Source organism: Pseudophryne corroboree, chromosome 10 (assembly GCF_028390025.1).
Source record: "Pseudophryne corroboree isolate aPseCor3 chromosome 10, aPseCor3.hap2, whole genome shotgun sequence".
NCBI classification, from domain to species: domain Eukaryota; kingdom Metazoa; phylum Chordata; class Amphibia; order Anura; family Myobatrachidae; genus Pseudophryne; species Pseudophryne corroboree.
The window spans coordinates 106,528,953-106,601,041 of record NC_086453.1 but is presented as its reverse complement, the minus strand read 5'-3'; the positions used below and the strand labels follow the sequence as shown (position 1 = coordinate 106,601,041).

The 72,089-nt window shown below is 46.1% G+C and overlaps 2 protein-coding genes across 2 annotated transcripts; one reads left to right on the top strand and one right to left on the bottom strand.

The window, feature by feature from the left end:
- Nucleotides 1-19,223: 19,223 nt before the first annotated feature.
- ZNF865 (zinc finger protein 865) lies at nucleotides 19,224-35,731 on the bottom strand. Its single transcript, XM_063942708.1, has 2 exons — nucleotides 35,260-35,731; nucleotides 19,224-25,028 (listed from the first exon to the last, which is right to left on the bottom strand). The coding sequence occupies exon 2, from the start codon at nucleotides 25,007-25,009 to the stop codon at nucleotides 22,193-22,195; it is 2,817 nt and encodes a 938-aa protein (XP_063798778.1). The 5' UTR covers nucleotides 25,010-25,028; nucleotides 35,260-35,731; the 3' UTR covers nucleotides 19,224-22,192.
- A 5,391-nt stretch (nucleotides 35,732-41,122) lies between these two features.
- On the top strand, nucleotides 41,123-67,273 carry LOC134966169 (zinc finger protein 836-like). The gene is made up of 3 exons (XM_063942716.1): nucleotides 41,123-41,486; nucleotides 50,327-50,457; nucleotides 65,657-67,273. The coding sequence occupies exon 3, from the start codon at nucleotides 65,701-65,703 to the stop codon at nucleotides 66,922-66,924; it is 1,224 nt and encodes a 407-aa protein (XP_063798786.1). The 5' UTR covers nucleotides 41,123-41,486; nucleotides 50,327-50,457; nucleotides 65,657-65,700; the 3' UTR covers nucleotides 66,925-67,273.
- The last annotated feature ends 4,816 nt before the right edge of the window (nucleotides 67,274-72,089 follow it).

The window sequence follows — 72,089 nt, the reverse complement described above, 5'->3', positions numbered from 1 at the left end:
CAAACATAATGTGACGTGTACCAGTGCTTTTGTGGTTTATATAATTATCTGCCCCTGCGGACCATGGTTACCGGTGACGCTTATGGGTTCAACTCTGTAGCCATGGTAACGCGCGATACGGATGACGTATTTCCGGTTGCTCCGGACGCGCGGCGCAGCGTTCACAGCTGTCTCCTGTGTTTGAATAATGATACCTATCTCGGTGATATGCATTTTGATTCTTGCTTGCTCTGTGAGTCCAGGATGTTATATTATATACATAACGGGGGGTTTTTGAATCACACTGCAGGTATCCTATTTGGGTTGATTACATTGTTGATTGATATTTGATGGGCTATATAAGGGGACCCGGTAGGCAGTGTCAGTATGTGTGTAATTGGCATGCTGTTTGGATGTCTCCATTGATTGTCCTGAGAAAGGCCCTAGGGGCCGAAACGTCGACACACTATTGGTGATTATAATGTATCAATAAACCTTTATACTCTTATGGACTGGTGAGTGCTCTCTGTTGGATTTTCCAACACACCTGGTATATGTGAAACCCTTTCGGGGTTATCATGAGCAGCACCCCATGGTGATGATTTTTTGGACGTGAGTGCGGACATTTCTATGGATATATATATATATATATATATAAGAGATGTGCACCGGAAATTTTTCGGGTTTTGGATTCGGTTCCGCGGCCGTGTTTTGGATTCGGACGCGTTTTGCCAAAACCTCCCTGAAATTTTTTTGTCGGATTCGGGTGTGTTTTGGATTCGGGTGTTTTTTACAAAAAACCCTCAAAAACAGCTTAAATCATAGAATTTGGGGGTCATTTTGATCCCATAGTATTATTGGGTGGTCTTCAGTATGCCGACTGACGGGATCCCGGCGCACAGTATACCGGCGCCGGCATACCGACACTTATTCTCCCTCGTGGGGGTCCACGATCCCCCTGGAGGGAGAATAAAATAGTGTGGCGCGCTTAGCGCACCACTGTGCCCGTAGCGTGGCGAGCGCAGCGAGCCCGCAAGGGGCTCATTTGCGCTCGCCACACTGTTGGTAAGCCGGCGGTCGGGCTCCCGGCGCCGGTATACTAGTCGCCGGGAGCCCGACCGCCGGCATATCGTAGTGAACCCGTATTATTAACCTCAATAACCATAATTTACACTCATTTTCAGACTATTCTGAACACCTCACAATATTATTTTTAGTCCTAAAATTTGCACCGAGGTCGCTGGATGGCTAAGCTAAGCGACCCAAGTGGCCGACACAAACACCTGGCCCATCTAGGAGTGGCACTGCAGTGTCAGACAGGATGGCACTTAAACAAAATAGTCCCCAAACAGCACATGATGCAAAGAAAAAAAGAGGCGCAATGAGGTAGCTGTGTGACTAAGCTAAGCGACCCAAGTGGCCGACACAGACACCTTGCCTATCTAGGAGTGGCACTGCAGTTTTCTAGCGAGAGGATGAGTGCTTCCATCCTCATGTGAAGCTGAACCACTAGCCATGAACATAGGCCAGGGCCTCAGCCGTTCCTTGCCACTCCGTGTCGTAAATGGCATATTGGCAAGTTTACGCTTCTCATCAGACACTTTCAATTTTGATTTTTGGGTCATTTTACTGAACTTTTGTGTTTTGGATTTTACATGCTCTCTACTATGACATTGGGCATCGGCCTTGGCAGACGACGTTGATGGCATTTCATCGTCTCGGTCATGACTAGTGGCAGCAGCTTCAGCACGAGGTGGAAGTGGATCTTGATCTTTCCCTATTTTAACCTCCACATTTTTGTTCTCCATTTTTTAATGTGTGGAATTATATGCCAGTATCAATAGCAATGGCCTACTACTATATATACTGCGCACAACTGAAATGCACCACAGGTATGGATGGATAGTATACTTGACGACACAGAGGTAGGTAGAGCAGTGGCCTTCCGTACCGTACTGCTATATATACTGGTGGTCACCGTCAGCAAACTGCAAAACTAAAATGCACCACAGGTATAGAATCTAGATGGATAGTATACGTGACGACACAGAGGTAGGTAGAGCAGTGGCCTTCCGTACCGTACTGCTATATATACTGGTGGTCACCGTCAGCAAACTGCAAAACTAAAATGCACCACAGGTATAGAATCTAGATGGATAGTATACGTGACGACACAGAGGTAGGTAGAGCAGTGGCCTTCCGTACCGTACTGCTATATATACTGGTGGTCACTGTCAGCAAAACTCTGCAATGTACTCCTCCTATATAATATACTGGTGGTCCCCAGTACCCACAATAAAGCAGTGTGAGCACAGATATATGCAGCACACTGAGCACAGATATGGAGCGTTTTTCAGGCAGACAACGTATACTGGTGGTCACTGGTCAGCAAAACTCTGCACTGTACTCCTCCTATATAATATACTGGTCCCCAGTCCCCACAATAAAGCAGTGTGAGCACAGATATATGCAGCACACTGAGCACAGATATGGAGCGTTTTTCAGGCAGACAACGTATAATACTGGTGGTCACTGGTCAGCAAAACTCTGCACTGTACTCCTCCTATATAATACAGCTGCTCCCCAGTCCCCACAATTAAGCAATAAGCACAAACGGAGAGGACGCCAGCAACGTCCTCTCCCTAACATTTCCAATGCACGAGTGAAAATGGCGGCGACGCGCGGCTCCTTATATAGAATCCGAATCTTGCGAGAATCCGACAGCGGGATGATGACGTTCGGGCGCGCACGGATTAACCGAGCCATACGGGAGAATCCGAGTATGCCTCGGACCCGTGTAAAATGGGTGAAGTTCGGGGGGGTTCGGTATCCGAGGAACCGAACCCGCTCATCACTAATATATATACATATGTATACTATATTATATATAATATATATACATATGTATACTAGGGTCTCAATGTCCACACTGCTACAGCGCTATAACCCCATGCCGACACAATCGCTGGTCTGAGTAGTGTACCAGCATGTGTGTAAATGGACTTCAAAGTACTTTTACTGCATGCTATCTGCAGGATCCCTGAGGATAGCTGTTAAGTCAGCGCTGCCTTTTGGGTAAACGTGACAAGCTTTGTCCACCATAGGGGAAGATTCCCATCGTATCTTGGCCCTAGTAGGGAAAGGATACTCCCTGAGAATTCTTTGTGGGAAGCTGCAGCTTCTTGTCTGGAGATTCCCGCTCTTTTTCTTCATGAGAGGAGAGAAATTTACCTCAGCTTTCTTCCCCTTAAACATGTGTACCCTTGTGTCAGGGACAGATGAGTCATCAGTGATATACAAAACATCTTTCATTACAATAATCATATATTGAATACTTTCCTTCCATTTTGGCTGTAACTTTGCATTATCGTAGTCGACACTGGAGTCAGACTCCGTGTCGATATCAGTGTCTATTATTTTGGATAGTGAGCGTTGTGAGACTCTGAATGTCTCTGCGACATAGGGACAGACATGGGTAGATTCCCTGTCTGTTCTCTAATCTTTTGTGCAATAAATTTACCTCAGCACTTAATTTCACATATCCAATCAGGTGTCGGCGTTGTCGACGGGGACACCACCCACACACACATTTGCTCCATCACCTCCTTAGGAGAGCCTTTTACCTCAGACATGTCGACACACACGTACCGACACACCACACACTCAGGGAATGCTCATCTGAAGATAATTCCCCCACAAGGCCCTTTGGAGAGACAGAGAGAGAGTATGCCAGCACACACCCCAGCGCTATATGACCCAGGAAAAAACACAGAAATTTAATGTTTACCCAGTAGCGCTGTTATTATCTGCGCCGAATTATGTGCCCCCCTCTTCTTTAAAACCCTCTCTTCTACCGTGGTATAAGCAGGGGAGAGACCGGGGAGCTTCCTCTCAGCGGTGCTGTGGAGAAAAAACATGGCGCTGGTGAGTGCTGAGGAAGAAGCCCCGCCCCCTCGATGGCGGGCTTGTCCCGCTTAAAATAAGATTTTACTTACCGGTAAATCTATTTCTCGTAATCCGTAGTGGATGCTAGGGACTCCGTAAGGACCATGGGGAATAGATGGGCTCCGCAGGAGACAGGGCACTTTAAGAAAGAATTAGGAATACTGGTGTGCACTGGCTCCTCCCTCTATGTCCCTCCTCCAGACCTCAGTTAAGGAAACTGTGCCCGGAAGAGCTGACAGTACAAGGAAAGGATTTTGGAATCCAGGGTAAGACTCATACCAGCCACACCAATCACACCGTATAACTCGTGATAAACTTACCCAGTTAACAGTATGAACAACAACAGAGCATCAGACCAACCTGATGCAACCATAACATAACCCTTATGTAAGCAATAACTATATACAAGCATTGCAGAAGAAGTCCGCACTTGGGACGGGCGCCCAGCATCCACTACGGACTACGAGAAATAGATTTACCGGTAAGTAAAATCTTATTTTCTCTAACGTCCTAGTGGATGCTGGGGATTCCGTAAGGACCATGGGGATTATACCAAAGCTCCCAAACGGGCGGGAGAGTGCGGATGACTCTGCAGCACCGAATGAGCAAACACAAGGTCCTCCTCAGCCAGGGTATCAAACTTGTAGAATTTTGCAAAAGTGTTTGAACCCGACCAAGTAGCTGCTCGGCAAAACTGTAATGCCGAGACCCCTCGGGCAGCCGCCCAAGAAGAGCCCACCTTCCTTGTGGAATGAGCTTTTACTGATTTTGGAGGCGGGAATCCAGCCGCAGAATGAGCCTGCTGAATCGTGTTACAGATCCAGCGAGCAATAGTTTGCTTTGAAGCAGGAGCACCCAGCTTGTTGGATGCATACAGGAGAAACAGCGACTCAGCTTTCCTGACTCCAGCCGTTCTGGCTACATAAACCTTCAAAGCCCTGACTAACTCTAGTAACTTGGCATCCTCCAAGTCACGAGTAGCTGCAGGCACCACAATAGGTTGGTTCAAATGAAAAGATGACACCACTTTTGGCAGAAATTGCGGACGAGTCCGTAATTCTGCCCTGTCCATAAGGAAAACCAGATAGGGGCTTTTATGTGACAAAGCCGCCAATTCTGACACACGCCTAGCCAAAGCTAAGGCCAACAGCATGACCACCTTCCACGTGAGATATTTTGACTCCACGGTTTTAAGTGGCTCAAACCAGTGTGATTTCAGGAAACTCAACACCACGTTAAGATCCCGAGGTGCCACTGGTGGCACAAAAGGGGCTGAATATGCAGCACTCCCTTAACAAACGTCTGAACTTCAGGAAGAGAAGCCAGTTCCTTTTGAAAGAAAATGGATAAGGCTGAAATCTGGACCTTAATGGACCCCAATTTTAAGCCCAAAGTCACTCCCGACTGTAGGAAGTGAAGGAAACGGCCCAGCTGGAATTCCTCTGTAGGGGCATTCCTTGCCTCACACCAAGCAACATATTTTCGCCATATACGGTGATAATGCTTAGCCGTCACGTCCTTCCTAGCCTTTATTAGCGTAGGAATAACCTCATCCGGAATGCCTTTTTCTGCTAGGATCCGGCGTTCAACCGCCATGCCGTCAAACGCAGCCGCGGTAAGTCTTGGAACAGACAGGGCCCCTGTTGCAACAGATCCTGTCTGAGAGGCAGAGGCCATGGGTCCTCTGTGAGCATTTCTTGCAGTTCCGGATACCAAGTCCTTCTTGGCCAATCCGGAACAATGAGTATTGTTCTCACTCCTCTTTTTCTTAAGATTCTCAGCACCTTGGGTATGAGAGGAAGAGGAGGAAACACATAAACCGACTGGAACACCCACGGTGTCACTAGTGCGTCCACAGCTATCGCCTGAAGGTCTCTTGACCTGGCGCAATACATTTGTAGCTTTTTGTTGAGGCGGGATGTCATCATGTCCACCTGTGGCAGTTCCCAACAACTTGTAATCTGTGTGAAGACTTCTTGATGAAGTCCCCACTCTCCCGGGTGGAGGTTGTGCCTGCTGAGGAAGTCTGCTTCCCAGTTGTCCACTCCCGGAATGAACACTGCTGACAGTGCTTTTACGTGATTCTCCGCCCCGCGAAGAATTCTGGTGGCTTCTGCCATCACCACCCTGCTCCTTGTGCCGCCTTGGCGGTTTACATGAGCTACTGCGGTGATGTTGTCTGCCTGAATTAGCACCGGTTGGTTGCGAAGCAGAGGCTCTGCTTGACTTAGGGCGTTGTATATGGCCCTTAGTTCCAGGATATTGATGTGCAGACAAGTCTCCTGACTTGACCACAGACCCTGGAAATTTCTTCCCTGTGTGACTGCCCCCCACCCTCGGAGGCTTGCATCCGTGGTCACCAGGACCCAGTCCTGAATGCCTAACCTGCGACCCTCGGTAAGGTGAGCACTCTGCAGCCACCACAGAAGAGACACCCTGGCCCTGGGGGATAGGGTGATCAGCCGCTGCATCTGAAGATGCGATCCGGACCACCTGTCCAACAGATCCCACTGAAAGGTCCTCGCATGGAACCTGCCGAAGGGAATGGCTTCGTATGACACCACCATCTTTCCCAGGACTCGCGTGCACTGATGCACCGACACCTGTTTTGGTTTTAAGAGGCCTCTGACCAGAGTCACGAGCTCCTGAGCCTTCTCCGCCGGGAGAAAAAACCTTCTGGTCTGTGTCCACAATCATGCCCAGGAAGGGCAGACGCGTCGTAGGAATCAGCTGCGACTTTGGAATATTCAGAATCCAGCCGTGCTGTTGCAATACTTCCCGAGAGTGTGCTACGCTGATCAGCAACTGCTCTCTGGACCTCGCCTTTATGAGGAGATCGTCCAAGTATGGGATAATTGTGACTCCTTGCTTTCGCAGAAGCACCATCATTTCTGCCATTACCTTGGTAAATATTCTCGGTGCCGTGGACAGACCAAACGGCAACGTCTGGAATGGGTAATGACAATCCTGTACCACAAATCTGAGGTACGCCTGATGAGGTGGATAAATGGGAACATGAAGGTATGCATCCTTTATGTCCAGAGACACCATAAAATCCCCCCCTTCCAGGCTTGCGATGACTGCTCTGAGCGATTCCATCTTGAACTTGAAGCTTTTCAGGTATATGTTCAGGGATTTTAAATTCAATATGGGTCTGACCGAACCGTCCGGTTTCGGTACTACAAACATGGTCTAATAATAACCCTTTCCTTGTTGAAGGAGGGGAACCTTGATCACCACCTGCTGAAGATACAATTTGTGAATTGCAGTTAACACTGTTTCCCTCTCGTGGGGGCAAGCCGGCAGGGCCGTCGGTGAGGGGGCATCTTCTCAAAGTCCAGCTTGCATCCCTGAGACACAATATCTATTGCCCAGGGACCTAACAGGGAGTGAACCCACTTGTGGCCGAACTTACGCAGGCGCGCCCCCACCGGGCCTAGCTCCGCCTGTGGAGCCCCAGCGACATGCGGTGGATTTTTGTAGAGGCCGGGGAGGACTTCTGTTCCTGGGACCTAGCTGTGTTGTGCAGCTTCTTTCCTCTGCCCCCGCCTCTGGCAAGAAAGAACGCACCTCGGACTTTCTTGTTTCTTTGTTCTAAAGGCTGCATTCGATAATGTCGTGCTTTCCTAGGCTGTGCAGGAATATAAGGCAAAACATCAGAATTACCAGCTATAGCTGTGGAGACCAGGTCCGAGAACCCTTCTCCACACAATCCTCAGCCTTCCATATGCCTCTTAAGTCGGCATCATCTGTCCATTGCATATTCTACAGGACACGTCAAGTAGAAATCGACATAGCTTTGTCTCTAGGACCCAGTATACTCATGTCTCTTTGGGCATGTTTTATATATACATATATATCTCTATCTCTTAAGACAGCATCTTTAATATATATATATATATATATATATCTCTATATATACATATATCTATATATTTACATACTAGGGTCTCAATCTCTGCTGATAAAGGTACCTGTCCACGCTGCCCCAGCGCTATAAACCCATGCCGACACAATCGCCGGTCTGAGTAGTGTACCAGAATGTGCACGCTATCTGCAGGATCCCTGAGAATAGCTGTTACGACAGGTTACCTTTTGGGCAAACGTGACACCCTAGGGGAAGATTCCCATCGTATCCTGGCCCTAGTGGGGAAAGGATACTGCCTGAGAAGTCTTTGTGGGTAACTGCAGTCTCTTGTCTGGAGATTCCCGCTCTTTTTCCTCATGAGAGGAGGGAAATTTACCTCAGCTTTCTTCCCCTTAAACATGTGTACCCTTGTGTCAGGGACAGATGAGTCATCAGCGATATGCAAATCATCTTTTATTACAATAATTATATATTGAATACTTTTCTGCCCTTTTGGCTGTAACTTTGCATTATCGTAGTCGACACTGGAGTCAATCTCCGTGTCGACATCAGTGTTTATTATTATTTTGGATAGTGAGCATTGAGAGACACTGAAGGTCTCTGCGACAGAGGGACAGACATGGGTAGATTTCCTGTCTGTTCTCTAATCTTTTGTGCAATAAATTCACCTTAGCACTTAATTACACATATCCAACAGGTGTCGGCGTTGTCGACGGAGACACCCTCACACATATATTTGCTCTATCTCCTCCTTAGGGGAGCCTTTTACCTCAGACATGTCGACACACACGTACCGACACACCACACACACAGGGGATGCTCTATTTGAAGACCGTTCCCCCACAAGGCCCTTTGGAGAGACAGAGAGAGAGCATGCCAGCACACACCCCAGCGCTATATGACCCAGGAATCACACAGTAACGTAGGGTTAACCCAGTAGCTGCTGTATATATTGTTTTTAAGCCAAATTTATGTGCCCCTCCCCCCCCCCCCCCCCCTCTCTTTTCACCCTCTTCTATCGTGCTTCTGCAGGGGAGAGCCTGGGGAGCTTCCTCTCAGCGGAGCTGTGGAGAGAAAATGGCGCTGGTGAGTGCTAAGAAGCCCCGTCCCCTCAGCGATTTTGTGTAAAATAATGGAGGGGGCTCATGCATATATACAGTGCCCAACTGTATATATGCTGCTTTTGCCAAGAGGTACCTAATTGCTGCCCAGGGCGCCCCCCCTGCACCCTACAGTGACCGGAGTGTGTGGGTTTAATGTGGGAGCAATGGCGCACAGCTGCAGTGCTGTGCGCTATTTCATATGAAGACTGGGAGTCTTCTGCCGCCGCTTTTGACGTCTTCTTGCTTCTCACGCCGGCTTCTGGCTCTGCGAGGGGGACGGCGGCGCGGCTCTGGGATAGGACGACCAAGGGTGCGTTCCTGTGTTCGATCCCTCTGGAGCTAATGGTGTCCAGCAGCCTAAGAAGCATGACCTATCCGCAGTTAGTAGGGCTGCTTCTCTCCCCTCAGTCCCACGTAGCAGAGAGTCTGTTGCCAGCAGATCTCTCTGAAAATAAAAAATCCTAACAAAATACTTTATTAGCAAGCTCAGGAGAGCTCACTAAAGTGCACCCAGCTCTGTCCGGGCACAGATTCTAACTGAAGTCTGGAGGAGGGATATAGAGGGAGGAGCCAGTGCACACCAGTATTCCTAATTCTTTCTTAAAGTGCCCTGTCTCCTGCGGAGCCCGTCTATTCACCATGGTCCTTACGGAGTCCCCAGCATCCACTAGGACGTTAGAGAAATATACATTTTGTTGGCGGGGGCTCATACATATATACAGTGCCCAACTGTATATATGTTTACTTTTGCCAAAAAGAGGTCCAAATGCTGCCCCGGGTGCCCCCCCCCTGCGCCCTGCACCCTTACAGTGACCACAGTATGTGAGGTGTGTGGGAGCAATGGCGCACAGCTGCAGTGTTGTGCGTTACCTCAGTGAAGAACGGAGTCTTCTGCCGCCGATTTCGAAGTCTTCTTGTTTCTCATACTCACCCGGCTTCTGTCTTCCGGCTCTGCGATGGGGACGGCGGCGCGGCTCTGGGATCGGACGGCGAGGGCGAGATCCTGCGTACGATCCCTCTGGAGCTAATGGTGTCCAGTAGCCTAAGAAGCAGGACCTAGCTTCAGAGAGTAGGGCTGCTTCTCTCCCCTCAGTCCCACGATGCAGGGAGTCTGTTGCCAGCAGAGCTCCCTGAAAATAAAAAACCTAACTAAATATTTTCTCTCAGCAAACTCAGGAGAGCTCACTGAAAAGCACCCAGCTCGCTCTGGGCACAGTATCAAACTGAGGTCTGGAGGAGGGGCATAGAGGGAGGAGCCAGAGCACACCAGAACCTAAATTCTTTCTTAAAGTGCCCATGTCTCCTGCGGAGCCCGTCTATCGCCATGGTCCTTACGGAGTCCCCAGCATCCACTAGGACGTTAGAGAAAGACCATTTACTCCCCCACCTTATGTCTCTATACAACTCTTAGTACTTTCTGGAACATTACCTCCCCATACTTTTACTGCGGCTCGAATTGTGGCGTTTCCGAAGCCGGGAAAAGATCTTACTCAGGTACAATCTTATAGATCTATTTCTTTGTTAAACCAGGATTTAAAATGTTTTACAAACTTGCTAGCCCAACGTCTACAGTCAATTTTACCTAGAATTTTGCATCCAGCTCAAAATGGGTTTGTGAAGGGACACACCTCTGTGCATAATACAGGTTGAGTATCCCTTATCCAAAATGCTTGGGACCAGAGGTATTTTGGATATCGGATTTTTCCGTATTTTGGAATAATTAGATACCATAATGAGATATCATGGTGATGGGACCTAAATCTAAGCAAAGAATGCATTTATGTCACATATACACCTTATACACACAGCCTGAAGGTCATTTTAGCCAATATTTTTTATAACTTTGTGCATTAAACAAAGTGTGTCTACATTCACACAATTCATTTATGTTTCATATACATCTTATATACACAGCCTGAAGGTAATTTAATACAATATTATTAATACTTTTGTGTATTAAACAAAGTTTGTGTACATTGAGCCGTCAGAAAACAAAGGTTTCACTATCTCACTCTCATTCAAAAAAGTCCGTATTTCGGAATATTTGGATATGGGATACTCAACCTGTATACGCATGCTAGTGGCAGCTATGCACCGTATCCAGCAGCTTGGTATTAAGGAAGCTATTATTGTTAGCTGTGATGCGGACAAAGCTTTTGATTGTGTTTCCTGGTCACATCTTCTAAGAATACTACAAATTCAACAGTTTGGCCCAGACTTATACGGATTTTTAGAATGTTATATTCTTCCCCAGAGGCTTGTATCACTATAAACAGTTTAAATTACCCTTCTTTTAATCTATTTAGGGGGAACCCGTCAAGGCTGCCTCTTGTCCCCATTGTTATTCAATTTGGTACTTGATCCCCTAATCCATACTTTTTTCCATGAGGTTTCTTGGCAGGAGTATCGGGTGACGTGGAAGTGAAGGTGTCGGCTTTTGCCGATGACCTGCTGTTATACTTTAGTAATCCGAAACTTCCCATGCCCGGTCTACAAATTATATTGAGCACTTTTCATGACATCTCAGGCTTTTTAGTCAATTTTCACAAAACGGAGGAGTTAGCACTCCATCCTGATGCAGTTAGGCTGGGGATCTTCGTTCTCCGTCCGCTGGGCCTCAGAGTTTTTGGTATACTAAAGGACTATGATTTTCTAGAACTGTTTCAGACCTTTACGCTCAACTTCTCCCACTTCATTTCTCAATTGTTGTCAGACTTTGATAAATGGAAACATTTACCACTTTCCTATATTGGCCACTGTCATTTATTTAAGATGGTCTCCTTTCCAAGGCTCCTCTATCCGGTCCTTTTGACTAAACGTTATGTTACTATTATTAACAGGGCACTTACCAAATTTATATGGGCCGGCAAACGTCCCAGGATCTCACTGCTGAAATTACAATAGTCACTAATAATGGGGGGTATAAACCTACCGTGTATCCAAGATTATGCCCTAGCCTCAAATTTACGGTATGCATTGGACTGGATAGGGGGTGTGGATAATTTGTTTATAAATCCTTAGATCAAGCATTTCTCACCGATATTACTTTGGATGCGTTGTTACATAAGCCAATGGCATCTTTTCCGGAGACATTGAAGAATAATCCTCCGATATGTACCCCTTACTTGGCTTGGTGCACTTCTCAAACGATTACAGTTATCATGTACTAGGTCTGTATTTTTACTTCTGATTCATAATACAGATTATCTGGGTGGGATGGCGGATGATGTTTTCACTAATTGGCACCTCCAGGGACTACGTCTAATCAGTTTTTGGCTGAGGATTGCTCTATGATCCTTGACTTGTCTGGCCTTCAGGAATTACACCTCCTGGTTTCCATACCTTTGTTTGCGTATTTCCAATCCCGTAGTTATATTCTGAAACAATTGTCTGGACTCCCAGCACATGTACAAAATAATCCATTTCACACTTTAGTATTAGGTCGTAGGGGGGTCCCATGCCCACCTCTTTGCTTTATGACCAAATTCGGATAAAACTTGACCTTTCCCTGATTCCCTGGTCTCTCAATACGCTCCCTTATTAAGTCTTCGGTCCTAATGAACAAGCAACTGATTTCTGCCTCATTCATGGAAATGCAATATAAAATAAGAATTTACTTACCGATAATTCTATTTCTCATAGTCCGTAGTGGATGCTGGGGACTCCGTAAGGACCATGGGGAATAGCGGCTCCGCAGGAGTCTGGGCACAAAAGTAAAGCTTTAGGACTACCTGGTGTGCACTGGCTCCTCCCCCTATGACCCTCCTCCAAGCCTCAGTTAGGATACTGTGCCCAGACGAGCGTACACAATAAGGAAGGATTTTGAATCCCGGGTAAGACTCATACCAGCCAACCAATCACACCGTATAACTTGTGATCTAAACCCAGTTAACAGCATGATAAACAGAGGAGCCTCTAGAAAAGATGGCTCACTACAGCAATAACCCGATTTTTTTGGTAACAATAACTATGTACCAGTATTGCAGACAATCCGCACTTGGGATGGGCGCCCAGCATCCACTACGGACTACGAGAAATAGAATTATCGGTAAGTAAATTCTTATTTTCTCTGACGTCCTAGTGGATGCTGGGGACTCCGTAAGGACCATGGGGATTATACCAAAGCTCCCAAACGGGCGGGAGAGTGCGGATGACTCTGCAGCACCAAATGAGAGAACTCCAGGTCCTCCTCAGCCAGGGTATCAAATTTGTAGAATTTTACAAACGTATTTGCTCCTGACCAAGTAGCTGTTCGGCAAAGTTGTAAAGCCGAGACCCCTCGGGCAGCCGCCCAAGATGAGCCCACCTCCCTTGTGGAGTGGGCATTTACAGATTTTTGGCTGTGGCAGGCCTGCCACAGAATGTGCAAGCTGAATTGTACTACAAATCCAACGAGCAATAGTCTGCTTAGAAGCAGGAGCACCCAGCTTGTTGGGTGCATACAGGATAAACAGCGAGTCAGATTTTCTGACTCCAGCCGTCCTGGAAACATATATTTTCAGGGCCCTGACAACGTCTAGCAACTTGGAGTCCTCCAAGTCCCTAGTAGCCGCAGGCACCACCATAGGTTGGTTCAGGTGAAACGCTGAAACCACCTTAGGGAGAAACTGAGGACGAGTCCTCAATTCCACCCTGTCCGAATGGAAAATCAGATAAGGGCTTTTACAGGATAAAGCCGCCAATTCTGACACGCGTCTGGCCCAGGCCAGGGCCAACAGCATGACCACCTTCCATGTGAGATATTTTAACTCCACAGATTTAAGTGGTTCAAACCAATGTGACTTTTGGAACCCAAAAACTACATTGAGATCCCAAGGTGCCACTGGAGGCACAAAAGGAGGCTGTATATACAGTACCCCTTTTACAAACGTCTGAACTTCAGGGACTGAAGCTAGTTCTTTTTGGAAGAAAATTGACAGGGCCGAAATTTGAACCTTAATGGACCCCAATTTCAGGCCCATAGACACTCCTGTTTGCAGGAAATGTAGGAATCGACCCAGTTGAAATTTCTCCGTCGGGCCTTACTGGCCTCGCACCACGCAACATATTTTCGCCAAATGCGGTGATAATGTTTTGCGGTTACATCCTTCCTGGCTTTGATCAGGATAGGGATGACTTCATCCGGAATGCCTTTTTCCTTCAGGATCCGGCGTTCAACCGCCATGCCGTCAAACGCAGCCGCGGTAAGTCTTGGAACAGACAGGGTCCTTGCTGGAGCAGGTCCCTTCTTAGAGGTAGAGGCCACGGATCCTCCGTGAGCATCTCTTGAAGTTCCGGTTACCAAGTCCTTCTTGGCCAATCCGGAGCCACAAATATAGTGCTTTCTCCTCTCCATCTTATAATTCTCAGTACCTTGTGTATGAGAGGCAGAGGATGGAACACATACACTGACCGGTACACCCACGGTGTTACCAGAGCGTCTGCTGAGGAAGTCTGCTTCCCAGTTGTCCATTCCCGGAATGAACACTGCTGACAGTGCTATCACATGATTTTCCGCCCAGCGAAGAATCCTTGCAGCTTCTGCCATTGCCCTCCTGCTTCTTGTGCCACCCTGTCTGTTTACGTGGGTGACTGTCATGATGTTGTCCGACTGGATTAACACCGGCTGACCTTGAAGCAGAGGTCTTGCTAAGCTTAGAGCATTGTAAATGGCCCTTAGCTTCAGGATATTTATGTGAAGTGATGTCTCCAGGCTTGACCATAAGCCCTGGAAATTCCTTCCCTGTGTGACTGCTCCCCAGCCTCGCAGGCTGGCATCCGTGGTCACCAGGACCCAGTCCTGAATGCTGAATCTGCGGCCCTCTAGAAGATGAGCACTCTGCAACCACCACAGGAGGGACACCCTTGTCCTTGGTGACAGGGTTATCCGCTGATGCATCTGAGGATGCGACCCGGACCATTTGTCCAGCAGGTCCCACTGGAAAGTTCTTGCGTGGAATCTGCCGAATGGGATTGCTTCGTAGGAAGCCACCATTTTTCCCAGAACCCTTGTGCATTGATGCACTGAGACTTGGCTCGGTTTTAGGAGGTTCCTGACTAGCTCGGATAACTCCCTGGCTTTCTCCTCCGGGAGAAACACCTTTTTCTGGACTGTGTCCAGGATCATCCCTAGGAACAGAAGACGAGTCGTCGGAACCAGCTGCGATTTTGGAATATTGAGAATCCAACCGTGCTGCCGCAACACTACCTGAGATAGTGCTACACCGACCTCCAACTGTTCTCTGGATCTTACCCTTATCAGGAGATCGTCCAAGTAAGGGATAACTAAAACTCCCTTCCTTCGAAGGAGTATCATCATTTCGGCCGTTACCTTGGTAAAGACCCGGGGTGCCGTGGACCATCCAAACGGCAGCGTCTGAAACTGATAGTGACAGTTCTGTACCACAAACCTGAGGTACCCTTGGTGAGAAGGGTAAATTGGGACATGAAGGTAAGCATCCTTGATGTCCCGAGACATCATGTAGTCCCCTTCTTCCAGGTTCGCAATCACTGCTCTGAGTGACTCCATCTTGAATTTGAACCTCCGTATGTAAGTGTTCAAAGATTTTAGATTTAGAATCGGTCTCACCGAGCCGTCCGGCTTCGGTACCACAACAGTGTGGAATAATACCCCGTTCCCTGTTGCAGGAGGGGTACCTTGATTATCACCTGCTGGGAATACAGCTTGTGAATGGCTTCCAAAACTGCCTCCCTGTCAGAGGGAGACGTCGGTAAAGCCGACTTTAGAAAAACGGCGAGGGGGAGACGTCTCGAATTCCAATTTGTACCCCTGAGATATCACCTGAAGGATCCAGGGGTCTACTTGCGAGTGAGCCCACTGCGCGCTGAAATTCATTGAGACGGACCCCCACCGTGCCGGAGTCTGCTTGTAAAGCCCAAGCGTCATGCTGAGGGCTTGGCAGAGGCGGGAGAGGGCTTCTGTTCCTGGGAACTGGCTGATTTCTGCAGCCTTTTTCCTCTCCCTCTGTCACGGGGCAGAAATGAGGAACCTTTTGCCCGCTTGCCCTTCTGGGAACGAAAGGACTGCGCCTGATAATACGGCGTCTTCTTATGTTGAGAGGCGACCTGGGGTACAAACGTGGATTTCCCAGCTGTTGCCGTGGTCACCAGGTCTGAAAGACCGACCCCAAATAACTCCTCCCCTTTATACGGCAATACTTCCAAATGCCGTTTGGAATCCGCATCACCTGACCACTGTCGTGTCCATAACCCTCTTCTGGCAGAAATGGACAACGCACTTACACTTGATGCCAGTCGGCAAATATTCCGCTGTGCATCACGCATATATAGAAATGCATCTTTTAAATGCTCTATAGGCAATAATATACTGTCCCTATCTAGGGTATCAATATTTTCAGTCAGGGAATCCGACCACGCCAACCCAGCACTGCACATCCAGGCTGAGGCGATTGCTGGTCGCAGTATAACACCAGTATGTGTGTAAATACATTTTAGGATACCCTCCTGCTTTCTATCAGCAGGATCCTTAAGGGCGGCCATCTCAGGAGAGGGTAGAGCCCTTGTTCTTACAAGCGTGTGAGCGCTTTACCCACCCTGGGGGTGTTTCCCAACGCACCCTAACCTCTGGCGGGAAAGGATATAATGCCAATAACATTTTAGAAATCATCAGTTGTTATCGGGGGAAACCCACGCATCATCACACACCTCATTTAATTTCTCAGATTCAGGAAAACTACAGGTAGTTTTTCCTCACCGAACATAATACCCCTTTTTGGTGGTACTCGTATTATCAGAAATGTGTAAAACATTTTTCATTGCCTCAATCATGTAACGTGTGGCCCTACTGGAAGTCACATTTGTCTCTTCACCGTCGACACTGGAGTCAGTATCCGTGTCGGCGTCTGTATCTGCCATCTGAGGTAACGGGCGCTTTAGAGCCCCTGACGGCCTATGAGACGTCTGGACAGGCACAAGCTGAGTAGCCGGCTGTCTCATGTCAACCACTGTCTTTTATACAGAGCTGACACTGTCACGTAATTCCTTCCAACAGTTCATCCACTCAGGTGTCGACCCCCTAGGGGGTGACATCACTATTACAGGCAATTTGCTCCGTCTCCACATCATTTTCCTCCTCATACATGTCGACACAAACGTACCGACACACAGCACACACACAGGGAATGCTCTGATAGAGGACAGGACCCCACTAGCCCTTTGGGGAGACAGAGGGAGAGTTTGCCAGCACACACCAGAGCGCTATATATATACAGGGATAACCTTATATAAGTGTTTTTCCCCTTATAGCTGCTGTATTTTTAATACTGCGCCTAATTAGTGCCCCCCTCTCTTTTTTAACCCTTTCTGTAGTGTAGTGACTGCAGGGGAGAGCCAGGGAGCTTCCCTCCAACGGAGCTGTGAGGGAAAATGGCGCCAGTGTGCTGAGGAGATAGGCTCCGCCCCCTTCTCGGCGGCCTTATCTCCCGTTTTTCTGTGTATTCTGGCAGGGGTTAAATGCATCCATATAGCCCAGGAGCTATATGTGATGTATTTTTTGCCATCTAAGGTGTTTTTATTGCGTCTCAGGGCGCCCCCCCCCCCAGCGCCCTGCACCCTCAGTGACCGGAGTGTGAAGTGTGCTGAGAGCAATGGCGCACAGCTGCGGTGCTGTGCGCTACCTTATTGAAGACAGGACGTCTTCTGCCGCCGATTTCCCGGACCTCTTCTGTCTTCTGGCTCTGTAAGGGGGCCGGCGGCGCGGCTCTGGGACCCATCCATGGCTGGGCCTGTGATCGGTCCCTCTGGAGCTAATGTCCAGTAGCCTAAGAAGCCCAATCCACTCTGCACGCAGGTGAGTTCGCTTCTTCTCCCCTTAGTCCCTCGATGCAGTGAGCCTGTTGCCAGCAGGTCTCACTGAAAATAAAAAACCTAAAAACTAAACTTTTCACTAAGCAGCTCAGGAGAGCCACCTAGTGTGCACCCTTCTCGTTCGGGCACAAAAATCTAACGGAGGCTTGGGGTCATAGGGGGAGGAGCCAGTGCACACCAGGTAGTCCTAAAGCTTTACTTTTGTGCCCAGACTCCTGCGGAGCCGCTATTCCCCAGACTCCTGCGGAGCCGCTATTCCCCATGGTCCTTACGGAGTCCCCAGCATCCACTAGGACGTCAGAGAAAATATTACATAGGGCTTATTATACGTCATATAATTGGTGTGTCGAAGAACTCAAACTGTTTTAAATGCTTACTCCCAGAGGCTGATATCTTTCACTGTTTATGGTCCTGTGATATAGTCCAATCATTTTGGAACAAAGTACAGTTTTATATCAATAGTATCCTACACATACCATTCACAGTGAACGCTTCTTGGGCTTTATGGAATAACTACCCCTTATTGCCCCCTGAAACCAACCACTGCCACTCATTTATTAGCTAAAATAGCTGCAGTAGCTAAGAAAACTATTCTTTCAAAATGGATCCATGCTGATAATATATCATTACAATGTATGCGCCCCAGGCTTCAGTATATCTATCAAATGGACTGGGTTGAGTACTCACTAGATATCGATTCACATGCTATGAAATTGATATCTGGTTGCCTTATATTATTTCATTTACAGATGCTGAAAAATTCTGTATCCAACAATTTGTCCATCTGGTATAATATGGCTGTTCTAGTGGGTGGTAGACCTACCTTTTAAGCTAACTAACTAGGGGCTTGTTTATCATTACTATGATTGCATAGCGGAATTCATTGATGTGGTTTGTTTGTTTTTTCTAACATTCCATGCTCTCTATTTCAATTAGTGCTGTAACATAATTGTCCTCTGCCACTTACTTTACGACCCTGGATGACTTTTGCTACTATATTACCATTTCTGTACCTGTGTCTTTGACCCATTACACTTGTACCATGTTTCAATAAAAATATGATTAAAAAAACCAAACAATTTTTCTTGTTTTGAAGAGTGCGCCAAAAAAGAATTCTTCTCTCTTCTTCTTTTAATGTACTTAACCATAGTACTTTGCCAGTCAGACACTTGTCTATTTATTTATTACCTCATCCTTTCACTGAATTTTAGATTACATTTATCTGAGCAAACCTTAATAAACGGATAAATAATACATTTAAAAAAAATAATTTTCAATAGAAACATAATACTGAATTATTTTGAAAGCAGTAATTAATCTGTGTTTACACTCTGGATGACAAAATATAGGAGTATGGGATGCTTTGTTGAAACATACTGCTCAGTAAAGCCAGACAAATGGTTTGTGTGTTTTCAATACAATGTGTAAAATAGTAGGTTCTACTGCAATGTAACTGATGGATATTCCATATTTCACCTTGAAAGAGCACGCAACACGGCAGCTGCACATCTTAAAACAGAGAAATAATTTATGCCAACACATTTAAATATATATTTTTTAACCAAACATAAAATAAAGCCTACTAAAGACAATGGTATATGTTTATACTGAATCCCTTCAATGTACTAAACATTAGAAACTGCTGTGTGCTACATACAGTTGATTCTGAATTCTCGTTGATTATGCAGTTTATATATTTGACCCCCTAAGACATGTAACATGTATTGCACTACGCAACTTCAGTTATTACACTGTTTATATACATTTGATATTATGCAATAACTATCAGGTATGTAAAAAAACAAAACAAAAAACACGTACATGAGATTGGGTCAGGTTGGATGGTACTGAGCTAACCATTTTTAAACTATCAAGAGACAGAAGATGAGCCAGAGAAAACAAATGCCAGTTACCAAAGTCTTCTCGTGTCCTCTAAATGGTTACGAATATCAAAAAATAGTATTGGTTCTTATACTTCTAAAAAGGTAAAATACAAAACATTTTACTTTCAGGAGGTTAATATACATGTGTGTGTGTGTGTGTGTGTGATGTGTGTGTGTGATATTTATTTCCACTTTGGGCTGTTTATAGTGAGTGGGATTCTTTTTAGAAAATAATCAAAGGACGCACACTCAAATAAGCGAGCTGAATAAGGAAACAATGGCGGTTATCCACTTGTAATTAACCAGTAAATTGACTTCTAGCTCCATTTACCAAGCTAGTATTTTGTACGACGTTGAGGTTGCAGAAAAATAGCTCCACTTGGTGTATTGTTTACCACCCTGCTCCATATTAAACACTATAAAGTAGCAAATAATTATTTCATTTTGGGGCAGATGTGGTATATAAGTGAAAAAGAAAGTACACCCTCTTTCAAACCTGCAGGTTACAGTTAGCTAGTCTTCCTCAAGTTGGATAAGTCCAATTTCATTGATTTTCTTTTATTAACAAAAAAAATAATAATAATTACATGAAGTCATGTGACAAATAGTACAACCCAGGAATAAGAGGCATGAACCGTCTGTAGCTGCAATGCCTTGATAGTAACAATGTACTATATGAATTTATTGAACTATTAAATTATATTGGAGAAATTCAGACACTTCTTACAATATGACTTCAGTGAACTGGTGTTTCAGGTTTCGTTTATGTACAGCATGGATGAGGTTATGTATATAAATGTAGGCTTTCATTTAGCCATTCCAAAACATGTATTTTTTTTTTTATTTTTTTTTAAACTATCAAGACGTATAGATGCTTAAGAGGATTGGCAACCTCTAGAATATACCACCATAAAAGAGGAGTTTATGATGGACTCAATGGAGGCAATATATGGAACTAGTGGTCATTTTCCTGCACACCTCTTTTGAGCGAAAGGAAAAACTAGCACGGTTACTGGTCATAATGTGCCATTCAGGAACAGCTCACCATGGTTAATCGCCTCAATGACTATGAGACAACAAAATCATCACTTTCACATTCCAATGCTGCGTTTTTTTTTTTTTTTACATAAAAAGACAGAAAACTCTACTTTGTCATGTCTGGCCAGAGGATATGGGGGGGGTCATTGCGAGTTGATCGCTCGCTGCCGATTTTCGCAGCGCAGCGATCAGGTGAAAAAACTGCATTTATGCACATGCGTATGCCCCGCAATGCGCATGCGCAACGTACGGGTACAAAACCCTTTGTGGTTGTGCTCAGGTTCTAGCAAAGTTTTTCTTCGCACTGACGGCCACAAGAAGATTGACAGAAAGGGGGCGTTTCTGGGCGCCTACTGACCATTTTCAGGGAGTGTTTGCAAAAACGCAGACGTGTCTGAAAAACGCAGGTGTGGCTGGGAGTTCGCTGGGCGGGTTTATGACGTCAAATCCGGACACGAATAGGCTGAAGTGATCGCAAGCGCTGAGTAGGTTCAGAGCTACTCTGAAACTGCACAAACTGTTTTTGCAGAGCTCGGCTGCACAAGCGTTCGCACTTCTGCTAAGCTAAAATACACTCCCAAGTGGGCGGCGGCAGCATAGCGTTTGCACGGCTGCTAAAACTAGCTAGCGAGTAATCAACTCGGAATGACCCCTATTATTCCAAACGTTATTCAGGTGCAACTTTACAAACCTAGATCAGACAGAGGTGGCTTTCCCAGTAGGTGTCCAGATGCAGCTTGTGCCTTCTTTGCAGTATCATATAATCTCATCTATGAGTGAACTTGCTTTGCTGACCACTTCCATGAACACTGGCAACAATCTAGGATGACATTTGCAAACAATCTCTCACAATAGAATAATTTACTTCATAGTGTTTGGAGTTGTCCTAACCCATTTGAGAATGATGAGCAACCGTTCTAAGATTGCCGCAGATGTCTTTTTTAATTAGCTCAACAAAAGCCGTACTCCCACATTATTAGAGTGTCTAAGGGTCTACCTCTACGGCGATGTGTACAATCACATAACTGGGCAGCACTGCGCTCTAATTACCTCCTCTATCAGCACAGAAGCAACAAGGGTGTACTTATTTTTTCACACAAAACTTCATTTTTGGATGGTTAAAAAACAAAAAAATACTAACTAGGTAAAATTTATAAATTGGAACATGCAATTAGACTGATCACATTTTAGGACTTGGTGAAGACTTGATTATTGTATTTTTATCTGTAAAATTAGGTTGAAAGGGGGGTTTACTTTAAAATCCACTTGACTGTAATAGGACTTAAAATTTTATGGCCTGATACCACAAAGATCCATGAAACTGCATACAGACGATTGCTTTGCAACAAATCATAGCAACTACAACTCAATGGCTTCACACACTGTAGCATCAAAAGGTGTCAGGCACCTTGAGTAACTGGTGCCACATTTAAGTATACTTTATTATATCCAGAATAGGACCAACCACAATGTCTAATTACAGAATGCAATCATTTCCCCTTTTTTCCTCTTCTAGAGAAATAAATGCACTGCAAGCAGTTTTCAGATGGCTATGACGTCTTTTGTCCCTCAGCGAGTGTTGCTACAGCAGCAAGTTTTTCAATTTTGTGTGTCTGTCTGTGCTTTTTAAGTCCATAAGTATTGCTGAAAGCCTCACCGCAGGCTCCGCATTTAAAGGGGCGACCCCCTTGATGGGTTTGTATGTGTTTGTTGAAATACTTTGGGTCTTTGAAAAGTTTCAGACAAAAAGAACAGCGAAGGTCAGCTTTAGCATCATGAGACCGCTGATGGCGCAAAATGGACGAAATGTAAAAGAAACTCTTACCGCACTGATCACAGCGGTAAACCTTTTCCCCAAGGTGAACTCTCTGGTGCTCCAAAAGATTGGATCGGTAACGAAAAGTCTTGCCGCATGTTGGACATCGCTGTGGACGAGCCACAATGTGAAGCCGTTGGTGTTCTGCTAAACTGGATGACTGGGCAAAGCGTTTGTTGCACAAGGCACACTTATATGCTCGCTCGCCAGTGTGCACTACTTTGTGCTGGCGAAGGTACCAAGAATGCAAAAAGCCCCGTCCGCAAATTGTGCATCGGTAAGGCCGCTCTTCAGTATGACAACGCTGGTGGCGCATCAGAAGAGTTGCTTCCCAAAACCGCTTGCCACATAACGAGCATGTGAAGTGTCTCTTCTGCAAGTGGCTACGACGATGGAGCAGCAGGTCATATGCACCTGCAAAGCTTTGGCCACACACGTTGCAAGCTAGGGTGCGCCTAACCAAGTGTACATATTTATGGGTTACCAAACCCAAGAAGTGCTTGAAACTCTGACCACATATACTGCAGGAAAATCTCTCACCACTGGGAATCATGGGATGCTCCTCCGACGTGGAGGTCACAGCCCCAGTGGCTGGAGGTGCTGCCCCAGTCCCTGTGACCATTTCACTTGTAAGACCATTCTGCAGGCAGGTCACTGGATTGCCTTCTGTTGCTTCTTGACACTGGTTTAATGGAAGGAGGCGTTCTGTAGCTGTCTGGTGTACTAGTTTGTGCCACATTAAGTTCTCAATAAAGCCAAAGCATTTGCCACATATATCACAAACATAGGGCTTTTCACTCATGTGCAGTTCTTTGTGATTCATAAGCTGAAAAGAGTCTGGAAACCTCTCCCCACAATCTGTGCACCCAAATGTGAGCCGGTCAGTTGGAAGCGCTCCAGCAGGTACCGTGCAAGGCAGCTGCAGCCGGTGGATCTGTTTGTGACGTGTCAAGCTTTGTGGGTAGCCAAAAACCTTTCCACACAGTTCACATTTGTAGGGCCGTTCTCGAGTGTGAACAACATGATGTTTAGTGAGGTGAAAAGATTCTCTGAACCTCTTGCCACAAACTGTACACTGGTGTGGCTTCTCTCCAGTGTGAATACGTTCATGGCGTTTTAGCGTTTCTCTTCTGCCAAAGCCGCGTCCGCAGACATTACAACAGAAGTGTTTGCCTGAACTGGTGGAGAGAGAGGACGGCCTCCGCACAGAAGAATGACCAAAGACCGATCCAATTCTTTCTATAACGCTCATAGCTCCTGGGTCGGTCTGGGCAACGTCTGTTGGAAGGAGAGAAGCTGCTTCAAATGGAACAGACACTGAGGGTTCTTTGATGACATCATTAAGTGGTTGCGGCTGAGCCAGTGACTGCGTCAAAGAAAGGCCGTGTTCATGCACGTGTTTGTGTCTTAAAAGGCTCTGAGGAGCTGCGTAGGACTTTCCACACACATCACACTTGTAGTCTGGCCGCTCTCCTGTATGTGTGGCCTGGTGTTTCAGCAAGTATGTAGTGTCACGAAAAGCTTTACCACACACCTCGCACTGAACCTTCAGCGAGTCAGAGTGTGTCTTCACATGGCGCTTCAAGCTTTCGCGACGATTGAAACTTTTTTCACATATGGTACAGCTAAAAGGTTTCTCTCCGGTGTGTATTATCTGGTGCTGGTGGAGGTGACTTTGCTTTTTAAATACTTTCCAACAAAGGTTACAAGTAAAGGGACCATCTTGTTGCAAGGTTATGTTTTGCTCCGTCCCAGCTACCGGCATCTCACCGGAACCCATCTGAGGATCTGACATTGCTGCCGTCGCAGCAGCCACTACAGCAGCTGCTGCAGCCGTCTCAACGTCCGTGGCTGCTAGTGTGTTGCTTCCTTCAACGCCAATCTCCTCTCTATGGCAGCGCCTATGTCTTATCAGGCTAGAGATGTGGTTATATGTACGGCCACAAATATTACATTCGTACGGTCTCTCCCCAGTGTGAACCAGCATGTGCTGCATGAGGTGTGATGACTGTTTAAAAGACTTCTGGCAAATATTACAAGGGAAGCGACGATCAATTAGGTACTTCAATCGACGGAAGTAGTTCTTATCTTCCTTAGCTACCTCCTCAGTTTGTACCTGTTGAGCTACTGGAAGGGAACGCTTTAAGTTGTTGAAAAGATGCTGATGGCTAGAAAGGTCAACGATTCCCCATTGTTGTGCATTGAAAGTCCCATCAAAGATAGCCTGCGTGCTGGATATGGCGGGCTGGCTGTTGTATTGTTGCACGTGAGCAGGGTCTGACTTTTTAGGTGGGGAGACAGAAGACGGAACTTCTACTTTGAATTCTTTCGGTTTAGAAGTGCCGGCAGTAGTGAACTGGATATTACTGGTCTGAGTCTGGTGATTGTAATCATACTGGGGCGAAGTACATGGCAGAGCAGCTACAGCTTTGGCGTGCTCATGGTGGTTGTACAATTCCATAGGTTCAAAGCGCTGGTGGTTGAGGAATTCTAAGAAATCAAATGGGTAGCTCTGAAAGTGAATGCCCTCATCTCCTGCATTAGCTTCCATCTCATACGCATCCACTTTCCTGAAAAACAGAAGTTCCATTTTTATTAAATATTAAATTACACTCAATGTTACTAGTGTTATGATTTTGCCTACATTTACATAAAAACACATTCCAACCCTTAGTAAGATCATTTGTTTGTATACTAACATACTAATGCTGTGTAAGGTGCCACAGTGCTCTGCAGTGGATGGAATATTAGTACTGCATACTACAGTCTGTCTTCACTGGAAGACACTATGAATGTCTCCCAGAAGCAGTACCATACTAGATATATAGAAGGGGGAAATAGTTTACTAAAATCTGATGGCCGATGTTGCGTCTTCAGATGCAGCACTCTGATCTACAATGCCAGCAGTGGGAGTCTACTGCCTTCAGACGCATCCTGCAGCATAAGCATATATCTATGTATCAGCTGCGTCCAAAGACAGAACCACATAGGTTGACGATCCCTGCCGTTGGGACGTTTAAAAGGTAGATTCTTGGGGGTCAACCAAATCAGTTGCGAGCTTGCAAGAAACTGCACGCATATGCTGCGCTTACGGTAGCACTGTATTCGCAGACTTATTCACAACTTCATGCAGCTGTGTCCACAAATCTGTGCCTTTGCTGGAGTTGCCACACTATTGTGACGGCACATTATGAGGCTCGTGGCTAATTGAACTGAGCCCACGGACTTCTTTTACCCCTTTTGCTGCTATAAATTCACATTATGCACCTATTCTAAGTAGATTATCATCATAATTCTCATGCAAGCATATGGTGTTTGGTGGCGGGGTGGATAAGCAGGTTTAGGTTTTAAGAAAAAAGTAGGTTATATTAAATTTATTAGTAACTTTCAACGTAGCAGTGTCATAGGCTGCAACCTTTGCAGCAAATTAGTCTGAATTCTGTCCTGCTAAAGCTGTTCAAGTGTTGGTGCTGCTCCCGTGAAGTGGTAACGCTTAGGAGAAGCAACAGCTCAGCCACAAAAACTCTCAGAACAGAACTGCAGAACAATGAAGCACGGAGTGGTATCAACTTCACACTTAAAATTACAGGACTTTATCCGGGCTTCACCCACTCATGCCCTCCCACGCACAATAAGACTCGCTCGCCTCTAGTCTCCAAACCTTTAAACTTTCTCTGAAAACTCACCTCTTCAGACAAGCCTATCAAATTCCAGACTCACCCACATAACCTTCAGTGCTTCCCTATCTAATTACATCCTCTCTGTACAGTATACATAACATCACATATCTTGTCTTTCTTTACTCTCAACACCCTCCTGACACATGGCCAACATTGTGGGGTATCATTATACAACCCATTAAGAACCTAGCAATCTGGTGGACCATTATGCAATAGATAGCATCTATCCTTGTGTATCTATGCCTATATCCCCATAGATTGTAAGCTTGCGAGCAGGGCCTTCCTACCTCTGTCTGTCTGTTTTTACCCAGTTTTGTTCTATTACTGTTGTTCTAATTGTAAAGCGCAACGGAATATGCTGTGCTATATAAGAAACTGTTAATAAATAAACTTACAAACTGGCTCTATAATCAAAATTTGCACAAGAACGGTTCTTTGGAAAGTTTAGGTATCAGGTGCCCGTGGCCGAGTTGCTGCACACAAGCCTCGGATCACCATAAAGTAAGGCACACTACACTTTGTGAATTTTATTATTATTGTACCGCTATTATAGAACATTGAGAGATAATCAATTCTGCCCTTAAACACGTCCCTAAATGGCAAGGACAAAGACCTAAGTCCCCTGCTTAAGTGTCTATGTCCTAACCTGCCATCTGCCTTCTATGTGCTCTTCGGTTTCATTTTGAATATTCTGATGAACAGAAGTGGTATAACCCAGTGGTCCCAATACTGGGTTCTTTGGCAACAGGAGCTGCCTTGGGGCACTTGCCCTGGGTTGGTGGTCCAGGACCAACTCAAATTATTTATGGTCAATGTAATAAGCAAACCAGTGCTTACGGCTTCCAATCATAATATATGTGGACAAAAACAAATCCTGTCCACTCCCATATAACCGACCCCAAGGATGACAAACACAATATACTTCATTTAATAATAAGATTTTACTCACCGGTAAATCTATTTCTCGTAGTCCGTAGTGGATGCTGGGGACTCCGTAAGGACCATGGGGAATAGACGGGCTCTGCAGGAGACTGGGCACTCTAAGAAAGATTTAGTACTACTGGTGTGCACTGGCTCCTCCCTCTATGCCCCTCCTTCAGACCTCAGTTAAGGAAACTGTGCCCGGAAGAGCTGACATTACAAGGAAAGGATTGTGGAATCCAGGGTAAGACTCATACCAGCCACACCAATCACACCGTATAACTTGTGATAACATACCCAGTTAACAGTATGAACAACAACAAAGCATCACCCACGGATGCCAACATAACCCTTTATTAAGCAATAACTATATACACGTATTGCAGAAAGTCCGCACTTGGGACGGGCGCCCAGCATCCACTACGGACTACGAGAAATAGATTTACCGGTGAGTAAAATCTTATTTTCTCTAACGTCCTAGTGGATGCTGGGGACTCCGTAAAGGACCATGGGGATTATACCAAAGCTCCCAAACGGGCGGGAGAGTGCGGATGACTCTGCAGCACCGAATGGGCAAACACAAGGTCCTCCTCAGCCAGGGTATCAAACTTGTAGAACTTAGCAAAGGTGTTTGAACCCGACCAAGTAGCTGCTCGGCAAAGCTGTAATGCCGAGACCCCTCGGGCATCCGCCCAAGAAGAGCCCACTTTCCTTGTGGAATGGGCTTTCACTGATTTTGGATGCGGCAATCCAGCCGTAGAATGAGCCTGCTGAATCGTGTTACAGATCCAGCGAGCAATAGTTTGCTTTGAAGCAGGAGCACCCAGCTTGTTAGATGCATACAGGATAAACAGCGAGTCAGTTTTCCTGACTCCAGCCGTCCTGGCTACATAGATCTTCAAAGCCCTGACTACATCAAGCAACTTGGAATCCTCCAAGTCACGAGTAGCCGCAGGCACCACAATAGGTTGGTTCAAATGAAAAGATGACACCACCTTCGGCAGAAATTGCGGACGAGTCCGTAATCCTGCCCTGTCCATATGGAAAACCAGATAGGGGCTTTTACATGACAAAGCCTCCAATTCTGACACACGCCTAGCCGAAGCTAAGGTCAATAGCATGACCACTTTCCACGTGAGACATTTTAACTCCACGGTCTTAAGTAGCTCAAACCAGTGAGATTTCAGGAAACTCAACACCACGTTAAGATCCCAAAGTGCCACTGGTGGCACAAAAGGGGGCTTAATATGCCGCACTCCCTATACAACGTCTGGACTTCAGGAAGAGAAGTCAGTTCTTTTTGAAAGAAAATGGATAGGGCCGAAACCTGGACCCTAATGGAACCCAATTTCAGGCCCAATGTCATTCCCGACTGTAGGAAGTGAAGGAAATGGCCCAGCTGGAATTCCTCCGTAGGGGCATTCCTGGCCTCACACCAAGCAACATTCTTTTACGCCATATACGGTGATAATGTTTAGCCGTCACCTCCTTCCTAGCCTTTATCAGTGTAGGAATAACCACATCCGGAATGCCTTTTTCTGCCCAGATCCGGCGTTCAACCGCCATGCCAACAAACGCAGCCGCGGTAAGTCTTGGAACAGACAGGGCCCCTGCTGCAACAAGTCCTGTCTGAAAGGCAGAGGCTATGGGTACTCTGTGAGCATTTCTTGCAGATCTGGATACCAAGTCCTTCTTGGCCAATCCGGAACAATGAGTATTGTTCTCACTCCTCCTTTTCCTATGATTCTCCTCACCTTGGGTATGAGAGGAAGAGGAGGAAACACATAAACCGACTGGAACATCCACGGTGTCACCAGTGCGTCTACAGCTATCGCCTGAGGGTCTCTTGACCCGGCGCAATACCTCTGTAGCTTTTTGTTGAGGCGGGATGCCATCATGTCCACCTGTGGCAGTTCCCACCGACCTACAATCTGCGCGAAGACTTCTTGATGAAGTCCCCACTCTCCCGGGTGGAGGTCGTGCCTGCTGAGGAAGTCTGCTTCCCAGTTGTCCACTCCCGGAATGAACACTGTTGACAGTGCTCGTACGTGATTCTCCACCCATCGAAGAATTCTTGTGGCTTCCGCCATCGCCACCCTGCTCCTTGTGCCGCCTTGGCGGTTTACATGAGCCACTGCGGTGATGCTGTCTGATTGAATCAGCACCGATTGGTTGCGAAGCAGGGTCTCCGCTTGACTTAGGGCGTTGTATATGGCCCTTAATTTCAGGATATTGATGTGAAGGCAAGTCTCCCGACTTGACCACAGCCCTTGAAAATTTCTTCCCTATGTGACTGCCCCCCACCCTCGGAGGCCTGCAACCGTGGTCACCAGGACCCAGTCCTGAATGCCGAATCTGCAACCTTCGAGAAGTGAGCACTCTGCAGCCACCACAGGAGAGACACCCTGGCCCAGGGGGATAGGGTGATTTACCGATGCATCTGAAGATGTGATCCGGACCACTTGTCCAGTAAGTCCCATTGGATGGTCCTCTCATGGAACCTGCCGAAGGGTATGGCCTCGTATGATGCCACCATCCTTCCCTGGACTCGAGTGCAGTGATGCACTGACACCTGTTTTGGTTTTAATAGATTCCTGACCAGTGTCACGAGCTCCTGAGCTCTCTCTATCGGGAGATAACCCTTTTCTGGTCTGTGTCTAGGATCATGCCTAGGAGAGGCAGATGAGCTGTAGGAACCAACTGCGACTTTGGAATATATAGAATCCAGCCGTGTTGCCGTTACACTTCCAGAGAAAGTGATACGCTGTTCAGCAACTGCTCTCTTGATCTCGCTTTTATGAGGAGATTGTCCAAGTACGTGATAATAGTGACACCTTGCTTCCGCAGGAGCACCCTCATTTCCGCCATTACCTTGGTGAATATTCTCGGGGCCGTGGAGAGACCAAACGGCAACGTCTGAAATTGGTAATGACAATCCCGTACCGCAATTCTGAGGTACGCCTGATGAGCTGGATAAATGGGGACATGAAGGTATGCCTCCTTTATGTCCCGAGTCACGATAAAATCTCCCCCTTTCAGGCTTGTAACGACCGCTCTTAGCGATTCCATCTTGAACTTGAACATTTTCAGGTATATGTTCAGGGATTTTAAATTCAATATGGGTCTGACCGAACCGTCTGGTTTCGGGACTACCACATGGTCGAATAATAACCCCCTCCTTGTCGAAGGAGGGGAACCTTGACCACCACCTGTTGAAGATACAATTTGTGAATTGCAGTTAACCCTGTTTCCCTCTCGTGGGGGGAAGCCGGCAGGGCCGTCAGTGAGGAGGCCTCTTCTCAAAGTCCAGCTTGTATCCCTGAGACACAATATCTATTGCCCAGGGATCTAACAGGGAGTGAACCCACTTGTTGCTGAACTTACGAAGGCGTGCCCCCACCGGGCCTAGCTCCGCCTGTGGAGCCCCAGCGACATGCGGTGGATCTTCATAGAGGTCGGGGAGGACTTCTGTTCCTGGGAACTAGCTGTGTTGTGCAGCTTCTTTCCTCTGGCAAGAAAGGACGCACCTCGGACTTTCTTGTTTCTTTGTTCGAAAAGCTGCATTTGATAATGACGTGCTTTCCTAGGCTGTGCAGGAATATAAGGCAAAATATCAGAATTACCAGCTATAGCCATGGAGAACAGGTCCGAGAACCCTTCTCCACATAATCCTCAGCCTTCCATATGCCACTGAAGTTGGCATCATCTGTCCATTTCATATTCAACAGGACACGTCAAGCAGAAATCGACATAGCTTTGACTCTAGGACCCAGTATACTCATGTTTCTTTGGGCATGTTTGATTATATATATCTCTTAAGACAGCATCCTTTATATACATATCTCTATAATATATATATATATATATATATATATATATATATATATATATATATATACACACATATATATATATATATATATATATATATATATATATATATATATATATATATATATACATATACACATATGCATATACACACACACTAGGGTCTCAATCTCTGCTGATAAGGTACCTGTCCACGCCGCCACAGCGCTATAAACCCATGCTGACACAATCGCCGGTCTGAGTAGTGTACCAGAATGTGCACGCTATCTGCAGGATCTCTGAGAATAGCTAGGGCTACCTTCTGGGCAAACGTGACACCCTAGGGGAAGATTCCCATCACATCCTGGCCCTAATGGGGAAAGGATACTGCCTGAGAATTCTTTGTGGGAAGCTGCAGTCTCTTTTGTCTGGAGATTCCCGCTCTTTTTCCTCATGAGAGGAGGGAAATTTACCTCAGCTTTCTTCCCCTTAAACATGTGTACCCTTGTGTCAGGGACAAATGAGTCATCAGTGATATGCAAATCATCTTTTATTACAATAATCATATATTGAATACTTTTCTGCCATTTTGGCTGTAACTTTGCATTATCGTAGTCGACACTGGAGTCGAACTCCGTGTCGATATCAGTGTTTATTATTTTGGATAGTGAGCATTGTGAGACTCTGAAGGTCTCTGCGCCATAGGGACAGACATGGGTAGATTTCCTGTCTGTTCCCCCCCCCCCTGCGCCCTGCACCCTACAGTGACCGGAGTGTGTGGGTTAGTGTGGGAGCAATGGCGCACAGCTGCAGTGCTGTGCGCTACCTCATATGAAGACAGGAGTCTTCTGCCGCCGATTTTGACATCTTCTTGCTTCAACCCGCTGGCTTCTGTCTTCTGGCTCTGCGAGGGGGACGGCGGCGCGGCTCCGGGAACGGACGACCAAGGTTAAGTTCCTGTGTTCGATCCCTCTGGAGTTAATGGTGTCCAGTAGCCTAAGAAGCGCAACCTAGCCGCAGTTAGTAGGTTTGCTTCTCTCCCCTCAGTCCCACGTAGCAGAGAGTCTGTTGCCAGCAGAAGCTCTCTGAAAATAAAAAACCTAACTAAAATACTTTCTTAATAGCAAGCTCAGGAGAGCTCACTAGAATGCACCCAGCTCCTTCCGGGCACAGATTCTAACCGAGGTCTGGAGGAGGGGCATAGAGGGAGGAGCCAGTGCACACCAGTAGTACTAAATCTTTCTTAGAGTGCCCAGTCTCCTGCGGAGCCCGTCTATTCTCCATGGTCCTTACGGAGTCCCCAGCATCCACTAGGACGTTAGAGAAATTTGATTTCTCAATGAACAGCATTATCACGCCTCCAAATTTATTGATAAAATATGGAGTACTTGACTGGCCTCACAAAACACCCCCTCCCCGTCTGCCTTAGGATAGCCCACTCTGGATGCTAATTTAATTATATTCCCTCTTTTGAGAGCCCACCCTTGCCTTGCTTTTCTAAATTCTGCAATTACACAACCTATGATGGAGTCTCTCACTGCTACTTAACAGACATACCGTAAAAATGGGTTTCTGTTTTGCTCACTTAGGGCCTTGTTCAGAGTTGTTTGCAAACCAAAAATGTTAGCAATTGGGCAAAACCATGTTGATCTGCAGGTGGGGCAGATGTAACATGTGCAGAGAGAGTTAGATTTGGGTGGGGTGTGTTCAATCTGAAATCTAAATTGCAGTGTAGAAATTAAGCAGCCAGTATTTACCCTGCACAGAAACTATATAACCCACCCAAATCTAAATCTCTCTGCACATGTTACGTCTGCCCCACCTGCAGTGCAACATGGTTTTGCCCAATTGATAACTTTTTTGGTTTGCTAACAAACCTGAAAACCCCCCTCAGACCTAGTTTTGCTTCTGGTTATGCTTTAGATAACTGGTTTCATCTTGGTCTTTTTTTTGTGCAATGTGATAACGTTTAGGAACCACTGGAATAACCAATAAATGTAAAATTCTGTATTGAAGCACCCATGACATAAGAATTAGAGTATTGGGGAAGAAAAAAGGTCTTACTCTTCTAAATGATCAATCTGAATGACAATTATGGCTCGCATTAGGAAGGTGTATGTTGTTTAAGCAGTGAAGGTATCCTTCTATCTCTAATCTCGCTCTACTGTGGCCCAAACTCCAATTTACCTACTGTATGATTCAAACACCACAACATTGGGCATTTAAAAAAAAAATAAAAAAAAATGTATGACATGCACTGCTTGTAGCAAGCAGAGCAAGCTCAGTGTCCCTGGACCGTACAGTTTTCAGCACTGGCAGACACTTAGAAGAAAGTAAGGGGTCAGACTAAGTAAGCCCAGGTTTGGAGCGTGTCTTGGTGAGATGATCTACAAAAGACAATGGAGTTGATTGAATTAAGGTGGGTACACACTGATAGATATATCTGCCAATCAATTGATCGGCAAATATATCTATCTATGGACAGATCGGGCAGTGTGCTGTGCATACACACTGCCTGATCCGTCGGGGACTGGCATCATGTCCCTCCTCCCACTCCGATATAGAATCAACCTTAGAACAATGGTTCTGTAAAACAGCAAGTCTGACTTTCTGGTAGGCACCCTGGTAGAACTGAAACATTGGGGGTAATTCAGACCTGATCGTAGCAGCAAATTTGTTAGCAGTTGGGCAAAACCACGTGCACTGCAGGTGTGGCAGATATAACATTTGCGGAGAGATTTAGATTTGGGTGGGTTATATTGTTTCTGTGCAGGGCAAATATTGCCTGCTTGATTTCTACACTGCAGATTAGATTTAAATTTGAACACACCCCACCAAAATCTAACTTTCTCTGCACATGTTATATCTGCCTCCCCTGCAGTGCACATGGTTTTGCCCAACTGCTAACAAAATTCCTGCTGCGATCAACTCAGAATTACCCCCATTGTACTTAATATCTGCACTTAAATTTACCATAATGGAAGCATTGCCATATCATTCCATAAAGCAATGATTATGGGCTCTTATTAGTATAGCAGGACTATAAATTATATTATCCTTTATTTATATGGCGCCACATGGGATCCGCAGCACCCAATTACAGAATTCAGCCTACATTTGTAAAAACAAAATATCTCCAAGCTGAGACCTTGGTGATACTGGCCACAACAGCAAAAACATTTGTTACCTCTTTGGCCAGTCAGTCTCGTTGATACACGTGCTTGGAACTTAAACTTACACAATTAAAATTATTAAAACACACTATGGGAGAAACTGGCAACGATTCCTTTGCCTGGCCACTGTTACTGACAAATGACCCCATTGTCTGGCTGCTCCAGCAGGCAATATGCCGTCCCTTAGAAGGTAATCTCCATATATTGAATATGATAAATGATTACTTTTAAAAATTGAAAGATCATGTTCTCTAGTTTTGAAAAAAAATATTTAAATCCCATTTAATGATTCTGCTCTGATCAGTCAGATGGTGTCCCCAGAATTGGTACCTTGGTGCCTTCAATACTTTGATATAGACTCTGCTGTGCAAAAGCACAGAGGACTGGATTGCTAGTGAGAGCCAGCTGTAATCTGCCCCGCTGGCCCTACTTCCTTTGGTGGTAACCCCATCCATATACAGAGGGCACGCAGGAAAAACTTTTGATTAATCTAGTTCTAAGCCCAAAACAATGTTCTTGTCAGATAGTGTTAGTGGTCGCTCCAATTAGGGGGGATGATGGCGGCTTGGCCCCCCCTAAACTGTGCATTTTAATATGCACCAGGGAATGGGTCTGCAAATGAGAATGAGCGATTTAAGGAAGAATATGGGGCGCATGGCTGCTGCTGCTAGATGAGAGAGATGTATACACCTGCCATATACACACAGTATGGGGGGGGAATGAGAGTGAGAGATGTATACAGCTTCGGGCTCGCCACCTGATTACTAAAGGTAATAGTTTTGGATAGTAGAGGAACTATCCCGCTGGCCTAGCTCCTCCCCCTTGTGTTGTGACTCCTCCCCCAGACGGAAAAGGTCCCTTAGCCCACGGTTGGTTCTATATTGGAGTGGGAGAAGGGACCTTCTGACGTACCTAGGGGAGGAGACACGTCACCAGGGGGAGGAGCTGCGGCCGAACAAGGTACCCGAAAAGTACGCTCGCCACGCTTCGGGCACGGTGGCTCGCTTCGCCACCTAATTACTAAAGGTAATAGTTGGTGGTGTGGATACTAGACCAACTGTACCGCTGGCGTAGCTCCACCCCCTTGTGTCGTGGCTCCTCCCCCTGACGGAAAAGGTCCCTTAGGCAACTTGGATCTAGCCTCTACCTTAGCCCACTTGATTCTAGCATCTACCATGCCATATACACACAGTATGGGTGGGAAAGAGGCGTCATACCAGTATCAGGGCGGCCACAAGCCCCTCCGGGTGGTGACAGCATCAGCAGCACAGCGGAAGCGGGCGTCACCTGCTCTGTCGGGTCACTGTAGTCTCTTGTAGCGGGGGCACAGCCGCTGATCCCCGCATCAGACCGTCACTGGTGTCTCCCCCCAGCGCCTGTACGGGCCCACTTGATTCTAGCATCTACCGTACGGCGAGAGGATGGGGGCGTCATGGTGTCTGCTCAGTTACTCCCCCAGACACCCCATCCGGGCTCCCCATAGCTCTCAGCAACAGGCCTGAGGGCTGGTATCCGGCGCACTGCCCGACTCTCGCCCTTTCACACCGCGCTGCCAACGCCCGGGGAATAAAGAGGGAAGTAGCACCCGGATCGCAGCGGAACCTAAGGGCGGAAGCTGCGTTTCCGCACACCCGGAAGCACAAACTTTGTGACGTCACTTCCGTTGGTACTGAGGGCAGGAGGCTGGGCAATTGGGATCGCGCTCATAATGTCTGCAAAGCCTACCCTGCGCTTGCTTATTCACAGTCTCATCGTTATCTCTGTTTTATACACTTATATGCAATAAAGTATTTTCCCTTCCTATATGATATGCCATAGCGCCCCCTACGGCCAGACATCCAAGTCCATGATAACCCTAGTTACACAAGCTACCATAAAAGTTACAAATGAGTATAAAAAAAAATTGTAAACCAGAACTATTATAACCATAAACAGAAGCACTGCAGACTAAAGAATACATTTTGTCGGTAAGCTAAAATAAAAAACGTTTACCCTTTAAAAAAAAAAACCTGCTCATGTACAGCACCAAGATGTAGTCTCTGCATGTATGGAATAAAAAGTTCTTCCCATCATTTATGAACCTGGAAGTTCCACTTCCCAAGGGCAACAGCAGGGACTGAACGAGGCTCCCGGAGAATCACCCCCAAAGTCTCACCAATTACACCTGCAGAAGAGGATGGGGTGCAGGAGGTTTGTCATGCCTTCTATCCTGGGATCTCGAGTTGAGCCCCCTGGAATTTAAGACACTCCTGAATATTAGCAATTGCCCAATGCATTTTCTTTACCCTTGTATGCCACTAATGGGCCCTACACATTTAAAGATCCGCCGCCTAGCTGCCCGACAGTGGATACGGGCAACCCGGTGGCAGGGGGGGGGGGGGCAGTGACGGGGGGAGTGAAGTTTCTTCTCTACCCCCGGCTCCATTGAAGTGCAGGCAAATATGGACGAGATTGTCCATTTTGGCCTGCATGCACAAGCGACGGGGCACCAGCGATGAACGAGTGCGAGGCCTCGCATTGTTCTTCGCTGGTGACTCCACACTCAAAGATATGAACGGTATTTCGTTCAATAGTGAACAAGATCGTTCATATCTTTGAGGATTATCTGCCAGTGTGTAGGGCCTATAAGAGTTCTTGGCTAAGCAATTTGGGACTCATACCTTTAGTTAAATTGCCTTTAGGCTGAAAAGGACTACCTGGCCAAGGTCCCCAGCATTGAGGAAATCCAACCATGCATGCATGGGTCATCACCAGTCTCTTATAGTCTGACCTCTTTACGCCTGGCATTATAAAGCAAGGTCATATCTAGAATCAGTGGTAGATAATTGCCAGTGTTTGGTGTATCACCACTGCGCTCCACACTCCCGTGTTGATGATCTGTTTCTCTTGGTCTCTCTGTTATCTGCTTCGTTATCCTGCTGACTACTGTGTACTGGACAGGGCCAGGGCCGTCTTTTCATATGGGCTCAGTGGGCACTTGCCCAAGGGCCCCAGGAGTATAAGGGCACTTGGCTGATAGCTGAGGGTCCCCTCTTTCCAGGGGTACCAGGATTTTGAAAATCTGCCCTGGGGAACCAGAGATATCTGACTTCAAAGCAGTGGTCCCCATCCGAGCCTGTTAATTGCTCTCCCCAGCCAGATACTCAGGTTCTGAGTTAGAGTTTTTCTGAGGGTATACTCCAAAAGCTGGGACTCTTCCCTTTCGGTGGACACTGGCAGCTTGTCTCTATTATGGCCAGAACCAGAGATATCAGCCTTCCAGCAGCTGGTCCCTGCTCCAGCTCCACACGCCTGGATGCTGTTTTATATATTTGTCTAAGGACTGCTTTGGCTCCTGAACTCTGATCCCCAAGTCCCCAGTACCTCGTGAAAGGTGGGACTCTAGTTTTTTTTTATCCCATTGAATGCTAAGAAATCTATTTTCAGGAACTGGAGATATCTACAGTCAAGCAAGCTGCCCTCCCTCCGGAAAATTCTGAATATTAAGCGCACTCCATTATCCACCCCTCCCCTGGGTATTAAACACCCCCTACCACCCTAGAAGTCATGTACCAGGGCCCCTTCATTCAGCCCAATGCTCCCTTTCTAAAGTTTAATGTTCTCCCTCCCGCCCCATCTGGGCAGTTAAGGAGTAATTAGGAGAAATTACTGCTCCAGGTCCTACATGTTGAGCGGAAGATAGAACACCCCCTACCGCCCCAGCAGGACATCAGAGCTGCCGCTGGTAGCACCCCCTACCCCTTCCGCTGGAGAATGTGTAGGGACCCCAGTGCATTGCTTTGCCCAGGGGCCTACACTGCAAAGACGGCCCTGGACAGGGCCATAGCTAGGGGTGGGTGAGCATACACAGGGTAGGATGTTTCCAAATGTCCTGAAAGACATGTGACGGGCAAGTGAGGAAACCTCAGTGGCAAGTGAGGAGGCCTGAGTGGCAAGTGAGGAGGCCTGAGTGGCAAGTGAGGAGGCCTGAGTGGCAAGTGAGATTGTTTGATAGTAAATAAGGAGCTAAGTTTATGTGAAGCTATTTTGGAGCAAATGAAAAGACTGCGTGGCACATGGTGAGAAGCACGCTAAGGGCATGTGAGAGCAATTTGGTTTGAGTCATGTGAGTGAACAGAGATTACTTTGGGCTGCTTTACCTCATTTTTTTAGTTTGGGAAAATTTGCTGCCTTTTTGAAGGTTGGCGACATACATATTCAGGGAGCGCTTACAAGTTTGGAGGCTAGAGGAAAGTTGGGCAACAGAGGAAGTTCCACAGAATGGATGCCGCCTGACACAAAAGTTCTGTAATCAGGAATGGGAGCAGGCAGTGTCAGAGCATGGCTCATGACCCTCTGTACTGGCCCTGCCCCCAAACACGTGATATCATACTAGGGGATGGGGCTACATGCAGGAGAAAGTATAGAGCTGGCTGGATGCTCTAGGCCTCAGGGGTGTCAAAGTCACAGGCCGCATGTGGCCCCTATGCATCCTTTTGCAGCCCGCAGGCAGGGATCCTTTTGCGGCCCGTTGGCAGGGGTCCCTTTGCGGGCCGTTGGCAGGTTGGAACGGGGGGCAACAGTGTCCCCCGACGTTCCGCCTCCATCTGCCTGTGGTGATGTTGGCCCGCTGTCTGCTCCGCCCACAGGCACCCATGCAGCGGTGTGAAGCAGGGAGTCAGGGAGCCCTGACAGACAGCCGCAGCACTTCAAGCCACAGCCGTGACCGAGAGACCTTAAAGCTGCAGCCCTTCTAGCCGGAACCCGGACGCCCTAAAGCAGCATGCCCATGAAGAAGCATCCTGCTAATTTAAGTCTCTGGGGCATGCTGCACAGGGGATAGAGGTGCATTGGGAGACATTATATGTAGCAGGCACTAAACTGGGAGACATTATGTGTAACTGGCACTATACTAGGAGACATTATGTGCTTCCCCAGGGCCCTGCATCTTGGGAGAAGGCATCACTTGCACTCCTTTCCCTGCAGCGCTCGGAGCAAGTAATGAGTGTGGAGAAGAGAGGCAAATCTAAAGGTGTCCATACACTAGTGCGATTTAAGCCCTTTTCATCCTATTCCGATGCATCAGGCAGAGAAATCGGATGAAAAGTGGCAAATCGCATGTGAATCCGATTCGATGTGCGGTCCCGTGCTCATCGGATCGGAGCCTGTAGATCGAAAGGGCTGCACTACAGATTTCTCGGATCCAGCAGCCTCCGGAAGCCTTGGCTGGGATCACATACGATACATTGTAAGCAAAAGGACTGTAAACAATGTATTGTATGTGATCCTGCCGCCGCGGGGAAGCTGCTGGGCAGTTCAAAGGAGACGTATGTGACTTCTCCCCTCAGAGAATTCACAGTAGTGTATGGGGACCTTTAGAAAGGGCAGATGGGTCGAGTTGAGAAATATTTTAAAACAAGTGAAAGATGTTTTGTATGATAGAAGTATTTTTTATTGCATTTGTTAAAATACGGGCAACCAACGTAGGCACTGAGAATGGAGCAGCAGCAGAATAACATTTCACAAGGAAAATTATTATGGACCTTATAGGTTATCGCTACTTACGCGAGATCTCCAGTGCAGTCCGTAGCCGGCACCCACCACAGGCAGGGACAGGTTTGTCCCTGCTGTGGTCTATGGGCATCGCCACCTGCAGCTGTCGAGATCGACAGCTGCAGGTGTCGGAACGTTCAGCATCATACATTGCCCTCACATATCACCCTGCTATCTTTTAGAGAGCAGCACCGATATGGACAGCGCCCCTGTCACTGTGCCCGCACTGCGGCCATCATACATGGGGGAGAAGCGGTATAGCGCAACCGCTTCTCCCCCATATCGTCAGTTCATATATTTACCCCAGAAAGCGATAAGAGCTACTTATCACTCTGTGTGCTCTCATTCTGCTGGTTATGCACAGGATCTCAGCCTCCAGTTCCACTGTTATTATGAAATGTTTTTTCTTTTTCTTTCTTTTTAAATGTATTTTCTGCCAATACATCCTGAGGTGACATTAACAGAACAGGTACCACAGCAGTCCACATGCTGCTTCAGAATTTGATTAATAGGCTTTTCCTTGCAAACTACTAAACGCCGGCAGTTTTATCGGTTGGGTAAAAATATTGCCCGTGAAAATGCCGGTTATTGCTTAGAAAAGGGCTTTTTGCCCTATTAGAAATCTTCCCTTGGTCTAATGCTACTAAGCTGCCACAGAGAAAAAAAATCATAAGTACTCTCGGTGAAAAGTAACTTTTTCGTCTTCTTAAGATGCAGCAATAAAATAAAAACTCCAGACTTTACTAGTTGCTCAGTTATGTTTACAAGTAAATAAATACAATTTTGCTGGAAAGAAAAAAAATGTATTTATGCTTCAACGTGTATACGCTGTATGTCTGTCAGAGATATCCCCAGACTGATGTCTAATTGCACCGTGTACCGCAATAATATACGGGATACGGTCATTAGGTCGACACAACTTAGGCCGACAGTCATTAGATCGACCACTGAAGGTCGACATGTGCATTAGGTCGAAATGTGCATTAGGTCGACATATACTAGGTCGGCTGGTCAAAAGGTCAACATGAGGTTTTTAAAAAAAAAAATAACTTTTCAGACTTTTTCATTCTTTACGATCCACGTGGACTACAATTGGGAACGGTAACCTGGCCTGAAGCATGGCGAGCGGACACGGTGCACTAATTGGGGTTCCCCGTCACTTTACGAAGAAAACAACACCAAAAAAGTCCAAAAACTCATGTCGACCTTCTCACCTGTCGACTTAGCACTTGTCGAGCTAATGCGCATTCAGTGGTCGACCTAATGACTGTCAACCTAAGTTGAGTCGACCCAACAACCCACACCCCTGTGTATCCTTACTACAGTACTGGTTATTCATCCCTCTTTGATCATACAGTATGCACTTTGTGAAGCTATTCTACAGCACCCGAGCGCCCCCTCGTGGATGAATAAATATTGCATCCTAGAGAAAAGAAAAAAAAGAATCGAGTTTAATTATTTGTCGGTTTTCTTATACTTGTGAACGATGCAGTCATAGGCAGCCTGTGTTCCCCCAGCTGCTCTGTAAACACAAGTCCCAGCATACATTCCACTATCTGGGCATGCTAAGACTTATAGTTCCACTGCAGCCGAAGGGCTACAGGTTGCCTGTCCGTGCATTATGATCATTTAGATGAGACAGCAGCCGGCCAAGTGGCATTCCTTCCTTCCCTGCACTAGGAGCAGCAAGGCACCAACCATTCCAGATGTCTGCCCTCTCCCCCACCTAAAGCACTGTGACTGCAGACTCCATCCGGTCCTAGTGCCCGGTGCTTGCACCTACTCCTTTCTTTTGTTCCATGAAACCAAGGACACACACATTCAAGTAGGATGTATGACCCCTGTCTTCGAGCCTACATTAATATCCATTGATCATGATCAGTATGAGCTGCACGGGGTGATAGGCACAAAGGTACAGTATACCTGACATGTGTGTTTGCAGAGTATTGCATTGCAGTGTGTTTATTATTTGTGTAACAGGAAGGAGTAATTCCCCCCTGACACCACAGATACTGTGATCCTTGTCTATTTTTCCTACCTGCACTAATCTGATTCTTTTACATTGAGGTTTCTGTACTTAGCTCAGCCTAGACTCACTGGGGAGATGGTTAAAATAAATCAGTGGTGACTGGAGGTTACTGTAGCTGTGTAACCCAGTCTGTGTGCATTTGATAGCATAATAATTGCTGATTATTGCTTTGGGGAATCCTTAACTTGGCTGCTGCAGATTTCTGATGTAATACTTGTGCCATGATGCATGGTGTTCAGAGATAGTCATGGTGGTATGTAAACCTGGCACCTTTCTATCACAACACACCGTGTGTAACACAGTGCACAGTGCAATGCACACACATTTGCAGTAACCCATAGCTACCACTCAGATTTTCATTGTCATTTTACAAATTGTGGTAAAAAAATAGAATTGTAGCTACAAGGTGTTTGGTTGCTATGGAATCTGGTTACTATGGTTTCCACCATGTATGTAACTAACTATGATTTGCACCACTGTGTTTTTGATTAAAAATGGATTGGTACGCCAAAGTATTAGGTTGTTTTCTCTAATTATGAGTTGACAACAAGTATATTTTCATATTGATTCAAAGTAGCAATTTAATTATTTGTGATGATTAAAATGCGTTGCAATGATGATCCAGAAAGACAATGTTATGCCCAAATTAGTAATGGTTTCATTGCTAATCAGGACCTAGATTGTTATCTGGTCATTCTGTGAAACCATCAGTACTGCTGGGTACACACTGAGCGATATATAGTTGTGATGCAGATCAGAACACTATATCGTTCACATAGCATAGTTGTGTACTTGCGATTGCACATGCCCGGCTGACATTCTCTGGTCACCCTATCTGATGTCAGATGGGATGATCCTACAGACATCGGCATGCAGTTACATGTGGCATGTAATGATACATTGCGCCGTTGTATGATATATCGTGCAGTGTGTACAGCGGGGCAATGTATTGTTACATCGGCTGGAACACACATCATGTAGTGTGCACCCAGCTTAAGGATACAACATTGGGCCTAATTCAGACCTGTTTGCTCGCTAGTTTTTTTTTTTGCAGTCCTGCATCCGCATAGTCGCCGCCCATAGCGGAGTGTATTTTAGCTTTGCAAGTATGTGAACGAATGTGCAGCCGAGCTGTACAAACAGATTTTGTGCAGTCTCTGTGGGTAATTCAGACCTGATCGCTAGTCTGCATTTTCATACAGCGGGCGATCAGGTCTAAACTGCGCATGCGTATGCACCACAATGCGCAGGCGTGTTGCATGGGTACAAAGTGGATCACCGCTCAGCGATGGGTTTTTGCGAAGGATCCATTCGCACGGGCGTTTGCAAGGAGATTGACAGGAAGAAGGTGTATATGGGTGGCAACTGACCATTTTCTGGGAGTGTTTGGAAAAACTCAGGCGTGTCCAAGCGTTTGCAGGGAGGGTTCCTGACGTAAGTTCCGGTCCTGGACAGGCTGAAGTGATCGCAGCGGCTGAGACATTTCACGTCAGATGACGATATGTGCATGGGCAACTGAATGACCCATATGTTGGCTGCAGGAACCGCTGACAATGACGTCTCTACTGGTTCCTGTGGCCAGGCATGTTGGGCGGTGGATTGATAAGTGAGTATGCACATATTATTTGTGCAGAACACCTACCAAATCGGGTCGTTTGGCTCATCGGGGCGGCCAGACGATCCATCGTTCAGGTGTGCAAATCCAATTTATATTCCTCCAAGCATCATCAATTTTGAACATCAGCTACTTGGGTACTTTCCTGTAAGAAACATAAATTGAATGTTGATGTATCATACTTACCTATTTCTTAGTATAACTGGCTGAGCTGCTGACTTGTACATCTAGAAGATTTGTAATAAAGTGTAAAAGTTTAAAGAGATAACAGATTTCCAAAAACCCCAAATATTTTCTGTAAAGGTGTACGGAATACGTGCACATTTTTATTTATTTTCAAAAAATAACTAAGTAAATAAAAATATATGTTATCTGTAAGACAATACCTTGTCTGCAACGCTGTAATAAAATTATTGTATTTCCCTATTTTTGTAACAATTTTAATGTTTATAATGTATAGTCTTTGCTAATACATAAATAATTCTGCTATGAGTGATACAACATTGTGGAATATGTTTTTGTGAGAAGGCAATTAGTTATTTGTACTTTGTGCTTTATTCTGCACAGTTTTTATTATATAAAAAAGTCAAATGTGTTTCTCAGATCCAGGGACTGATATTTCAAACCTGAGAAAGAGAGAAATTGGAGAAGTTATAGGCCCTACACCAGTGGTTCCCAAACTTTTGTGAGTCACGGCACCCTGGAGTGTCAGATTTTTTTTTCACGGCACCCCTAGGCCACAAGTTTCTTATTGAGAAATTTAGAAAAAAATATTAGATTAAGTTAATTATTTTTATATGTCATCCTTAGGGTCAGTTGTGTGGTGAGGGACAAGATTTGCTTCTGTATGTCCACATATTATTTAATTGGCAGCCACCAGCACTGGTTTTGCCTATTAAATTGACAATAAATAGTTTGAATTGGTCCTTGACAACCAACCTGAGGCACCCCTGCAAGTGCCTCGCGGCACCCCAGGGTGCCACGGCACACAGTTTGGGAACCACTGCCCTACACACTTATAGATTTCACTAAACCATATGAACGTTCTCGTTCTTTAATGAACGAGAACTCGTTCATATCGTTAAGTGTGTAGGCACCAACGATGAACGATGCGCGGCCCCGCGCTCGTTCATCGTTGGTGCCGGGATGCATGCAGGCCAATATGAACAAGCTCGTCCATATTAGCATGCACTGCTATGGAGCCGGGTGATGGGGGGAGTGAAGAAACTTCACATCCCCGACACCTCCCCCCCTGCCGCCGTGTCGCCCGTCGGCTGTATCTGCCGTCGGGCAGCTCGGCGGCGGGTCAGGTAATGTGTAGGGCCCATTAAACATAGTAACCAATCAACTTCTACCTGACATTTATCGCGCACAGTCTATGAAATGACAGTTAGAAGTTGATTGATTAGTTCCTATGGCCAATCTCACTCAAAGCTTTGGTACATCTACCCCCCCCCCCTTCCCCTCCCCTCCACGAAAAACTTTATTTTGTTTTGCCTCCGAGAGCTGTTTTACCCATTTCATTATGGTAGGTTTAACACAAGAAATTCCCAAATTCAGGCGCTAGATGTAGATTCACACAAAGTGAATTTGAATCTACATCTAGCGCCTGAATTTGGGAATTTGTTGTGTTTTTGTCTTTGTATATAAGGGGTTAAGTGGCCCTTTGTATTCCCAGGTGGCTGCACGGGTGTGGTTTGCGCCTTGGGCGTCAGATTCTTTCTGTTAAAGTTCATTATGGTAGGTTGTCCAGGTACTAAAATTCACTTGGAACACAGTTACCCTGAAGACCTGCTCCACAAATTAATTTATTTTGCTAAAAGGTCTTTATTTTGTTTAGTTTCATGATCATTTATCTAGTCTTACAAAGCACTTTCAAACTGAGCTAAAATAAGTAAATTCCTTTACAACAGCTGCCTTAACGTAAAGTATTGAACATCTTTATCAAGTGCACGGTTGTTAGCCAATGGTGGTGACAGTGTCGCACCAGTATCTTATCGTTTTGGTGCGTTTCCTGTACATGAGCATATTCTGCTCTACAGTGGTTGTATTGTCTACAGATTTGTGCTTTATTTAGAGGATGCCTGGCAGACGGCACAATGGAGGTCATTCCGAGTTGATCGCTCATTGCCGATTTTCGCAGCTCAGCGATCAGGTGAAAAAACTGCATTTATGCGCATGCATATGCCCCGCAATGCGCACGCGCAACGTACGGGTACAAAGCCCTTTGTGGTTGTGCTCAGGTTCTAGCGAAGTTTTTCTTCGCACTGACGGCCGCAAGAAGATTGACAGGAAGGGGGCGTTTCTGGGTGTCAACTGACCGTTTTCAGGGAGTGTTTGCAAAAACGCAGGCGTGTCTGAAAAAACGCAGGCGTGGCTGGGCGTTCGCTAGGCGGGTGTATGACGTCCAATCCTGACACGAATAGGCTGTAGTGATCACAAGGGCTGAGTAGGTTCAGAGCTACTCTGAAACTGCACAAACTGTTTTTGCAGAGCTCGGCTGCACATGCGTTCGCACTTCTTCTAAGCTAAAATACACTCCCCAGTGGGCGGCGGCATAGCGTTTGCACGGCTGCTAAAACTAGCTAGCGAGCGATCAACTCGGAATGACCCCCAATGTGACCTTATTGGCCTTTTCAAGCATCTTTGTATACATTTTGTTTGGGAAATGCTGGAACTGATTGACTACTATTATGATACAGGGTACAGAAACCAGAAGGGTTAAAGAATATGTCTCTGTGGATTAAATAATTCCTGCCACATTCAGTAGCTGCTACATAGTACAGTTAATGTAATTAGATTGCTTGTGCTGCAGCTATGTATTTACTTTTAGCTGATGAAGGTGACACTGAGGTTTGCTTTGTCCTGGTCTAGCCTTTAGTACCATGGGGGTCATTCCGACCCGATCGCTCGCTGCAGTTTGTTTCAGCGATCGGATCGGAACTGCGCATGCGCCAGCACGTCCCCCCGCATGTCTGTGTGAATGATCGTACTGCTACGATCAACTCGGAATGACCCCCCATACCCCCAGATTCACTTGTTTGTTTGGGTTGGGTATGTGTGACCGGCGGTCCCCATACCGACGCTGGGATCCCGGCTTCGAGATGCTGAGGGGGTAGGGGGAGGGCGAGGGCAATGAAGCCCCTTGTGGGCTCCCTGCGCACTCCATGCAGCGGGCTCGGTGGATCACTGCACTCGCCACAGGTTCTATTCCCACTCTTAGGGTGTCGTGGACACCCACGAGTGGGAATAGTCCCTGTTAGTCGTCATGCCGACTATCGGGATTGTTAGGGTACCGGTCACACAACTACGTCCCATTTGATTTACATGCTCTTGTGTCTCTGACCAAGGCTGCGGCACCGTATTCAGGTTACTTTGTCATAAACGTAAATTTAAAGTCCTGATAATTCATTCTGATCTCATTTCACGTTCCACAGCATTCCTGTTACTTGGGGAGAGATGTACTAAGCCTTGTAGAGTGATAAAGTGGAGAGAGATAAAGAACAGCTCCTAACTGTCGATTTTCAAGCACAGCCAGTACATCTCCCCCAAAGTACAGCACAAAGCACAGCTTAGTACATCTCCCCCAAAGTAGATGGAGTCACAATTTTTCTGTTATTGTAGATTATTATTATTATTAATATTATTATTATTATTATTATTCATGGTTAGAAAAAAAAAGTTTTTTTGGTGTAAACCATTTTTTGTTCACCTGTTTTTTTTTGCATTGTTGTTTCTTCTTAGATTGCGATCGCGTGTGCGCATGCGCAGAAGTGTTGAAATCGCCAAATAGCGATTTCCGCACTAATGCGATTCATGCTGAATCGGGCCCAGAGTACATAAACAGAAACAGTATGAAAAATACCAAGAAAAAATTGACTTACAGTACAATACAGGACATGGACAATACAGGACATGGACAAGGCTTATAAACAATGCAGCAGCAGTCATAATACCCAAATAAGCAGCAGGGTGGTAGAACCCAAGTTCTAGGTGCCATTGTACTCTGTGGGGAAGAGATGATGGTATAAGTGAGGGAAGGAAAAGCACATGAGGGAGAGCTTACAAGCGAGGGAAGGAAAAGCACTCTGCTCGTGAGAGCTTACACTCTAACGGAGATTAGAACTGTTGTTTGCCAAAAACCTTTCAATATTGATAGTGATGTTGAGGTTGATATATCAATCAGTGAAGAGAGTGGAGAAGTGGACCAGTGGAGTAGTCGTTTATTATTATTATCCTGTATCTATACGGCGCCACAGGGATCCGCAGCGCCCAATTACAAACAAATGAGCAAAACAAGAAAACAGTGAATTACAGTTCAAGACAATATAGGACAAGTGCAGGGTATATAAACATAGCTACATCAGCAGACAACACTGAAATAAGTATCAGGGTGGCAGAAAACCGAGAGATTTGGAGCCATCAAAGGAAATATGGAGTAGAAGATAATTTAAGATAGAAGAAAAAGTACACGAGGGAAAGGGTCCTGCTCGTGAGAGCTTTCATTCTAAAGGGTAGGAGCAGATAGACAGGGGTGACGTAGATGGGATAGACAGTGAGCGTGGGACAGAGGGCTTAGGATGAGAGTTTGTTGGGTTTGGTGAAGAAGTGGGTCTTGAGAGCCCGTTTGAAGTTTTGTAGAGAGGTGGAGAGTCTGAGGGGGAGACGTGGAGAATATAAGCTTATTGGTTGCTATGAGTAACTTCTCCACTTCACTGCTTAATACATCAACCCCGTTATTTGGTAACCCTTCAGGTTTCCAAGTATCAAGTGCTTTTGCCTGACCAGAACAGTTTAATATTCCTGAATTTAGAATTTCAGATTGAAATGGAAATTTCCATAATTATCTCTCTTGATTTGTAATCCAGTTTAATAAGCAGCACAGGTGATGTCTGAGCAATGTCACAATAATCCCTGCTCATTACAAGTAGCTACATCAACCTCATAAGTCAATACGTACTGTATGTTCCTCTGTAAGAGTCATCTAAGGATCATATGCTTTACCACTGGACAGATCCCGACAGTCACAATTCCAACAGACCCCAGAGGTAAGTAATGGCCTTGGTTTTAGGGTTAGGCTCTACGGGGAGGTTAGGGTTATGCTGCAGTGGTGGGGGAGATTAGGGTTATGCTGCAGTGGTGGGGGAGATTAGGGTTATGCTGCAGTGGTGGGGGAGATTAGGGTTATGCTGCAGTGGTGGGGGAGATTAGGGTTAGGCTGCAGTGGTGGGGGAGATTAGGGTTATGCTGCAGTGGTGGGGGAGATTAGGGTTAGGCTGCAGTGGTGGGGGAGATTAGGGTTATGCTGCAGTGGTGGGGGAGATTAGGGTTAGGCTGCAGTGGTGGGGGAGATTAGGGTTATGCTGCAGTGGTGGGGGAGATTAGGGTTATGCTGCAGTGGTGGGGGAGATTAGGGTTATGCTGCAGTGGTGGGGGAGATTAGGGTTATGCTGCAGTGTTGGGGGAGATTAGGGTTAGGCTGCAGGGGGTGACGGTTAGGGTTAGGCTGCAGGAGGGGACGTTTAGGGTTAGGATGCAGGAGGAGTAGGTTAGGGTTATACTGTGGGAGGGGCGAGTTAGTGGTAGGGTAAAAATACCTACTGCGATCCATTGGGATCCCGCTGTCGGTACTCCAACTGCCGAGATTTCGTACCTAACCCGTTTCCAGATGGCGTTGTTGTTCTGTGGGAGGTTTGCTCCATCCGCTGTGAATCTGACATGCCTGGATTGGCCACATCTTTGTAGCACAATTTATGACACAGCTAAGATAGTTTTATCCAGTTCCGTCTACAGTGACACATTCATCATTTGCAAGGAATGCTTTCTCATTTGTATCACACTCTATTGCGGCATATATAATAATAAAACAGTACTGCTTGTTTTCGCTTGGATCAGAGAATTCATGGTGTGAAAACAAGTAAATTCTGTCCACAAAACTGACTTGCATTCACCTCTGCATCAGCCCCTGATTCGGCAATTTATGTTTGTATTGTACTTGACTTAATCATCGCTATGTGTATAAGAGGTGAGCTGGCCAATCACTGTCACACATTGATTGAAACTGATAAACTTCCATCACTTGCTGCCTATGGGGGTCATTCCGAGTTGATCGCTAGCTGCCGTTGTTCGCAGCGCAGCGATCAGGCTAAAAATCGGCATTTCTGTGCATGCGTATGCCCCGCAATGCACACGTGCGTAGTACGGGTACAAAGCCCGTTGTGGTTGTGCACAGGTTCTAGCGAAGTTTCCAGTCGCACTGACGGCCGCAAGAAGATTGACAGGAAGGGGGCGTTTCTGGGTGTCAACTGACCGTTTTCAGGGAGTGTTTGCAAAAACGCCGGTGTGTCTTAAAAAAATGGAGGCGTGGCTGGGCGTTTGCTGGGCGGGTGTATGACATCAAATCCAGACACGAATAGGCTGAAGTGATCGCAAGCGCTGAGTACGTTCAGAGCTACTCAGAAACTGTACAAACTGTTTTTGCAGAGCTCGGCTGCACATGCGTTCGTACTTCTGCTAAGCTAAAATACACTCCCCAGTGGGCGGCGGCATAGCGTTTGCACGGCTGCTAAAACTAGCTAGCGAGCGATCAACTCGGAATGAACCTCTAAGTATTATAATGATCATAGGAGCCGGGTATCGGAGGATCATGGCTCTGTCATCTAGTGATTTGTACCAGTGATGTGTATTCACAACTATTACAAATACACCTTTGTTTTCTAACTCTTTTAGTCCCTAATTAACAACAGTTTATATACAGTAATATTCTCAGATGATATTTTCTCTCCCACAAATATCTGCTCTTCTTAAAGTGCATTTTTTCAGTATTTAAGCTGTATACATGTTAGTCATGGTTACATATTTATCCAATCCCCTGAGCAGTTTATTTGAACTTTCTGATTTGTTATAGGTATATCACCATTCTTATACTGGGTTATCCCTCTTGTTTTAGAAGCAGTTATAAAATAACTTTTAGGTTTTCTTCTCTCTCTCTCTCTTTTTGCACAGGTCTTCTGCTCTACCAGCCTTATTTTATTATAACGCAGCTACTATGAAAGGATCTGTTAGTATACTATAATATTAAACACATGATTATTTTTTTGTTTTTTAGGTGCACCCTATTGTTTTTCTTCTATTGTATTGGCTTGGTTTTCATGAAGCAGATGAGCAATACGAGGCAAGAACAGAGCAAGATGGGTCTATGAGAGCCACCAGAGTACCCTGTGGAACCTATGAAATTAGGTATGCATTGTTTTTTCGTTTTTTTTCTAAATCATAACATTATTATTATTATTATTATTATTATTATTTACTTATATAGGGCCAATGACACTGTGCTGTGCTGTACAGAGATACACACACACACACACACACACACACACACACACACACACACACACACACACACACACACACACACACCTATGGGTGTCCCTTTGTCAGGAGCCAATTAATCTACCTATGTGGGAGGGAACTGGAACACCTGAAGTAGGCCGGCACAGATACCTGGAGAACATACACACTCCACACAGATAGCACTCTGGTTGTAATACAAACCCATTCATCTGCTATCTCTTTTTAAAAATCCAGTAGCAATCTTCGTCTCTGCAGTGGGCCATATAGAAATGTCAGTTCCGCAATGCCAAGGGAGGGCTGCAACTTTCATATATATTTGCAAAGTAAAATAATCAATTTATTTCAGCTGGGGGCTGAAACTCTCTCTGCACATGTTACATTTGCTCCACCTGCAGTGCAACATGGTTTTGCCCATTAGTGTGCTTTTTTGGTTTTGCTAACAAACCTGAATAACCCCCAATATACAGACATATGCGTATGCAGTAGTGGTTGCTTGCACATGACAAAAATGCATATCTTGCACAATAATACAGGCACACTCCCAACTTTAACAGGGAGATGTATGCAACATTCAAGAGAGATAAAGTGGAGACTTTGCACACAGCAACAAATCAGCATCTAGCTATCATTTATCTACCACAGTATATAAAATGTCAGTTCGTATCTGATTGGTTGATATGAGCAACGTCTCCACTTTCTCTCTCTCTCTCCAAGGATACATCTGCCTCTTTATGAACTCATTTATATATGCAAATGTAAAGTTTCTGCAACAAGTGTACAATGTTTGCCTAACAGATCAATAACCACAGAGTACTGAAAGATTACTACGTATGTCTGTATGGAACATTCATCATGGGAGTGTTGCATACAGAAATGCATGTTTTTCTTTTTAAATTATTGGTTAAGATGATACAATTATTTTCCTTTTATGAAGTATGAAATTATCAGGTGCTTTTGGGAATATATATTTTGTCTCTAATGGTTCTACAAGGTGCTAGGCTGTCACCCTGCCTCCCTCCCCTGAAATTTACTTCTGCTATGTTTAATTACATAGACTTCATCAGAGACATCTGGATAAGCACCTTGTGCCTTTTCCGCCTCCCAGAAGCTGAATATTCCATTATATAATATTTCTCTTACGTCCTAGAGGATACTGGGGTCCACATTAGTACCATGGGGTATAGACGGGTCTACTAGGAGCCTTGGGCACTTTAAGAAACTAATAATGTGCGCTGGCTCCTCCCACTATGCCCCTCCTACCAGACTCAGTTTAGAAAATGTCCCCCGGAGCTTAGGGAAGCTCCTAGGAGTTTTCTGCATTTATTTTTCTGTTTGTTGTTTTCAGAGAGGGCTGGTTGGCACCAGACTGCCTGCTTCGTGGGACTTAGAGGGAGAACGGCCCAATCTCCTTTAGGGTTAATGGTCCCGTTCCCTGCTGACAGGACACTGAGCTCCTGATGGAACCATTCGCAAGCCCCACCACGGCGAGCGTACAGTCCCGCAGCACACCGCCACCCCTAACAGCCAGAAGTAAGAAGAGTGGTGAGTCGGAAGCCGGCGTCCCGGTTAGCGGGTCGCCGGCTGTAATTGCGGCATGAGGGTAGGAGCGCAGCACTGACGAGCAGACTGTGGCTTCAGGCTTCAGAGACATGCAGTGTGTATGTGTGTTCCGCTGTGAGGGGCGAGCTGAAGACACAACTAACAATACCTGCATTGGCAGTACAGCTTGCAGGGGTTCTAACCCACTGTAAAGCAAACCATATACCCTCAGCCAGTATAAAAATCCAGAAAGACCGCGTGCCATTAAGGGGGCGGGGCTTCACTATGAGTGGATCCAGTGGCTCACCAGCGCCATTTTCCCTCTGCAGCTCTCACTGAACAGACTGGTAGAGAAGCGCAGCTCCTCCACAAGGACTCCAGATTACCTCAGTGGTACCAAGGGGGTCATTGCAAGGGAGGGAGCAGTATAAGAGTATTGATACCCTATTAAGGGTACTTAGGGGGTCATTCCGAGTTATTCGCTCGTTGCCGATTTTGGCTATACTACGATTAGCCGCTAACTGCGCATGCGCATGGTACGCAGGGTGCATGAGCTAAGTATTTTAGCTCAAAACTTAGTAGATTTACTCACGTCCGAATGAAGAATTTCCATCGTTGAAGTGATCGGAGTGTGATTGACAGGAAGAGGGTGTTTCTGGGCGGAAACTGGACGTTTTCTGGGAGTGTGCGGAAAAACGCAGGCGTGCCAGGATAAAACGCGGGAGTGTCTGGAGAAACGGGGGAGTGGCTGGCCGAACGCAGGGCGTGTTTGTGACGTCAAACCAGGAACGAAACGGACTGAGCTGATCGCAGTGTAGGAGTAAGTCTGGAGCTACTCAGAAACTGCTAAGAATTTTCTATTCGCAATTCTGCTAATCTTTCGTTCGCTATTCTGCTATGCTAAGATACACTCCCAGAGGGCGGCGGCCTAGCGTGTGCAATGCTGCTAAAATCTGTTAGCGAGCGAACAACTCGGAATCACCCCCTTAGTCTGCGACCCAGAAGAAGGGCTCTGTGTGGGTTAACTATGCTTAACCTTTCTTGTGTGTGTGTGTGTGTGTGTGTGTGTGTGTGTGTGTGTGTGTACTTTCACATTACAATGTCTAAGGAGTGTGTTTCATGCACAGCAGAATGTTTTTCTTCCCCAGGGGGATCACTACAATGTACTCAGGATAGTACACATTCTCAGGCTAGTGGATCCGAACCAGCATGGTTGGATTCTCTAAAAGGGATCTTGAATATTTCTAATAAATTATCCCAGAATGAGAAAGAGACGCAATACTTAAGACAGTCTGTGGATGACCTGATGAATAGAGATTCAGTTCCCATACCAGCGTCTCAGTCCCCTACCATTTGTCCACAAAAGCGTATACTGGACCAGATCCTTCAGACTGACACTGATGACGACGTGTCAGACGCAGAGGAGGGTGAGGTGGACTCAGCAAGGGGGGGGGGGGTATGCAGCTCTGTCACAGGGGGTACAAGCTCTGATAGAAGCTATTAAACACATTCTACAAATTCCTAATAAGGTGACATAGGAGGTGGAGAAGTCTTATTTTAACGTACAAAAATAAATCCTCTGCTACTTTTCCTGCATCAAAAGAGTTAAATGCTCTGTTTGAAGAAACTTCGGTTAATCCTGAGAAGAAGTTTCAAATCCCTAAGAGATTACTCATATTCTTCCCTTTTCCTCAGGAGGATAGGAAAAAATGGGAAAACCCACCGATTGTAGACGCATCAGTACCTAGGTTGCCACGTAAGATAGTCTTACCTGTCCCTGGGGCAGCCTCCTTAAAGGACACGGTTGACCGCAAGATTGAGACCACTCTCAAATCCCTCTACACAGCTGTGGGGGTGACCCAGAGACCCACTATTGCTTGTGCATGGATCACTAGGGCCATTGCTAAATGGTAAGGTAATCTAATTGATGAGTTAGATCCTTTACACAGGGGAGAGATAGTTTTACTCCTACAGCATATACAGGACTCTGCAAATTTTATGGTGGACGCCATGAAAGAAATTGGCTTGCTCAACGCTCGCACCACTGCCATGGAAGTTTCAGCACGCAGAGGCTTGTAGCTACGCCAGTGGACTGCGGATGCGGTTTCCAGAAAGGGCGTGGAAAGCCTACCATTCACAGGTGAGGCCTTGTTTGGAGATGAACTGGATACATGGATATCTAAGGCGACTGCGGGTAAGTCTACATATCTTCCTTCCGCAGCCCCCCCTGTCAGAAAGACCTACTCAGCTCCAACTTTGCAGTCCTTTCGGACAGCCAAGTTTAAGAACAAAACCAGAGGTTCTTCTACTGCCTTCAGAGGTGCTAGAGGTACACCCAGAAAAACTGCAGCTGCAGGTTCACAGGAACAGAACTCAGGTTCATGACGGTGGAACGCGCTGCCTGGAAGACAGGCAAGTGGGAGCCCGATTAAAAGATTTCAGTCACAGCTACAAAACAAGGGTTATTATTCCAACCTGTTTGTGGTACCGAAACCGGACGGTTCGGTAAGGCCCAATCTAAACCTCAAGTCACTCAACCCGTACTTACGGGTGTTCAAATTCGAGATGGAGTCTCTGAGAGCGGTGATCTCAGGTCTGGAGGAGGGGGAATTCCTGGTGTCTCTGTATATCAAGGATGCGTACCTTCATATTCCAATCTGGCTGCCTCATCAGGCTTATCTAAGGTTTGCATTGCAGGACTGTCACTACCAGTTCCAGGCCCTACCATTTGGCCTCTCCACAGCACCGAGGGTGTTCACCAAGGTAATGGCAGAGATGATGTTGCTCCTCCGCAAGCAGGGTGTGAACATAGTTCCGTACCTGGACGATTTGCTGATAAAAGCACCATCCAGGGAGAGTTTGTTGGACATCATTGCCCTCTCAACTCGACTACTCCAGGATCATGGGTGGATTCTGAACCTACCAAAATCACCTGGAGCCAACACAGAGGCTTCCGTTCCTGGGGATGATACTGGATACAGAGGCACAGAAGGTATTCCTTCCATTGGAAAAGGCATTGGTAATCCAGTCGATGGTGCGGGATGTTCTGAAACCAACCCGGATATCGGTGCATCTGTGCATTCGCCTTCTGGGGAAAATGGTAGCCGCCTACGAGGCGCCACAGTATGGAAGGTTTCACGCAAGGCCCTTCCAGCTGGATATGTTGGACAAATGGTCTGGATCGCATCTCCACATGCACCTAAAGATACGTCTGTCGCCAAAAGCCAGGATCTCTCTGTTGTGGTGGCTTCAGACTTCTCACCTGACCGAGGGCCGAAGGTTCGGGATTCAAAATTGGATTCTGCTGACCACAGACGCGATCCTCAGAGGTTAGAGAGCAGTCACCCAGGGGGAACAGTTCCAAGGAAATGGTCAAGTCAGGAAACCATTCTACCAATCAACATTCTGGAACTAAGGGCCGTGTACAACGCCCTTCTACAGGCATCACATCTTCTTCAAGATCAAGCCATTCAGTTCAGTCGGACAATGTGACGGTGGTAACTTACATAAACCGACAGGGCGGAAGGAAGAGCAGAGCAGCAATGTCAGGGGTAACAAGAATTCTCCTCTGGGCAGAAAGACACGTTGTGGCATTGTCCGCAATCTTCATTCCGGGAGTAGACAACTAGGAAGCAGACTTCTTTCAGCAGACATGACCTCCACCCAGGAGAGTGGGGCCTCCACCCGGAGGTGTTCAGGTGCTTGACACGTCGGTGGGGAATTCCACAAATCGACATGATGGCCTCTCGTCTAAACAAGAAGCTCAAGCGGTATTGTTCCAGGTCGAGGAACCCACAGGCAGTGGCGGTGGATGCTCTGGGGACCCCATGGGTCTACCAGATGGTGTATGTGTTTCCGTCACTTCCATGGATTCTAAAAATTCTCAAAAGAATAAAAAGGGAAAAGGTTCATGCAATTCTCATTGCTCCGGGCTAGCCAAGAAGGGCTTGGTACGTGGATCTACTGGACTTGCTTCTGGAGGATCTGTGGCCTCTACCTCTTCGAGAGGATCTCCTGCAACAGGGGCCGTTCGTCTATCAAGACTTACCACGGCTACGTTTGACGGCATGAAAGTTAAGCATCAAATTCTAACCCGGAAAGGGATCTCGGACAAGGTTTTTCCGACTTTGTTCCAAGCCAGAAAGGGGGTAATGTCTAAGCATTACCACCGTCTCTAGGTGTGAGAACAGGAAATTTCCTGCGGTGGAATTTCAACTGGGACGTTTTCTGCTTTTTCTGCAATCAGGTGTTGATGTGGGCCTACGTCTGGGCTCCATAAAAGTCCAGATTTTGGCCTTATCCATTTTCTTCCAGAAACAATTGGCTTCCCTCCCTGAGGTTCAGGTGTTCTTCAAGGGTTTTCTGCACATCCAGCCGACCTTTGTGTCTCCTACAGCACCTTGGGATCTCAACGTGGTGTTGCAGTTCCTACACTCAGAATGGTTTGAGCCCTTACAGGAGGTGGACGTAAAGTTTCTTACGTAGAAAACTATCACACTGTTGGCCCTGGCTTCAGCCAGGTGTGTGTCCGAACTGGGGGCGTTGTCTTATCAGAGCCCCTATTTGATTTTCATTAGGATAAAGCTGAACTCAGAACTCGTCAGCAATTTCTTCCAAAGGTGGTGTCTGCATTTCATATCAACCAACCTATTGTGGTTCCGGTGGTTACAGACACCTCTTCTACTTCAAAGTCCCTAGATGTTGTGAGGGCTTTGAAGATTTATGTGAAGCGGACAGCTCGTCACAGAAAGTCAGACTCGCTGTTTGTTCTCTATGATCCCAATAAAATTTGGTGTCCTGCTTCAAAGCAGTCTATTGCTTGCTGGATCAGGCTTACTATCCAGCATGCTTATACTACGGCAGGTTTGCCGGTTCCAAAAACCTGTACAGGCACACTCTACTGGGTCGGTGGGTTCTTCCTGGGCGGCTGTCCGGGGTGTCTCGGCTTTACAGCTCTGCCGAGCAGCTACTTGGTCAGGTTCGAACACGTTTGCTAAGTTCTACAAGTTCAATGAGGAGCTTCAATTTGGTCAATCAGTTCTACAGGAACCTCAGCACTGTCCCGCCCGGTTTGGGAGCTTTGGTACATCCCCATGGTACTAATGTGAACCCCAGTATCCTCTAGGACGTAAGAGAAAATAGGATTTTAATTACCTACTGGTAAATCCTTTTCTCGTAGTCCATAGAGGATACTGGGCGCCCGCCCAGTACTTCGGTTTTTCCTGCACAGTTACTTGGTTAAGTATTATTGTTGGTTCAGCTGTTGCTGTTCCTGTTCCTGTTTGGTTAGCATGGCTTTCCTCTTGTTGTGTGTGCTGTTTCGAATCTCACCACTGTCCTTTTAAATACTTCTCTCAAGGTATATCCTTCTCGGGCACAGTTTCTAAACTGAGTCTAGAAAGGAGAGGCATAGAGGGAGGAGCCAGCGCACACTATTAATTTCTTAAAGTGCCCAAGGCTCCTAGTGGACCCAGCTACGGGGGTCATTCCGAGTTGATCGCTAGCTGCCGTTGTTCGCATCTCAGCGATCAGGCTAAAAAGCAGCATTTCTGAGCATGCGCACGGGCCGCAGTGCGCACGCGCCAAGTACTTTCACACAAAACTATGCCGTTTTACACAAGGGCGAGCGACTCTTTTCAGTCGCTCTGTTGATCAGTGAGTGATTGACAGGAAGTGGGTGTTTCTGGGTGGTAATTGGCCGTTTTCCGGGAGTGTGCTAAAAAACGCAGGCGTGTCATGTAAAAACGCAGGCGTGCCTGGGGAGACGGGGAGTGGCTGGCCGAACGCAGGGCGTGTTTGTGATGTCAAAGCAGGTACTAAACTGACTGAAGTGATCGCAAGGAAGGAGTAGGTCTGCAGCTACTCTGAAACTGCTTGAAATAATTTCTACACTGTTCTGCTAACCTTTCGTTCGTACTTCTGCTAATCTAAGATACACTCCCAGAGGCCGGTGGCTTAGCGTTTGCACTGCTGCTAAAAGCAGCTAGCGAGCGATCAACTCGGAATGAGGGCCTATACCCCATGGTACTACTGTGGAACCCAGTATCCTCTATGGACTACGAGAAAAGGATTTACCGGTAGGTAATTAAAATCCTATTTTAATCTAGTTAATATCAACAGATGCAAATAATATCTATCAATACATTTAAAGTATATACAAGACTCTTAAACTAGGTAATATTAAAATATATTTGTATTACTTAGTCAATATTAGAATGCAATTAGTTAATATTAGATATTAGTTAATATTAGAATGCAGGTAATTAATTAGAATGAGAAAGTGCCTAGAAAATAAAGTAAACAACCCCTTTAATAGAGATGCTCAGGTAAGGATTACAGTGGTAGATAAAAACTAATATGTGTCTTAGGGTCTAATTTAGAGGTGGACGAGAGGCATAGCATTGGATCAACATCATTCAGACCATCATACAGCTGAACAGCCCTACGCGACCAGGGTTTTTCCCGTGCCCGACTCGGGTCGGGTGCAGTGCAAAAGGCATAACCCGAGTCATGCATAAAAAGCTACTGATTGGCGGCCTCAGGAGTGCTTTTAGATGATGTCATCTCCAAGCATCCTGTGTGAACAGCGACGACTCAGGAATAACCCTGGTCCCGGCAGCGGTCTGAAAGGGTAAATATATCCGAAGCCCCGGTTCCAACCTGTGTCCGGTATCCCGGGTCGGAGCTTTTCTGTCTGAAAGAGGTATAAAGGACTTTTTCCTTCAAGTGAGATCTTAAACATAAAGACTGTAATTCTTGTGACTGTTCTCTATCAGTATAGTAAGGTGGAACAAACTAAATACTATGGTGTCCAGGAGAAGGAATAATTGCAGTGCACCGTACATTACATCAGTAGCAGGTACCATTGTTTGGAATTGTGCGCCTTAGTTACAGACAAAATACTTGTAGTTTTTTATTTTTAACAGACATTTATTTTGACTTCGCTTTTTATTAATTTTTTCACATTACATCACGTTAAGCTTTTAATAATTTACAGCTTATTTTATTATGAAATTTAATAAAAGTTATGTTTTATGATTGCTGTTTTATGTGTGTGCCCCACAACAGAATGCTATCCTCTTCTCTTCTTCTCTATGAGCTACTTATCCTAGGTAGAACCTCCCTGATAATTTGGTTACTGTTTATGCTGAAAATTGTCTGTACAGAGAATGGCACCAACACACTTAGGGGGTTATTCAGAGTTGTTAACAAACCAAAAAAGCGCACTAATGGGCAAAACCATGCTGCACTGCATGTGGGGCAGATGTAACATGTGCAGAGAGATTTATATTTGGGTGGGGTGTGTTCAAACTGAAAATAAGAATTTACTTACCGATAATTCTATTTCTCGGAGTCCGTAGTGGATGCTGGGGTTCCTGAAAGGACCATGGGGAATAGCGGCTCCGCAGGAGACAGGGCACAAAAAGTAAAGCTTTCCGATCAGGTGGTGTGCACTGGCTCCTCCCCCTATGACCCTCCTCCAGACTCCAGTTAGGTACTGTGCCCGGACGAGCGTACACAATAAGGGAGGAATTTTGAATCCCGGGTAAGACTCATACCAGTCACACCAATCACACTGTACAACCTGTGATCCGAACCCAGTTAACAGTATGATAACAGCGGAGCCTCTGAAAAGATGGCTCACAACAACAATAACCCGATTTAGTTAGCAATAACTATGTACAAGTATTGCAGATAATCCGCACTTGGGATGGGCGCCCAGCATCCACTACGGACTCCGAGAAATAGAATTATCGGTAAGTAAATTCTTATTTTCTCTATCGTCCTTGTGGATGCTGGGGTTCCTGAAAGGACCATGGGGATTATACCAAAGCTCCCAAACGGGCGGGAGAGTGCGGATGACTCTGCAGCACCGAATGAGAGAACTCCAGGTCCTCTTTTGCCAGGGTATCAAATTTGTAGAATTTTACAAACGTGTTCTCCCCCGACCACGTAGCTGCTCGGCAAAGTTGTAATGCCGAGACCCCTCGGGCAGCCGCCCAAGATGAGCCCACCTTCCTTGTGGAATGGGCCTTAACAGATTTAGACTGTGGCAGGCCTGCCACAGAATGTGCAAGTTGAATTGTGCTACCAATCCCACGAGCAATCGACTGCTTAGAAGCAGAAGCACCCAGCATTGTTGGGTGCATACAGGATAAACAGCAAGTCAGATTTCCTGACTCCAGCCAACCTGGAAACTATATTTTCAGGGCCCTGATAACATCCAGCAACTTGGAGTCCTCCAAGTCCCTAGTAGCCGCAGGTACCACAATAAGCCGGTTCAGGTAAAACGCTGACACCACCTTAAGGAGAAAACTGGGGACGAGTCCGCAGCTTTGCTCTGTCCGAATGGACAATCAGATATGGCTTTGTGAGATAAAGCCGCCAATTCTGACACTCGCCTGGCCGAGGCCAGGACCAACAGCATGGTCATTTTCCATGTGAGATATATCAAATCCACAGATTTGAGTTGTTTAAACCAATGTGATTTTTTAGGAATCCCAAAACTACTTTGAGATCGCCCAGTGCCACTGGAGACATCAAAGGGGCTGTATATGCAGTACTCCCTTAACAACTTCTGGACTTCAGGAACTGAAGCCAATTTCTTTCTGGAAGAAAATCAACAGGCCGAAATTTGAACCTTAATGGACCCAATTTGAGACCCATAGACACTCCTGTTTGCAGGAAATGTAGAAATTAACCTAGTTGAAATTCTTCCGTGGAGCCTTCCTGGACTCACACCCTGGCACATATTTTCACCTAAGTGGTGATAATGTTGTGCGGTCACCTCCTTCCTGGCTCTGACCAGGGTAGGGATGACCTCTTCCGGAATGCCTCTTCCCTTAGGATCCGGCGTTCACCCGCCTTGGCGTCAACGCAGCTGCGGTAAGTCCCGGAACAGACACGGTTCTTGCCGAATCAAGACCCTTCTTAGTATCTCTTGAAGTTCCGGGAACCAAGTCCTTCTTGGCCAAACCGGAGCCACGAGTATAGTTCTTACTCCTCTCCTTCCTATCATTTTCAATACATTGGGTATGAAAAGCAGAGGATGGAACACATACACCGACTGGTACACCGACGGTGTTACCAGAGCGTCCCAGCTATTGCCTGAGTGTCTCTTGACCTGGCGCTTCAGGTGGGACGCCATCATAACCACCTTTGGTCTTTCCCAACGGTTTACAATCATGTGGAAACTTCCAGATTAAGTTTCCACTTTTCCGGGTGGAATTCATTTATGCTGAGGAAATCTTCCCAGTTGCCCACTCCCGGAATGAACACTGCTGACAGTGTTATCACATGATTTTCCGCCCAGCGAAGAATCCTTGCTGTCATTGCCCTCCTGCTTCTTGTGTCGCCCCGTCTGATAACGTGGGCGACCGCCATGATGATGTCCTACTGGATCAGCACCGGTTGACTTTGAAGCAGGAGTCTTCCTAGGCTCAGAGCATTGTAAATTGCCCTTAGCTCCAGTATATTCATGTGGAGAGAAGTCTCCAGACTTGACCACACTTCCTTGGAAATTTTTTCCCTGTGTGACTACTCCCCAGCCTCTCAGGCTGGTATCCGTGGTCCCCAGAACACAGTCCTGAATGCTGAGTGTGCTGCCCTCTAAAAGATGAGCACTCTGCAGCCCCCACAGAAGAGACACCCTTGTCCTTGGAGACAGGATTATCCGCTGATGCATCTGAAAATGCGATCCGGACCATTCGTCCAGCAAATCCCCTGAGATCTGCCGAATGGAATCGCTTCGTAAGAAGCCACCATTTTTCCCAGGACTCCTGTGCATTGATGCACTGATACTTGGCCTGGTTTTAGGAGGTTTCTGACTAGGTCGAATAACTCCTTGGCTTTTTCCTCCCGGAGGAACACCTTTTTCTGGACTATGCCCAGAATCATTCCTAGGAACAGCAGACGTATCGTCGGAAAACAGCTGCGATTCTTGGAATATTTAGAATCCAGTCGTGCTGTCGTAGAACTACTTTAGATAGTGCTCTTCCGACCTCCAACTGTTCTCTGGAACTTGCCCTTTTCAGGATATCGTCCAAGTAAGGGATAATTTAGATGCCTTTTTTCTTTGAAGAAACATCTTTTCGGCCATTACCTTGGTAAAAAGGCCCGGGGTGCCGTGGATAATTCAAACGGCATCGTCTGAAACTGATATTGACAGTTCTGTACCACGAACCAGAGGTACCCTTGTTGAGAAGGGCAAATTTGGACATGGAGGTAATCCTTGATGTCCAGGGACACCATATAGTCCCCTTTTTTCCGGTTCGCTATCACTGCTCTGAGTGACTCCATCTCGATTTGAACCTTTTATGCAAGTGTTCAAAGATTTCAGTTTAGACTATGTCTCACCAAGCCGTCTGGCGTCAGTACCACAATATAGTGTGGAAAAATAATACCCTTTTCCTTGTTGTAGGAGGGGTACTTTGATTTATCACCTGCTGGATATACAGCTTGTGAATTGTTTCCAATGCTGCCTCCCTGTCGGAGGGAGCCGTTGGTAAAGCAGACTTCAGAAACCTGCGAGGAGAAGATGTCTCGACTCTCCAATCTGTACCCCTGGGATAATACTTGTACTATCTAGGGGTCAACCTGCGAGTGATCCCACTGCGCGCTGAGACTCTTGAGACTACCCCCCCACCTTGAGTCCGCTTGCATGGCCCCAGCGTCATGCTGAGGACTTGGCAGACGCGGTGGAGGGCTTCTTTTCCTGGGAAGGGGCTGCCTGCTGCAGTCTACTTCCCTTACCTCTATGTCTGGGCAGATATGACTGGCCTTTTGCCTGCATGCCCTCATGGGAAAGGAAGGATTGAGGCTGAAAAGACGGTGTCTTTTTCAGCTGAGATGTAACTTGGGGTAAAAAGGTTGGATTTCCCAGCTGTTGCCGTGGTCCCCAGGTCCGATGGACCGACCCCAACTAACTCCTTCCCTTTATACGGCAATACTTCCATGTGCCGTATGGGATCTGTATCACCTGACCACTGTCGTGTCCATGACATCTTCTGGGTGATATGGACAACGTACTTATCTTGATGCCAGAGAGCAAATATCCCTCTGTGCATCTCACGTACATATATATAGAATGCATCCTATTAAATGCTCTATATGAATAAAATATTTTCAGTCAGGGAATCCGACCAAGCCAACCCAGCACTGCATCTCCAGGCTGATGGCGATCGCTGGTCGCAGTATAACCACCGTATGTGTGTATATACTTTTTAGGATATCTTTCCAGCTTCCTATCAGCTGGCTCCTTGAGGGCGGCCGTATCTGGAGACGGTAACGCCACTTGATAAGCGTGTGAGCGCCTTATCACCCTAAGGGGTGTTTCCCAACGCGCCCTAATTTCCGGCGGGAAAGGGTATAACGCCAATATTTGCTATCGGGGTAACCCCACGCATCATCACACACTTCATTTTATTTTATCTGATTCAGGAAAAACTACAGGTAGTTTTTTCACTCCCACATAATACCCTTTTTTGTGGTACTTGTAGTATCAGAAATATGCAACACCTCCTTCATTGCCCTTAACGTGTGGCCCTAATGAGAAATACGTTTGTTTATTCACCGTCGACACTGGATTCAGTGTCCGTGTCTGTGTCTGTGTCGACCGACTGAGGTAAATGGGCGTTTTTAACGCCTCTGACGGTGTTTCTGAGACGCCTGGACCGGTACTAATAGTTTGTCGGTCGTCTCACGTCGTCAACCGACCTTGCAGCGTGTTGACATTCTCACGTAATTCCCTAAATAAGCCATCCATTCCGGTGTCGACTCCCTAGAGAGTGACATCACCATTACAGGCAATTTCTCCGCCTCCTCACCAACATCGTCCTCATACATGTCGACACACACGTACCGACACACAGCACACACACCGGGAATGCTCTGACAGAGGACAGGACCCACACTAGCCCTTTGGGGAGACAGAGGGAGAGTTTGCCAGCACACACCAAAACGCTATAATTATATAGGGACAACCTTATATAAGTGTTTTCCCTTATAGCATCTTTATATATATCTCAATATCGCCAAAATCAGTGCCCCCCCTCTCTGTTTTAACCCTGTTTCTGTAGTGCAGTGCAGGGGAGAGCCTGGGAGCCTTCTCTCCAGGCTTTCTGTGAGAGAAAATGGCGCTGTGTGCTGAGGAGATAGGCCCCGCCCCTTTTTCGGCGGGCTCGTCTCCCGCTATTTAGTGAATCTTGGCAGGGGTTAAATATCTCCATATAGCCTCTGGGGGCTATATGTGAGGTATTTTTCGCCAAAAAAGGTTTTCATTTGCCTCCCAGGGCGCCCCCCTCCCAGCGCCCTGCACCCTCAGTGACTGCCGTGTGAAGTGTGCTGAGAGGAAAATGGCGCACAGCTGCAGTGCTGTGCGCTACCTTTAGAAGACTGCAGGAGTCTTCAGCCGCCGATTCTGGACCTCTTCTTACTTCAGCATCTGCAAGGGGGCCGGCGGCGCGGCTCCGGTGACCATCCAGGCTGTACCTGTGATCGTCCCTCTGGAGCTGATGTCCAGTAGCCAAGAAGCCAATCCATCCTGCACGCAGGTGAGTTCACTCCTTCTCCCCTAAGTCCCTCGTTGCAGTGATCCTGTTGCCAGCAGGACTCACTGTAAAATAAAAAACCTAAGCTAAACTTTCTCTAAGCAGCTCTTTAGGAGAGCCACCTAGATTGCACCCTTCTCGGCCGGGCACAAAAATCTAACTGGAGTCTGGAGGAGGGTCATAGGGGGAGGAGCCAGTGCACACCACCTGATCGGAAAGCTTTACTTTTTGTGCCCTGTCTCCTGCGGAGCCGCTATTCCCCATGGTCCTTTCAGGAACCCCAGCATCCACAAGGACGATAGAGAAATCTAAATTGCAGTATAAAAATAAAACAGTCAGTATTTACCCTGCACAGAAACAAAATAACTCACCCAAATCTAAATCTCTCTGCATATGTTACATCTGCCCCACCTTCAGTGCAACATGGTTTTGGCCAATTGCTAACTTTTTTGGTTTGCCAACAACTCTGAATAACCCCATAATTCATTTGTCTCATAAATCTCCTGTGCACATTTTTTTCATAGTCCAGTCCAATATCACTCATCCTCAAAGAAGGAACTGATGTGTACGGTTGGCCACACAGTGGTGGTACTGCATCATCTCACCATGTGGAGAGAGATAAAGTTCCAGTCAATCAGCTCCTTTCATTTTTTAAATAGCCTGTATAATTCGTTAGAACCTGATTGGTTGGTGCTCCACTGTATCTCTCTCCAAGGTATGATACATCTCCCCCAGGTGTGAAAAACTAATGACTTTCAGACCTGATAGTACCCACCACTGTATGTACATTTTGAAAAGAACGTTCACATCTACATGTTCGAAATTTTCCAAAAGTAGTCATGTTTCTAATTCAGATATCTTTTCATCTCATACATTCCAAAAACTTCTGTTATGTATGTTTGTGATGATGGCTAGCCATCTTTCATCTGTCATTTTAGTTTAGTGGCCTCCTTTTAACCTTGTACATGGAATTAATTTTTCTATTTTTGTATTTTAAGGATGGCTGGCAGAAATCTGATGGACAGTGTATAAAAAACGTTATATGATGACGTCTCCAAATCAAACCAAACAATATCATCAGCCATGGACAACTAATTATTTGGATCATAGTAAGGAGTGGACTGAACCGATCAATCCAATGTACAACTCTGTGACTAGGAAACAGGTGTGGGCTTCTGGCATTGAGCCTCTAGAAAGAGAAACATGTGGCTTGCTTGTATCTCAGCAGAGCTATGGCTACAGATCTGACGGCACAGACATGAGAGAGGAACCGGGTTTTCCAATTTTATACAATTATTTTGATAACATGCATCGTAAATGTCTACCTGACGATGTAACAACATCACATTGGATTGCGACTGGAACAGAACTCATCAAATTGGATCCTGGACCAATTTCAAGATCATTTCTCACATCACCTTGGAATGTTATCCAGAATTCTTCTGAGGCAATGATAAACTATGGATGTGACGTTGAAGGTAAGCAGACACAACATTCATATTGCGGAAATCCATCCATGAAGGTAGTGAAAAGCACTGACAGTGATATTGCATCTGCAAGGGATTCTTATTGTATCAAGACAAGCTCATCTTCAGATATTTGTAGTCAAGACCAACCATCTATGATGTCCATTTCAGACTTTAGTGAAGATGGTAAAGTTGAAATGACCAACACCCACCCTTTACTCCCTATTACTCAAAACAGAGCCCTCCAATACCAACTTAAAGAGTCAGAGACATGTTTTACAGAAGAAAACAAGTTCCTGTTGATAGATGCTCAGGGAGTTCCATATACTGTTTTCAAGAAGGATCTTGTAAAGTCACCAAACAATTCTGATGAACCAGCTGAGATATCATTGCAGGTTCCCAGAAAATTTCATTATTGTCTGGTCTGTTTTAGGTCATTCTTGTATGTCTCTGATCTGGAACGTCATAGCATCACCCACTCAGAGCGCAAACCCTTCGATTGTAAAGTTTGTGGAAAGAGCTTCAAACGGTCATCTCATCTACAACGTCACAAGCATATCCACACTGGTGACCGGCCATTCCTATGTGACATTTGCCAGAAAGGATTTAGAGAATCTGGTGAACTACAAAGACACCAAAGAGTGCATACTGGGGAAAAGCCTTACCAGTGTGAACTTTGTTATCTCCGCTTTACAGAACGAAACACCCTCCGCAGGCACATAAAGAGGAAACATCCAACGCAATTTCTGCACCAGCAGGATGCGGGGGACAGCAGTGACTGGGAAGAGAACCTCAAGTAAATTCCTGTAGATGACAGACTGTAATTTAAGCAAATGCATCTCACTGTTCCTTACTCATGGATAAAATAGAAACAGAAGAATTGGATAGCTGTGCAAAGAATTAGTTGCTCAGCAGGTCCAAGCTGCAACCTCAGTTTATGGATACTAGAATCTAATAATTAATAGGAAAATCAAAATAATGACTTGATTTTGCAGGTGCAACTAGTATATTGAACTAATCAACCAAAAAGATTTTTAACACAAGACCCAAATTTCAGACTATGCTATCAATATAAAGGTTGCAGTTCATATTGAGTATAAACTATTAAAAATAATATTTCTCTGGCATCCATAAGAGATATTGGGGTGAACTTAGTATGATGGGTTATAGAATGGGTCCAAAGGAGCCGGTGCACTTTAAATTTGTTCCACTGGGTGTGCTGGCTCCTCCCCTCTATGCTCCCTCCCACAGGCAGTTTAGAAAAAAGTGCCCTCAGGAGAGGATGCGCACTCTGGGAGCTCCAGAGAAATTTTATTCACTTTTGTTTTAAACTTTGTTATTTTAGGTATACTGTCTGGGCAACAGTATACCTGCACCGTGGGAGTTAGGGCGAGGGGTGGTTACCGGCCTCTGTGTGGTGTCGGAGCCACTTCCCCGCTGCAGGACCACCGTCCTGAGAGGTTGTTGTTCCGTGGGGCATTGCGCCTTGGCGGTCGCAATCGCAGCACACCGTACACCCCTAACGCTGGCTGAAGGTGAGAAGAGTGGTGAGTACAAACCGGTGTCCCCGCAGGGGGGTCCCCCGATTCTTGCTGTGGCGCAACGCGGCGGTAGACGGGACCCTCCACGGGGGGACCCGCTTCAGCCCCCCCCCGTGCAGAAGAACTGGCAGCGATTGTGCAATCTAGCTAGTCTGTGAGGTTTGTACACTGTGGGAGACTTGGCCAGTATAAATATTGTCAGCAGCTCCGGCATCATTGTAGGGGGCAGAGCTTGTTCAGAACGGGACCGGCGGCATTTTGGCATTTTCCTCTGCTTAAGCAGCAGCAGCAGCAAGGACACACAGCTCCTCCAGAGACCCGGGAGACACTGGAAACTGGTACAGGGGTGTACTAGCAGTGGGAGAGCCGCTATTGCACACAATATAGTGTCTTTAAAAAGAAACACAATCCGGGTGTCAGGGCCGAGTGTTTTTGTGAATCCGTTAACCCTGGACCAACCAAAGGTGTAGGTGCTGGGGTATGATGAAAGCAGGGAGGACGAAGAAAGTTCCGTTTCATATATTTATTAAAGGCAACAATTCCAGTAAGGAGTTAAATTACAAATTATTAATCACCATATATAAACTGACGTATTGCATAGAGTTGTAGAATGATAAGCAGGAACAGTCTTAAAGATACATTGAGGAAATGTTCATAAAACTGAGTTTTAAACAGGCTTGTGAATGAATGATGAATTGTCCAAAAGAAACAATATTTGATGCCAGACTGTAAAGAGTGTTTAACTGGATATTGCAGACATAAATGAGTAACTGTAGAGACTTGTACTGAAGCTTAGAGATTAAACTGAGAGGCTGTGAAGAATTGTTCTTGATTGCAGCAACAAAGAAAATACAATACTGAAATGGGTTACTTGCGAGTTCTGAAGATAACACAGCACTGTGAAACTGCAGCAGACGACAATGGTGATGAATGGGTTAAGTTTAGAGCAGAACAAACGAACAGCTGATTTTAGTAGAATCCTCCAAAGGCTGTGTGATTGAAGCAGGCAGACAGGGTAACCTCTCACAAGACTCTGGAAATCCACTTGTTTGCCACTGGGAGAGCGATTGACTGACAGCACAGCAGGGAGCTGGTGGATCTTTAGCAGTGAAGGCTGCAGGCAGACCTCTGGGAGCGGAGGCGATATCTGGACCACGGGAATCACACGGGAATTCACGGAGAGAGCACAGAGCTAGGGCATAGAGTAGATACAACAAAGCACTGGCTCAGAGTAACATAATCCCAGCCTACTTAAAGGCAGCACAAGCACGGGATTGGCTAACACTTACCCACAGGGTTTTCACAAGTGCTCTCTAGTGCTCATTTGGTCTCCAACATGGCCGCCTCCTATACTGCAGACACACAGCGGTGCCTTTGGCCATTTGGTCCCCGCACTCCCAGCTCCCAGATCCTGCATCACCTGTGCCACTGACCACGCCGCGTCCCCACACGGCCGCACAGCACCGCGAGCAACCGCACCGGCAACGGATGGACCCCAGAACCTGCAGAGGTGAGAGATCGGTTCGTGACAGTACCCCCCTTCTTTAAGGGTGGACTCCGGACACCTTTGAGCTTTGTCAGGATTCTTGGAATAGAATTTCTGTACCAGTCTTGGAGCATGAACATCTTCAGTAAAAACCCAGGACCTCTCCTCCGGACCATAACCCTTCCAATCGACCAAAAACTGCAGACGTCCATATCGGCGACGTAAGTCCACAATCTCCTTAACCTCGAATTCCTCATCCTGCAAAGAGGAACTTTAGGAGGTTTGGACAGGGTAGTACGAAACTTATTGAGAATCAAAGGTTTCAACAACGATGTATGAAAGGCGTTAGGAATTTTCAAAGACGGTGGCAACTTGACTTTGTATGACACAGGATTGAGTACCTTTACAATGGGAAATGGGCCAATAAACTTGGGAGCAAACTTCTTAGAAGGAACTTTGAACTTAAGATTGCGAGTAGAAATCCAAACTTGGTCTCCTACCTTGTAGTTTGGTACAGCCTTACGTTTTCTATCTGCGAAAGATTTATAACGAGCAGAAGATTTGATCAACGACTTGCGCACACAACTCCAGATTTTAGACAAACGTTGAAGCTCTTGATCTGCTGCTGGAACCTCCAGGGCTGGCAACGGATGGAACTCTGGCACACGAGGATGAAAACAAAAGTTAGTATAAAACGGCGTAGATTCTGAAGACGAATGAAAGAGATTATTATGAGCGAATTCTGCCAATGGAAGGTAGTCAACCCAATCATCCTGTGAGGACGATATGTATAGCCGGAGAAAGGTTTCAAGATCTTGATTTACTCTCTCAGTTTGTCCATCTGTCTGAGGATGATATGCTGAAGAAAAATTCAACTTAATGTTTAAAGATGAACAAAGCGACCTCCAAAACTTGGCTACAAACTGTGTTCCCCGATCAGAGATGATCTCTCGAGGAAGGCCATGCAACTTGAAGATCTCAGAAATGAACAATCTGGCTAGTGAAGGGGCTGATGGTAATCCAATTAATGGAATGAAATGCGCCATTTTCGAAAATCGATCCACTATCACCCAAATGGTATTCCGCCCTTTTGATGGAGGTAAATCGGTCACGAAGTCCATTGAGATATGAGTCCACGGTTGTTTGGGTATAGATAATGGATGTAACAAACCTGACGAAGAACCCCTTGGACTCTTATGTTGGGCACATTTAGGACATGCTGCTATAAACTCTTGAACATCGGCTTTAAGACGTGGGCACCAGTAAGACTGTTGAATAAATTTGAGAGTCTTTAGAACCCCAGGATGACCCATGAAGGATGAAGAGTGAGCCCAAGTAAGCAGTCGTTTTCGAAGATTTGTGGCGACAAAGGTTTTGCCAGGCGGAGGAACCGGGACCGGAGAAGTTCGAGTCATTAAAAAGTACGTAGGACTCACAATGGCTTGATTCGTGGTAGCATCATTTAATTCAGAAGAATTGAAGGACCGAGAAAGGGCATCTGCTTTTTTGTTCTGAGACCCTGGATGATAGGTGAGCTTAAAATTAAATCGTGTGAAGAAAAGAGACCATCGAGCTTGTCGTGGATTCAAACACTGAGCCGACTGCAGATATAGAAGATTCCTATGATCAGTATATACTGTAATGGGGTGTTGTGCTCCCTCTAGAAGGTATCTCCACTCCTCAAATGCCAATTTGATGGCAAGTAATTCCTGCTCCCCAGTTGCATAATTACGTTCGGCCGGTAGGAATTTACGGGAGAAATATCCGCAGGGATGGACCTTTTTATCTTCAAAGACTTGTGACAACACAGCTCCCACTGCTTCTGTAGATGCGTCCACTTCCAGTAGAAAGGGACGGTTCAAATCTGGCTGTCGAAGAATGGGGGCTGACACAAAGGCTTGTTTTAAATCAGAGAAGGCTTTGATTGCTTCAGAAGACCAGTTCATAGGATTTGCTCCCTTGCGAGTCAGGGCTGTGATGGGAGCGGCCAACGTAGAGTAATTCTTAATGAATCTCCTATAAAAATTAGCAAAGCCAAGGAATCGCTGAATCCCCTTGAGAGTCGTAGGAGTGGACCAGTCTCGGATAGCTTGTACCTTTACAGGATCCATACATAGCTCTGATCCGGAAATGATGTAACCAAGGAACGGTATAGAAGATACTTCAAAAGTACACTTACAATATAGTCGCTTTTTCCTCAGACGTGTCAATACCTCTTTAACTTGGTGACGGTAAGACTTCAGATCCTTGGAGAATATTAAGATATCATCCAAGTACACTACTAAACACTTGTAGAGAAGATCACGAAAAAGTTCATTCACATAGCTTTGGACTGCAGGCGCATTACAAAGACCAAAAGGCATTACAAGGTATTCGTAATGCCCATCCCGGGTATTAAAGGCAGTCTTCCATTCGTCCCCTGCACGGATGCGGATTAAATTGTAGGCCCCACGAAGATCTAATTTTGTAAACACAGTAGCTCCCTTTACCCGGTCAAATAATTCTGGAATTAACGGCAATGGGTACTTGTTTTTCACAGTGATCTCATTAAGTCCACGGTAATCTATGCATGGTCGTAACCCACCATCTTTCTTCTTAATGAAGAAGAATCCGGCTCCTGCAGGTGAAGAAGATGGTCTGATAAATCCTTTGGTTAAATTCTCTTGTATATAATCAGACATAGCTTGAGTCTCTGGGATGGACAGCGGATAAATTCGCCCCCTAGGAGGTGTTTTGCCCGCCACCAAAACGATTGGGCAGTCCCATTCGCGATGAGGGGGTAAGGAGTCTGCCGCTTGTTTACTGAAGACATCCACAAAAGATTGATAGACTGAGGGTAACTCGGGAAGACTAACTGACCGGAGGGGTATAATTGAAGCTAAACAGACCTTGGTACAGGATTCACCCCACGAAAGAATTTCCATGGTTTGCCAATTAA

Coding starts and splice junctions, on each gene's coding strand:
- ZNF865 (XM_063942708.1), bottom strand. CDS start 25,009: ATGGAAGCTAATGCAGGAGATGAGGGCATTCACTTTCAGAGCTACCCA.
- LOC134966169 (XM_063942716.1), top strand. CDS start 65,701: ATGATGACGTCTCCAAATCAAACCAAACAATATCATCAGCCATGGACA.